Source organism: Schistocerca serialis, chromosome 2 (assembly GCF_023864345.2).
Source record: "Schistocerca serialis cubense isolate TAMUIC-IGC-003099 chromosome 2, iqSchSeri2.2, whole genome shotgun sequence".
Lineage (NCBI taxonomy): Eukaryota > Metazoa > Arthropoda > Insecta > Orthoptera > Acrididae > Schistocerca > Schistocerca serialis.
Genome location: NC_064639.1, coordinates 498,241,967 through 498,314,055, shown reverse-complemented (window position 1 = coordinate 498,314,055; position 72,089 = coordinate 498,241,967). Strand labels below are relative to the sequence as shown.

Here is a 72,089-nt window from a genome sequence, read left to right as displayed (position 1 = left end):
CTACGGAAACTGCGGCGCCCAAATTAAATGTTCAAATGTTCAAAAGTGTGTGAAATCTTATGCGACTTGACTGCTACGGTCATCAGTCCCTAAGCTTACACACTACTTAAATTATCCTAAGGACAAACACACACACACCCATGCCCGAGGGAGGACTCGAACCTCCGCCGGGACCAGCCGCACCGTCCATGACTGAAGCGCCTAAGACCGCTCGGCTAATCCAGCGCGGCGCGCCCAAATTAAACAAAGTGACATTTAAGCACGAGAATGACGAGGTACTGTACATGAAGTGTATATTTTTAGAATCAGGAAGAACCAGATGAATTTTATTACGTAAAACAGTAATTGTTTTGAGCTCACATGACATCCAGGACAGCTAAAAATTGCCCAGGACCCTCATGGGTGAAAGTTAGGTGGCAACATCACCAGACGCTAGGATACATAAAAACATGTGCTGTGTTTAAGGATTAAATTTGAAATTTCTATCGTTAATATTGTTGCAAACATTTGTTCTAGTTAGAAAGGAAGTGTGGAAGTTTGATGAGTTACACTACAGCGAGAGTCAGAAGTCTTTACAATGTACAGAAATGTAAGTATATTTAAATGAATATATTGTACAAGCGAACTAAGTAGTATGCTTAAATCCTAATTCAGTACATGACTGATAGAGGCGTTATTATGTTGTGGGGATACAGTATTAACGTTAATAAGGAGTTCGAAATTTGTAAACAAGAATCTCATTTATTTGGTCCTCACTAATCCGGATTTCCGGTTTATCCGGATTCATATTTTGTGTCCCTTGGTATTTTTCTCTTTTTTTCTTATAACACGAAGATATGTAGTCGGTGAGGTACAAATGCTGCTTATCACTAGGCCGGTAATTTAGTCTAGTACTGAGTGATAAGGAACTCACGTGTGTGTGAATGACATTGTTTCTCAAGTATTGTACCTTAATGTAACGGTGTATTGGTGCCCATCAAGTAAGTTGCACAGTAACCACACCAACAGCACCCCACCCATGGACCCCACCACAGCTCCTTGTACCTCTGGTGCGCTTCTCGACAGGTGTGACACCATCTGGTTAGTGGCGCGTGTGAATTGTATCTGCTCTCTCAGCCATCTGTTTGTTTTGCACTGACGAGCCTTCTCTCTTTGAATCATCTAAGCGTGCACATCCCACGCTTCCACCTACAGTTACTACAGTCAGTCTTAAGAAGGCATTTGTACAGTGCTGAACATTTAGACTTTTTGTATTTAGTAGAATATAAATCCGGATTTTCGGTTTTCCAAAATAAAAGTGAGAATTTATGATCCGTCCTCATAGCTGTACTTCCAGCAGTACCTCATCTCCTGCGTTCCCAATTTCGCAGAAGTTGTCCTACGAAAATTGCAGAAGTAGCACTCCTGGAAGAAAGGATGTTGTGACAATATTCCTTCGTCACAGCCTGGGGTTAGAGACCCGGTCCGGCACACAGTGTTTATCTGCCAGCAAGTTTCACATCGGCGCACACCCACTGCACAGTGAACACACCATCTATTTCGTAATCTACTGGCACCATAAAAATGTTATGAGGTATAATGTGGACCAAGTGGATCTCTCGTAAATGATATTATCTCATTAACTGTTATCCCCACAAAAAATGTTATTACAGTTTTCGGTAGAACTCTTAGGGTCCTATTAAGAAATGCCAGCAGATGTTTTGTACGAATTTATTACTTTTACATGACAAAAGTGAGTTCCACATTAATTATCTCATATAATGTCATCGTCACAAAAAATGTTATTATAGTTTTTGGTAGAACTCTGTGGGTGCAATTCAGAACTGTCAACAGAACTGTTCTACGAATTTTGCTTTCGTAGAGAAAGTGAGCATCAGATGAAAACAATTATCGTATAAACTATTATCGCCACAAAAATGTTCTTATCATGTTCAATACAACTCTTCGGGTGCTATCCAAAACTGCCAACAGAACAGTTATACAAATTTATTTTTCCCAAACTGACAAATAATTTTTTACCATATCAAAATTTTGCCGAGTTATTGTTTTCTTCCCGAAATTCTAGAGAACTATTCGTGTTTTGAGCAGGGAAATCTAGAACTATTGCATACGTATCAAGAACTATGAAAAAAATGTATATTTCTCGTAAAAGGGGTGCAAACTTCACGGGAAAGGCTCATAAGCATTCCTTATTAAATGCAGTTACCACGTAAACAATTACCTGCACAGAATATGTTACTAGTATTTTCGATAGAACTCTTACAATGCTATCCAGAGCTGTCATCGGAACATACGAATAGACATAATTTTTTTGTAGAGTAAGTGAGCCCCACAATTAATCAATTATCTTACAATTATAACCACAAAAATTGTTATTATGATTATCGACAGATGTCTTGGGGTGTTATCCAGAACTGTTCATCAAAACTGTTGTACGAATTTATTTTTTTCTGTGGAGACAGTGGGTCTAACATCAAAGCAGTTACCGTATAAACTATCATCGCCACAAGAAGATGTTATTAGGATTTGCGATAGAGCTCTTGGTGTTCTGTTCAGAACTGTTGTACGAATTAACTTTTTGCCAACATTGACGAAGAATGTTTTCGATACAAAACTTTTTTCGAGTATTGTTGTTTTCTTCGCTAAATTCAGCAGGACTATTAAAATTTTGTGCAAAGAACTTTAGAACTATGGCATTTCTATCAAGAACTGTAAAAAAATATATATTTCTGAGACAAAAGGGTGCCAACTTCACAGTAAGTGAAGAGGTTTCCTCCTTAAATTTCAATTATCTCGTAACCTATTAGCTGCACAAAAAACTGTTATTAGGATATTCGATAGAACTATTGGGGTTTTGTTCAGAACTGCCATCGGAACTGTTGTACGAATTTAGTTTTTGGGAAAATTAATAAAGAATGTTTGCTGTACGAAATTTGTTTCGAGTATTGTTGTTTTCTTCTTTAAATTCTGCAGAACTATTCAAATTATGTACAAAGAACTCTAGAACTATGCCATATCTATCAAGAACTCTGAAAAAAATATACATTTCTGAGAAAAAGGGTGCCAACTTCACAGTAAGTGAAATGATTTTCTCCTTAAATTGCAATTATCTCGCGAACTATTAGCTGCACAAAAAAATGTTATTTGGATTTTCGATAGAACTATCGGGGCTCTGCTCAGCACTGTCCTCAGAACAGTTGTCCGAATTTACTTTTCGCGAAAAATGGTTTCTACACCACAATTATTACGAGTACTGTTGTTTTCTTCGCTAAATTCTGCAGAACTACTGAAATTTTGTACAAAGAACTCTAGAACTATGACTTATCTATCAAGAACCCTGAAAAAAATATATATTTCTGAAAAAAGGGTGCCAGCTTCACAGTACAAGCTCTTATGGAGTTCTTACTTAAGTTGCAATTACCTCTTAAACTATTACCTGCACAAAAAAATGCTACTAGGATATTCGATAGAACTCTTCACGTGTTGTCCAGAACTGTCATCAGAACTGTTGTACGAATATATTTATATTTCTGTAGAGATAGTGTGTCCCACATTAAATCAATTTATTTCATAAACTATTATCGCCATAGAGAAATGTTGTTGGGATTTTCGATAGAGCTATTGGGGTTCTGTTCAGAACTGTCCTCAGAACTGTTCTACGAGTTTAATTTTTGCGAAAATTGACAAAGAATGTTTTCGATACGAAAATGTTTTAGAGTATTGTTGTTTTCTTTGCTAAATTCTGCAGAACTATTGAAATTTTGTACAAAGAACTCTAGAACTGTGGCATATCTATCAAGAAGTCTGAAAAAAATTACTATTTCTGAAAAAAAGGGTGCCAACTTCACAGTAAGTGAAAAGATTTTCTCATTAAAACGCAATTATCTCGTAAACTATAAGCTGCACAAAAAAATGTTACTTAGATTTTCGATAGAACTCTGAACTGTGCTCAGAACTCTTGTACTTATTTATATTTTGCGGAAATTGACAAAGAATTTTTTCGATACGATAATTTTTTCGAATATTGTTTTTTTTCGCTAAATTCTGCAGAACTATTGAAATTTTGTACAAAGAACTCTAGAACTACGGCACATCTATCAAGAACTGTGAAAAAATGTATATTTCTCGAAAACGGGATGCTAACTTCACACGACTGAGTTCTGGGCAGAGTGGCAAAAGTGCCCTGTTTGCGACATTGTTGTTGGCATCCACTGCGACGGCGCTGAGCCCTCGCCTGCTGCGAAGTGTGTGTAAGTTTCTTTGACAGCGGCGGCGGTGTTTGGTGGCCTCTATCAATGTTTCTTTTAAAATAATTACATCGTTACTGTTCCGGTGGCACTGCCTCATGTAACGGGCTCTGCTTAGTGAGTAATGCCCATTTCCCATCAGAGCTGCCATGCAGTAAAACGCCGCGGCAATGCCGCGTGGTTGCCAACGAAATGTCCTCAGTGGCGCAGCATGGCGAGCTCTGCGTTGCAATTTGCTCATGTCTAACCGCGAGGACTGCCACGTGCCTCAATGCAGGTCCGCGTCACCAATCACAGAACGCGCTGAGCGTGACATCAGGTGCAGAAACCAGAGGCCCATCAGAAAGACAGGCTGCGGCGCGTGCGTATCGAAGGTAGGACTGAACTCACTCGCTTGCTCAGCTCAGCTGCGTTTCTAAACCTGTCAACTCGCAGGTGGGGGTGTACATTCTAACAAGAATTGCATCTTCTACTGGAATCTGCTATCATGAAGTCTTGCTGATTACTAGACGCGCAACAAACTTTAAGATCAAGACTCGATATCAATGGTATAACGGCTTGTTTATAGAATTTAGTGTCTTCTGCTTAACAGTCCTCATTCCATGCAAGAACTGTACCTTATGCAACTGATAATCATTTTGGCATGATTTTAATTGTTTTGTACCTCATTACAGCCGTAACAAGTTAAAAGTAGATCTGTGGACTTCCAGTCACTCTAGGACTAATAACAGTATGACTCCGTAACAGCCAATTCCAGTGGAACATGCAATTCTCGTTTGTACGTACACACCTAGTTACGAAATGGCTCTGAGCACTATGGAACTTAACATCTGAGGTCATCAGTTCCCTAGAACTCAGAACTACTTAAACCTAACTAACCTAAGTACATCACACACATCCATGTCCGAGGCAGGATTCGAACCTGCGGCTGTAGCGGTCGTGCGGTTCCAGACTGAAGCGCCTAGAACCACTCGGCCACAGCGGCCGGCCCCAGTTACGAGTTAACAGATGTAGAAACGCATTTTGTCTGCTGAGTTGAGCGAGCGAGCAAGCGCAGGCGTACCTTCGTGACGTACGAGCCGCGGCCTGTGTTTCTCGAGAGCCTCTCGGAACCTCCAGTCATACAAACTTACACCGATGTGCTGGCACGGTCACGACGGCAACTATGAAATACTTATCATCCGATTTCAGGGATACTATTGGCTGAAGGGCAAAAAAAAAAAAAAAATGAAAAAAGTGTAGAAGAAAACAGAGTTTGGATACAGCCGGCTAATAATTGACGAGTTGCAGGTGCTACTCTGAGATGAAGAGGTAGGCACAGATGGACCACATCAAACCAATCAGAAGACTATAGACTCAGAAAAAGAAGAGGACTGAGTTCCTTCTCGTTATTTGTCGTGGTTATTTGCTGTATCTCTTTTGAAGTAAACCGCTACACGAAATTTTATTGAGTGTTCTGAGATAAAATCGCATTTCGTAAATCTTATGTGTAGTTCATTTTAGGTAATGCATTGTTGCGTATCAAATTTAGCGAATGTATCAAAATTGTTTTTAAAGCTGGGAGCAGGACGATAGCTGTGACCGTTCTCGAGATACTGAATGACGTGTCGGCGGACAAGACGCGCTGGGACAGGCGCAGGTCGCGGGCGATGCGACCGATGTTGCGCCCTGCTCGTCGCAAAACATGGACTTTTATCAGCCCTAAATTTCGTAAACGGTTCGAGGTATCGAAATGGGTTTGTTTGCGAATGATAACTCGTAAAGTATCACGCATTTTGTAGCATGATAAATACGCTAAACCTTTTTGTCTGTAGAGATGTGGAAGCAACTATAGTTTTCTACAACTGACCCATATACTTTTTTAAATGACATCTAATAACGTCTGAAGTATGAAGTGCAGTGACATGGAACTCATCAACATTTACAGTACTCTATACAGATCTACAGGGCTTAAACCGAAAACTAATTTGCTAGTATATCATAAGACGTAATTGTTAAGTATCTACAAGTACTAATTGTTTAGTTTTGTAAATAAGAAACGCATTTTTCTTGCTGTAATGTTTTTAATTTGTTCCAGAAGTGTTTCGCTTTCTTTTACTATAAGGTATCTTGAGTTTTGTTTTGATATGCATATTTGCAGATTATAAAACAGTTTTGTTTTGACATGCGATATTTATAGATTATAATCCAGTTCACAACTTATATTTTACGTTAATAAGTGATTACTTACAGTTATTAGAGTTTTAGGCTGACATCTGCGTTTCCTCTCATCTGGTCACATGCTGGATGTCCTATAACTTCACTTACGAAATATAAGCACATTTTCAAGTTACGAACTGTTTTCTTTGCACTTTCACGTTCTGTGCGCTAACTGCTGTGGAGTACTATTATTCTTCTGTCACTAGCTGCAGATATTTTACCGAAAACTGTGATTTAAAGTCGTAATTACTGTGAGTTCACTTTATGTGTCTTCCTATTTGGTTTGTTTATGTAGATGACGTCTGTTCATTTCTGTTCTCTTTATCTCTCTCTCTCTCTCTCTCTTTCTCTCTCTGTGCGTGTGTGTGTGTGTGTGTGTGTGCGTGCGTCTGTGTGTCTGTGTGTGAGAGAGAGCCATTAGTCAGTTCCAGAAAGATGGATGTAGTAACTGTCAGTGATTTAAAGTTTTGGTGTTCAGCTGATTTTAATTTTCGTTTAAATGTTACGTGGAGGGGTGCGAGGAAACTCACTCTTTACATGAATAGATAAAATCGTAGAATAACGCTCCAACAGATGATTATTATCATAATCATACCATACAACCCCACAACCCCTTTCTCCTCGTTCCTACAAAAACCCCTTCGCAAAACTATTTAATCACACCCACCCACCCACACACACACACACACACACACACACACACACACACACACACACACACGCTCGCGCGCGCGCGCATACACGCGCTCACACATTTTGTTTATCTGTAACGTTTAGACTACCTTATAAATACAGGTAATAACACCAGATTGCCAGTTACTCTTTCCAACGTCACTAAAATAGTCTTTACAGGCAGGATACAGTCTCTGATAAGTCATTTCTTTTAACGAAAGATTGTACATCCCTGATCGCATCTTTGTGCCAAACACCTTGGCATAAAGTGCCAAGTATAACATTCTGTGCATCGTCTTCAGTATCTATAACCTCTGGAGGACTATTGTCAGTGAGTCCAGTCTTTCAAGCACTTACGGAGGACCAGTCATAACAGTTAGCTTCACAATTACCACTTCAGCTGTATGATAGAATGTTCGATTCGATATTTGGTTGCCAAAATGCCGTATTTATTTTCTAATTAACCTGCTTCCCCGACAAGAACTGTAACTGAAAATAGTTTCAGATGACATTGATGCATCGTTTAATAGGCCTGAGAATGGTTGCATGATATTTGAAGTTAGCGGAAAATCCTCCCCTGAACAAAAAGTATGGTAGCATATGCAGAACTGCATTACAATATATTTACCATCGATGACTTCTGCACAGTTTGAGAACTGTTAGTACATCCTAAAGTGATGGATAATACGATTTACCCTCTCTGCAGTTTGTGTATTTTCCCTAAGACCTGTATTCCTTCATGAACCAACAACCAATGACTGCTCATGTACGAGTTTTGCAGAGGGGTTCTTGTAAGGGGTTGAGTGGTATCATTATGATTACCAAACTGAGCTGGCCGGGTGGTCGAGCGGTTCTAGGCGCTACAGTCTGGAACCGCGCGGCCGCTACGGTCGCAGGTTCGAATCCTGCTTCGGGCATGGATGTGTGAGATGTCCTTAGGTTAGGTAGGTTTAATTAGTTCTAAGTTCTAGGGGACTGATGACCACAGCAGTTAAGTCCCATAGTGCTCAGAGCCATTTGAACCATTTGAACTAATTACCAAACTGACGATTCCTTGATGTCTCGCAATATGTCCTGCCAACCAGCTCCTTCCTTTAGACAAGCTGGGCCATAGTTTCCTTTGTCTGCTCAGTTTGTTTCACTACCTCTTCATTATTTGTACTAGCATATCTCATCTTCAGCATTCTTCTCTAGCACCACATTTCGAAAGCATCCATCGTCTCTTGACAGAACTGTTTATCGTCGTTTTTCACTTACATACTTGGCTGCACTCCACTTCCCAACATTTAAATTTATACTCGATGTCAACAAGCCAACGGCCTTGCCGCAGTGGTGACACCGGTTCCCGTCAGCTCACAGAAGTTAAGCGCTGTTGGGCTTGGCTAGCACTTGGATGGCTCACCGTCCGGTCTGCTGAGCGCTTTTGGCAAACGCGGTGCGCTGAGCCCTTGTGAGGCCAATTGAGGAGCTACTTGACTGAGAAGTAGCGCTCCTGTCACGAGAACTGACAACGGCCGGGAGAGCGGTGTGCTGACCACATGCCCCTCCATATCCGCATCCAGTGACGCCTATAGGCCGAGGATGACAAGGCAGTCGGTCAATACTGTTAGGGTCTTCCGAGACCTGTTCGGATTGAGTTTAGAGTTAGATGTGAACAATTTTTTCTGTTTTAGAAACGCTTTTCTTGCTATTGCCAGTCTGCATTTTACATCCTCTCTACTTCTCCGTTCTCAACTACTTCCTCCCTTTCAAGTCCTTGAAGTCTTACAACTTCAGTCTACTTTCTGTTACATATTGTAGATAATCTTGTGCCCCTTTGTTTTAACCTTAATACCTTCAGAGCTTCAGAGAGTGTATTTCAGTCAAAATCGTCAAAATATTTTTGCAAATCTACAAATGCTATAGACACAGGTTTGCCTTTCTTCAGTAGTCTAAATACTAAGATAAGTGGTAGTACCAGTATTGTCACGTGTGTTCATTCATTTCACAGGAACCTAACATTGTGCGCATGTTAGTTCGTATAGCCCCTACCCTATTCATATTCCTTCCACCTTCCAGCCTTCTCTTCTTTGCTTAGCTCTGGCTTACCATATGAGCTCTTAACATTCATACAGTAGCTTCTCCTGGCTCCAAAGTCTTTTTTTTTTTCATTTGATGTTGGCATCTATCTTTTCCAACTGCAAAATGACAAAGCAAGAATGGGTTGGAGGAAAATTCAAGGTTTTTGAAACAGCTTTGTACATTCCTCCTAGACATTCCTGATTTGCGATTTTGGACTTGCTGTCATTGTCAGTTTTTAGATATCTGTATTTGCTATGGCCTACATGATTTGCTGCATTTTTATATTTTCCACTGTTGTCAATTAAATTCTATGCATTCCCATTCGCTACCTTTTGCTACCTCTTTAGTTGTAAACTGCAATGAATAACCAATAAATTATCGTCAGTCTGCATCTGCATCTAGAAACATCTTACAATTTAACACCTGGTTTTGAAAACTCTATTCCACATGTGCACTCTTCTTTTATTATTCTTAAGGAAAATGTCGGGGATGATTAAATTATGCTCTGTGCAAAATCCTATCATGTGGCTTCCCCTTTCATTCCTTTCCGAGGGCCCATATTCTTCATTTCCTCCTATCCTTGCTACCGAATTCCAGTCTGTCATCGCATTTCAAATTTTTGTCTCTTTTAACTGTCTGAATAATTTATTTTGTCTTATCGTACATTCTTTCAGTCTACTCATTACTTTTGTGTTGTTAGGCATGTTAACCACTGCGCTGGGTGTGTACTGAATTTATGTTTGTCATGGGTACGATGGTGTGAATTGTAGTTTAGAGATGGAGTTGAGTGTTTTGATACCACTTCATTGATTGTCTGCATACCTAAAAGTCACACTGTGGTTAAAATACACGATGTTAATATAGCAAATACTGAGTACTGTAGTACTAAATGCTGTTGTGAGAGTCACAGCAAGTTTTTGTTCTGGAGCGATAGGTTTTCTAAATGTTGATGACTATATAATGAGACAGGGAACAATTATGAACTGTAGTTCATCAAATCTGATATAAGAAAACGTTAATAATGAAATCATTGAAAGAACGTATCGTGAAGAAAATAAAAAATTGGAATGTCTTCACCCAACTTCGTCTGTCTTCACGCTATAGTTAATCAAACACGCCACGCTTTTAAGTGGGTCCCGCCCCGTACCTTAGCGGTGGTCCATCACTGGCAACCGCTAGCGGCTTCCGCTACCAGATGGGAAGGTCAGTTCCACGAGCCGCTGCGTCAATGCGGAAAACGCTTGCCTCTGGCATTGGCGCGTGCCGCACAGCCGCGCCATAATGGGAAGTCGCCTCTTCCATGGCAACCTCGGCAGTGCCGAGCAGTTTAGACGTGCAGAAGCCCTAATGGGGACCGGGCCTAAGTGGTCGTTCCTCCGATGGGTAATGTTACTATTTATTTGCTTATGGCATGACACACTACACTGGAAACAGCATACAAGAGAATATACATTGTTAAAATATAGGATACGAACATAATAAAATAATGTAAATTTAACATTGGCACATAACAATAAATGTATAACTACATTACAAAACAATAAGATTGCATAAAGTTCAGATTCCAGTATTTTAAGCAATCACAATTCCACACTTAGATCCTGCAGCCACTCCACAGCTTGTGGTGTTGCCCTCAGGCAGTCGTCATCAGTGCCGGCGAACGCCCTCAGTGGACACTCGCTGACGATGTTGTCGATGGTTTGTTCTTTGGCACCACAGTCGCACCCAGGGTCAGGTCTCAAGTTCCATCTGTACATCGAGGATCCGCATCGGCCATGATCTGTCTGTATTCTGTTCATTGTTACCCAGGTTTTCCTTGGGAGGCGAAAGCCCGCTGGGCAGTTGGGAGTCTCAAATAAAGTATGCCATCTTGGATTGGCTATGTTTCTCCGGTCCGTTCGCCAGATTTCAATGCCATTGTAGTTTTGGCTCAGAATTTGCTCTGCAGTCTCCACAGGAGGATTTCTGGATTTGAATCTTCTAAATACAGTAAGGTCCTGGTGGATTGGCAGGTCTGTATTACTGGATATCATGTTGCAGCGTCGCATATAAGGCGGTTCGATGTTACTGAGGACTGGTAGCCAGTAGAGTGAAGTAGTTTTAATAGCTCCAGCAATTATTCGCATCGTCTGCTTTAGCACCACATCTATTTTTGCCACGTGCGGGCTGTTTAGCCACACCGACGCGCAGTATTCAGCTGTAGATACCATTCATACTATTGAGGTAAGACGCTTTGGCATTCCGAAGTACTATAATAAAACGATGGCATATCTCTGTAAGCACCCGCTTGAAACTAGTCACACATGCATAATGTTTATGTGACTAGTTTCAAGCGGGAGCTTTCAGAGATGTCATGCCATCGTTTTATTATAGTACTTCAGAATGCCAAAGCGTCTTACCTCTGTTGTATGAATGAGTGGTGTCTGTTCTTTCAGATGAACTTGAAGGACATGGACGGGATAGGTGGCGCTAGGTGCGAGTGTGAGTTGACCGGGGAGCATGACGAGATAGTCCATGCATTTGTGATAATCACTGTATCTCGATAGCAGTGTTTAACACAACTGCCTAGTAAGCAGAAAACTCCGGATTTAGGTCCCAGTGTGGCACACATTTTCGCTTGTCGCCGCTGATTCCACATAAAGTCGTATCTTTTCTTTTCTCCCCTCACCCCCTCCAACTTCAATTTACGTAACATGTCTTACCTCAATAATTGTGCTAATATTTACCACTATTTTATGAGTAGGATAGCTCTGATGATAGTGTTCCTCGAACTATGGGGTTTAGACCTAGAGTTACTTAGCGGAGGAGAGGTTGAGAAAAGTTATTGTTAATAATATAGCTGAAATTAATTTGTTATTATTATTATTTATAACAAATACGTACACCGTGATGCCTAACAAACATGTTCCTGTACAGAGTATAAATGACAGTTGCATTTATACGAGGGTTGGAACTTAAACAGTGGCAAAAGAGTTACATGTTTGCACCTGTTACTGTCCGCCGGCCGGAGTGGCCCAGCGTTTTCTAGGCGCTACAGTCTGGAACCAGGCGACCGCTACGGTCGCAGGTTCGAATCCTGCCTCGGACATGGATGTGTGTGATGTCCTTAGGTTAGTTAGGTTTAAGTAGTTCTCAGTTCTAGGGGACTGATGACCTCAGAAATTAAGTCCCATAGTGCTCAGAGCCATTTGAACCATTTTTTGTTACTGTCCTTCAAAGTGCCGGCCGGAGTGGCCGTGAGGTTCTAGACGCTACAGTCTGGAACCGCGCGATCGCTACGGTCGCAGGTTCGAATCCTGCCTCGGGCATGTATGTGTGTGATGTCCTTAGGTTAGTTAGGTTTAAGTAGTTCTAAGTTCTAGGGGACTGATGACCTCAGAAGTTAAGTCCCATAGTGCTCAGAGCCATTTGAACCAATTTTTTTTTTTTTTGTCCTTCAAAGTAGTCACTAGCGTTGGGTAGAATCCGTCGCCACCGATGTGGAAGGCGTAGTATACCGTCAGCAGAGCCTGTTCTGTTGATGGTGCGAATGGAGCGGTCTAAAGTTATGGTGATTCTTGTGTACGACTGTGATGGTGTTATCCTAACGCGTTACCTTACTCCACGGCAGACCGTCAATGCACAGTATTACTGTTCGTTTTTGGAGCATCACTTGCGACCAGCTTTGCGAAAGAAGCGGCGACACTTTCTGCACAATCCACCCATCATTTTGCACGACAATGCACGGGTGCATTCAGCGCAAGCTGCTCTGTTCGGTCGACGGGACTGGGACGTACTGTACCATCCACCATACTCCCCGGACTTCGTGGCATTCGCTTCAGAACTGGTCCAGAGATTCGACAGGCAGTAGAGCGCTCCATTCGCACCATCAACACAACAGGCTCTGCTAACGGTATACTACGCCTTCCACATCGCTGGCAACGGGTTCTACGCATCGCTATTGACTACTTTGAAGGACAGTAAAGTGCAAACATGTAACTCTTTTATATCGGTTGTGAATAAAGAGTTGCCACTATTTAAGTTCCAACCCTCATATTAAGATGGAGGGAAGGGAAGGAAGTTTGATTCCTATTGGAATTTTATTCCTGTGGGGCGTGACCTCGTCCTTGACATTTATCTGTTCCAGAACACTCACAGTGGGGGAGGAACGGAGGGGGGTTTACCATATCCATCAAAGTCAGTTTCATCTCATTCTCTCACTGTTACACTACAAACCTTATGCAATGGCGTGGACCGAATGGAGTATTTTATCATCATAAATATCTGTGTAAGAAATTTGCAAATATGATTCTTGGAGATCTAGTTTGCCAAACTACACAGCACCAACTACTTTTGACATCAGTTTTTCCAGCTTGGGAATAGGATATGAAACCATGATAGTTTGAGTGTTAAACATCGCTCTGAGGTCACCGCAGATGGGTAGTGGGCTGTTCAGTGGCTGTACAACTACAGTCGGCGTTGTTCATGGTCTACTGGGCATAGCCTCCATAGCCTCATTCTGTTGAAGACAGTTAAGTTCCAGATTTCGCTTATTTTTTAACGCAAAGGGAATGTTGTGTACTTTCCAAAATTTCAGCAACGAATTGAGCTTCAGCGTGATGTGTCCCTGTTAATCTTAAATACTGCTTACTGTTTCGGAAAAAAATGCAACAACTGTTTCAACTTCAGTTTGGAACGTCAGTTTCAATTTGATTCGCCTCTTTATGAATGGTGAAACCCGAAGCACTGCAGAGGTCTAGTCCTAATAAATTAGTTGCTTTATCTGAATTTGCGACTATAGGTTGTTTCGTAAATTGTTGAGATGTAGCATCTGTTGAAAATTATTCTTTTAAAGGAATGTCCTGATTGGTGTAACTCAACAGCGAACTTTGAAAGTCTATCAACTTTGGTAGTCCTAATTTTTGGTTTGCCTGTAGGTTAATCATTGAAGCTGACGACCCTGTGTTAATTTTAAAGTTGATAAGCACTTTAACTTTAAGAGTTACAGAAAATGACTTGTTATTGACAGAGAGGATGGCATTCGTGAAACATTTCGTCCGAGAAAGTCCTTTTTTTCTTTTTTTTAACTGCATGTGGTCGTTATGAACACTACTGACCTTTTACCGTGAACCAGTCCAGTATGTTTGAGTGCTTCATTGGGGGCTCCGTGTTGCTTACCTCAGCCCCATGTCTGGTGTTTTTACAGTAATCATAATGTGCATTCCAGTAGGAACAGTTGTCTCTTTTGTGATTTACCCCACAGCGTGAAAAGATTGTAATTTAGCACTTCTAAACTTGTCGACTGACTGTTTCAGTCGAGTAGTGGATGGCTGTGTGTTTTCTGGGTGTGGCCGTGCTGATCGTTTGGGAGTGCCAGTCGTTGACATACAGTGAACAAACACGTCAGCGTCCTCGTACTGTAATGCTTCAGCAGATGCATGTGTTCATCTGCATGTTCTAACAGCCCTGCAAATGCGTAATCCTCTCTTTATAGCTCTGACTTGACTCCTTAAAACACTGAAATAATCTACATCTAGCAGCAGCAACACGGACTTGTGACTCAGAGTACTTTTATGCAGTAACGTGCAGGGTGACAATCATTGAATTATATTACAAAGACGTAAATTAGTTACAAATTGCGGCGTGCATACACTTTATTCAACAAGTAAACGTCATTACAGATATTCGGATTTAGGTTATGGCACGTATGGTAGGCCTGCCATCATTTACGATGATGTGGCGCAGACGAATAGCAAAATTCTGCTTGACCCACTGAAGTGTCGGGAAATCGATGCTGTCGATGATCTCCTGAACGGCTGTTTTCAGCTCAGCAATGGTTTTGGGGTTATTGCTGTACACCTTGTGTTTAATATAGCTCCGCAAAAGGAATCGTATGTGTTCAGATGCGGAGAATACGGCGGCCAATCGAGGCCCATGCCAGTGGCCTCTCGATACCCCACAGCCAGAATGCGGTTCTCGAAGTGCTCCTCCAGGACATATACACTCTTCTGTTTCGATGGAGTCGAGCTACGTCTTGTATGAACGACGTCTTGTCGAAATCAGGGTCACTTTGGATAATGGGGATGAAATCATCTTCCAAAACCTTCGCGTACCATTCGGAAGTCAGCGTGCCATCAAGGAATATCGCATCGATTATTCTGTAACTCTTCACACCACACGGTCACCCATTGAAGGTGAAGGGAATTCTCGATCGCGAAATGCGGATTCTCAGACCTCCAAATGAGTCAATTTTCCTTATTGACGAGCTCGTCCAAACGAAAGTGGGCTTCGTCGCTAAACCAAACCGTACTAATTTCCGTCATGCCCCGCGGCCAACCTTGCAGTTTGAACATCCTAAGGCAAACCGTTCAGAAGTTATGACGACTTTATTTCATATAGTTTAATAACTTTCACCCTGTATCTTTAATGATAGGGTAGGAGAGAGACCGATTCACAGGTAGCAGACCATTTCTGGAGGACCTGAAATACAGTGGGGCCCCAATAAGCAAGTAAAAATGATTTGCATTCCGCATCATCTGGTATACTGTATGGATAATGATGGAATGCTGCTCCAGACGTCGTACGTAATTTTTCCAACCCCAAGTTTCTGATCGTATCGTGAAAGTATGGCAGCGGCATCTTAGATTGTACGAGAGTGGTTTGAAAAGTTCTCGTAATCACCACGAGAGGTCAGCGCCCGCGCAACGAGTTGTTCACGTGGTATTCATTGGACTGTGCCATGTCAGTGCTCTTGGTAGAGAGCTGTGGCAGTGACGTCGTTCTGTTGTTATTCCCGCGTAGTGATTTGGAAGATGGAAAAAATCGAGAATCGAGAAATCATTAAGTAATTCGTAAAGAAAGGTATGAAAGCAAAGGAATTTCATGCCGATTTCTATAATACACTGGGGGGGACTCTACTTCTTCACATTCAACTGTTGCCAAGTGGACAAATAAATTTAAATTTGTTCGGGAGAGCTTAGTTGATGATCCGTGCAGTGGTCGGCCAAGATGTGTCACTACTCCAGAAAATCATTACAGAAGTGCACAAAATGTTAGTGGAGGATCGCCGATTGAAAGTGTGTGAAATTGCTCACGCTTCACAGATGTCATCTGAAAGAGTATATCACATTTTAACTGAAAAATTAGAAATGAAAAAATTATCTGCAAGATTGGTGGCGCGACTCTTGCAGCGGCCCCGCACGCATGTGCCGTCGCCATGGCAAAATTACACGAGCTAGGGTACGAATTTTTGCCACACCCGCCTTATTCACCTAATATGGCTCCGTCAGACAGCCATCTCTTCCCAAAACTGAAAATTTTGGACGAAGATTCACTTCAAACGAAGAACTGGTAGCCGGAGTTGACAACTACACTCCTGGAAATGGAAAAAAGAACACATTGACACCGGTGTGTCAGACCCACCATACTTGCTGCGGACACCGCGAGAGGGCTGTACAAGCAATGATCACACGCACGGCACAGCGGACACACCAGGAACCGCGGTGTTGGCCGTCGAATGGCGCTAGCTGCGCAGCATTTGTGCACCGCCGCCGTCAGTGTCAGCCAGTTTGCCGTGGCATACGGAGCTCCATCGCAGTCTTTAACACTGGTAGCATGCCGCGACAGCGTGGACGTGAACCGTATGTGCAGTTGACGGACTTTGAGCGAGGGCGTGTAGTGGGCATGCGGGAGGCCGGGTGGACGTATCGCCGAATTGCTCAACACGTGGGGCGTGAGGTCTCCACAGTACATCGATGTTGTCGCCAGTGGTCGGCGGAAGGTGCACGTGCCCGTCGACCTGGGACCGGACCGCAGCGACGCACGGATGCACGCCAAGACCGTAGGATCCTACGCAGTGCCGTAGGGGACCGCACCGCCACTTCCCAGCAAATTAGGGACACTGTTGCTCCTGGGGTATCGGCGAGGACCATTCGCAACCGTCTCCATGAAGCTGGGCTACGGTCCCGCACACCGTTAGGCCGTCTTCCGCTCACGCCCCAACATCATGCAGCCCGCCTCCAGTGGTGTCGCGACAGGCGTGAATGGAGGGACGAATGGAGACGTGTAGTCTTCAGCGATGAGAGTCGCTTCTGCCTTGGTGCCAATGATGGTCGTATGCGTGTTTGGCGCCGTGCAGGTGAGCGCCACAATCAGGACTGCATACGACCGAGGCACACAGGGCCAACACCCGGCATCATGGTGTGGGGAGCGATCTCCTACGCTGGCCGTACACCACTGGTGATCGTCGAGGGGACACTGAATAGTGCACGGTACATCCAAACCGTCATCGAACCCATCGTTCTACCATTCCTAGACCGGCAAGGGAACTTGCTGTTCCAACAGGACAATGCACGTCCGCATGTATCCCGTGCCACCCAACGTGCTCTAGGAGGTGTAAGTCAACTACCCTGGCCAGCAAGATCTCCGGATTTGTCCCCCATTGAGCATGTTTGGGACTGGATGAAGCGTCGTCTCACGCGGTCTGCACGTCCAGCACGAACGCTGGTCCAACTGAGGCGCCAGGTGGAAATGGCATGGCAAGCCGTTCCACAGGACTACATCCAGCATCTCTACGATCGTCTCCATGGGAGAATAGCAGCCTGCATTGCTGCGAAAGGTGGATATACACTGTACTAGTGCCGACATTGTGCATGCTCTGTTGCCTGTGTCTATGTGCCTGTGGTTCTGTCAGTGTGATCATGTGATGTATCTGACCCCAGGAATGTGTCAATAAAGTTTCCCCTTCCTGGGACAATGAATTCACGGTGTTCTTATTTCAATTTCCAGGAGTGTATTTTGCAGGCCTGGAGGAAACACATTTTCGAGATGGGATCAGGGCACTGGAACATCGTTGGAAAAATTACAAATTTGTGGTAAGGACTATGGCATCAAACTGCTGAGGTCATCGGTCCCTAGGCTTACGCACTAATTTATGTAACATAAACTGACTTACGCTATGGACAACACACACACACCCATGCCCAAGGGAGGACTCGAACCTCCGACGAGGAGAGCCGCGCTAACCGTGCAAAGCGCCTGGGACACCGCGACTACCTCGCGCGGCACATCGTTGGAGCAAGTGCATTAATTTACAAGGAGACTACATTGAAAAATAAAAAAAGGTTCAATGATGTAAGAACTTTTCTTCTTCTCCGTTCCGAGAACTTTTCAAACCACCCCCGTAGTAGTAGTTTTAGGCCTTCGTCCATGCTTTCTTCAAGTGTGACCAAGCGTGCCACCATGAGGTCCTTCATTGCTGAGGTTTTTGTAATGATTGGAGCATGGGCTGTAGGATAGTCACTTCCAATTGGCCCATCTGAAAAAACATGGTCAGAACAGTTTAAAATTCTCAACAATATTCCTGAAAAGAAAGCGATTTAACAATCCCAAACCCTAGTATGCAAACAATAACATATGCCATGAAGTGTTGCCATAAAAAAATCAAAAAAATACATGCATTCTAAAATAATAGAAAATGAAAATGTCTTCTTACTTCGGTAATCTCGTCTCCAGTAGGCGTTATTTTTGCTTGTCACCCTTACTGACGAGAATAAATATGCAGGGCTGCAATGCCTCGTTGCCAGTCTTGGGAAAAGACAAAAATATCATCAGTCTGAACTTTCCAATGCTGGGTACCGGTCGAAATTTTTCTGCAAATCTATAAAGTTTGCCTTGTTATCAGTGTTGGAATACTGGTCCTAAACCATTTACCTCACCACCAACGTTGGGACGTTTCAACTAATTGTTACTATCAGTTCGGCCCAAACACTCGCGGTAGCAGAAAGCGTATTTCGACCATAGTTCTCATTAAAGCTGCACTGTGCACGCTTGTAACTTGCTTGACAGGAAGACTCTGGAACAAGAATACAGCACACAGTAAGAATAATCAATAAAATGTATTAATAATGATGAAACATAATTGTACTTAGCCTCGGTAACAGTTTCATACGTGGCTCTTGAAGTCCTACACCTAATACGAAAGGCGGTCAGACATGACACAATAGTGTTGTTTTAGAAATGCCACTCATGCTGTGAACACCTCCTCTTGTAGGAGATGAATCGATTCTAGTACACCACGTACATGCTAGCTGGCAATTGCGAACACTGTGTATAGTGAAAGTACAGCGCCTGTTTGTTGTTAAGTGGAGAAAGCAATGGACAATATGGAAGACAACTATCTTGGACGAAGATGGACCGTATTGTTTTTGCGGCAGAACGGAGTCAAAAGCTCCTGTCCAAAAGACTGTTTACAACAGGCTCTCTGGATTCGGTAGCGGAAGGGAATCTGCACGCAAGAATGTGAGTACTGGTCGTCTCTCAAGATCTGCGGTCTCCGGGAAACATTGAGGTTGTATTTCAATTGATTACGATTGACGGACGTGTAACCTATGATGAACCGGAATGATAGACCGGTCTCGGCTGTGCAACCCAGCAATCCATAATTCACGACGATTTGGATGTGAAAAAGGTGTGTGCACCATGAGTTCCACGGTCCTTAACACAGGTCCAGAAGGAGAACAGAATTCAAGTCTGTCTTCGACTATCGGAAATGAAGAATGAAGATCCAGAATTTTTTGGAGAAATTGGTAACTGGTGACGGGTCATAGAGTCAGTACCATCTAAATGAGAAGAAAGTCCAATCCATGCAATGGAATAATCCTGGAGGTCCCCAGCCCAAGAAATTTCGCACTGCTCCGCCTGCAGGTAAGCAGATGATAGTCTTTTGGGACACTTGCGGCATAGTGCTAATGGACTGGCTTCCACAAGCAACAACTCTCGACAGCAGGGAGTACTGTGACACACTGACACAGCTTAGAGGCAGGATTCAACAAAGGCCACAAGGAAAATGGTCGAAAGGAGTGTTCCTCTAGCATGACAATGTATAGCCCCAAACCAGCAATGTCATGACTGCAAAGTTTCCATCACTGGGGTGCACAGTTGTGCCACACCCACCATATATACCGGATCTCGTTCCATCTGACTATGCTTTATTCGATAACACAAAGGACGCACTGTGAGGTAAGAGGTTTGGCAACAACGAAGAGCTGCAGGCAGCTGTCCACGAGTGAGTGTGTGGTACTCCCAAGCAGTACACAATAATGAAGTTGCCAGGAAGGTGGCAGCGGTGTACTGACGTCAGTGGGAACTATATTGACACATCCCAAGTACTTTGACTCATGTTCATTAATAAATAAGGAACAAAAAACTACTATTGTAAATCATTCCCGAATGCCCTTCGTACAATGAAATCCTCATAACTTCGCTGTCTCTTGGCAATCTGTGATATAGTCACTATGAGTGGAAGTATCATGTGGACATGCCTGCCCGGTTAGCCACGCAGTCTAACACACTGCATCCCGAGCAGGAAGGCATGCCGGTCCCCGGCACGAATCAGTCCGGTGGGTTAGTGTCGAGATCCGGTGTGCAGGTCAGCCTGTGGGTGGTTTTTAAGGCGGTTTTCCATCTGCCTCTGCGGATGCGGGCTGGTTCCCCTTACTCCACCTCAGTTACACTACGCCGGCTATTGGTGCGCAAACACTGTCTCCACGTACACTTACACCATCATTTTATCATTACTCTACCACACAAACTTTTGGAATTGAATTACACTCGCTGGTATGAGACGTTCCTGGGAGGGGAGGAGTCCACTGGGGGCCGAACCGCACAATAACCTTGGGTTCTGTGTGGGGTGGTGGTGGGGTGGGTGGACTGCTGTGGCCTGTTGTTGGGTTGTGAACCACTGAGGGCTACGGCGGGATGAAACTTCTCCATCGTTTCTAGGTCTCCGGTTTCAGTACACAATACATACAGTACAATCATGTAGGCATTCACAAGGGGACCCGCACACCCGTTAATCACAGATTTTGATGAGATATGTAATAGAAAGACCTGTTCTCACCTACTTGGCTAGCAGCTTTTCATGTGACGTTTCCCGTATTCCGAAAGAGTCGACGTTGAATTTTTGGATGCACCTCCGACACCTGCAACGGTAAACATATACTGAGGAAGCAAAAATAGTGCAGCAGCTAGGATTCGTGGCTACTACGCTGGCGATACAGTTTCAAATCGTGTGTATGAATTTCCTTTATTTTTTCATTGTGCAGAATATCATTAAATACTATGTGTCACTCTAGAACCAAACGAACGTACTCATCTCTAATTTTGATCTCAATTATGTAACTAATTCTGACCAGAACGGCTGCCAGTGCCAGTCGACGTAGGTCTACAATAGAACGATTGCGGAAGAAGGAGCGAAAACCACCTCGGTGCACAAATGCTTCTGAACGAGATTAGTCATTATTCACAGCACAGTATACCGTAACTGCGTCAGGAAAGATATTCCCTTACGTTTGTCTATGTATGCAAGAACTTCCCGGGAAATTTGGCTAGACTGTTAAAAAAGAGACGCATAAAAGAGACTTAGAAATTTTAAAAAGTGCTATTGTGCGCTGCACAGAATCAGGGAAGTTCACGAAAGCTCTGTACGAAGACTTTGGAAGATTTATCATTCTTTCATATGCGTGACAAGAAACTTTTTAGCATGCGGAGGGCAGACTAATCATACACTTTATGATCAAATATGTGTAGGTGAAAGAAAAGCAAGCGGCTCCATCGTAAAAACTACCCCACCCAAATATACCCCACTTAACAAATCCTGTGGTGCTTGCATTTACAGGCAGATTAAAATTTTCACGAAGAAGTTCAAAATGCCCCGTACTTGCTAAAGAACAAACAAACAAACACATACCGTCCAAACAGGCCCTGAAGGCCCAACGGTACCGACCGACCGCCGTGTCATCCTCAGCCCATAGGCGTCACCAGATGCAGATATGGAAAGACATGTGTTCAACACACAGCTCTCCCGGTCGTTGTCAGTTTTCGCGGCAGATGTTGCTAGTTCTGTCACTTAGCTTCTCAATTGGTTTCACTATGTCTGATTGCACCCCACTTGTCAACAGCACTCAGCAGATCCGGACGGTCACCTATCCAAGTACTAGCCAAGCCTGACAGTACTTAACTTCGGTGATCTGACGTTAACTAATGTTACCACTGCAGCAAGGCCGTTGGCTCTGACTTGCTAAAGAGTAACAGAGAAATTGTTTCAAGACAAGTTTCCATAAAAAAAAATACATTATTTAATTCTGCATAAAATTAGAGTACCTGCTTTCACAGAAATGATCAAATACATGCTTCGCATCGAAGTTGATCTCTCTTCTGAATTGAAGCAAACTGCTCCTGAAAAATCTTTGTGCCTGCAAAGCAGTAGCTTTCATTGAATTTGCGTGGTGCTGCGGTATTCTGTTTTAGCACAGTAACTGGTGATGGTCCTAAGACGATTCAGCAAACATTTCTGCAACAAAAGGACTACACATTTGAAGAACGTTAAAAAAAATGGTTCAAATGGCTCTGAGCACTATGGGACTCAACTGCTAAGATCATCAGTCCCCTAGAACTTAGAACTACTTAAACCTAACTAACCTAAGGACACCACATACATCCATGCCCGAGGCAGGATTCGAACCTGCGACCGTAGCGGCCGCGCGGTTCCAGACTGTAGCGCCTTTAACCGCTTGGCCACCACGGCCGGCAAAGAACGTTCGCTGTGATGATTGTATTATAAATGAAATTAGGTTGGTGAAAATGACAATTTTGGATAATTTTGCATAACACATACTAATTAATGATATTGTGTATGATGAAACTGAAGGAAAAAAAATAAAAAGTTGTGGGTAATATTCTATTCCGTGCCGCCAGCATTGCACCGATGAACGTCAGCCGCTACACTACGACCGCTTGTTCAGAAAATGGTTATTGCTACACATATAGCGATACGCATAAAACTTCAACCTCGATTTTCTCGGAAACTAGGTGCCACCGTATGAGACGTTGCTAGCCAGGAACTCAGGACAGGTGTCTCCACAACGTACGTAGCACTTTACAAAATCTGTGTTTAACAGGTCTGATGGTCCCTTTGTCGTGTTAACTTTTCGTATTGCTCCGTAAATAGCGACTGCTAAGTTGGAACTGTAGTCTTCGAACAAAACTCGCGGAGCTATGTTACTGCTGGAACTGCGAAAACTGTCTGACTGTAAGAAGTGAATAAGTGTCAGTGACGTGTCGTCTTTTGCATCTTCTGGCGGAAGGGTCTCCATCCGCGCCAACACAAGGAGGGAGGAAGCAAGGTAATCTACAATTCACAGCACTTTCTCTGGCAGCTGACAGCACTATCGGTAGATGAATATGAGGCAGTGTTGGACATGGAGCAGAGCCTTCTGGGACCTGCTGCGCGGAGTGATGCAATTGTGTTGCGGCGTCTTCTCGTGGTATTGCTGCATACCTGTTGAGCCATGTACACAGCAATGTTTACCTTTGCCCACACTCACTCACCTGTCGTACTTTTTTTTCAAGAAACGTTAAGTGTAAACTCTCTAATAAGGTATGCATTTACGAGATGCTTAGTTACTTGTTGTATTTGTGGTGCTCGTTGTGCTGGTAATCAAAGCGTTTGCAAGTGACAGTGTACGCGTCCTGGAAAAAGTAATGGAACTACGTTTCATAACATGCGCTAGTAAATAAAAAATTGTAAATAGCAGGTAACAGTTCTTGAGAAAAAGTGACGCAAGTAAATTTTAACGTGACATGATTGCCCATAACTTATGTAATGAAGATCCCATTTTCATACTGGTTGCATCATCTACGAATGCAATAAAGTGATCGCAGATGCAATTACGTGTCATTTCAAGGCAGCGTGCATAACCACATGATTAGAGGCAAACAGTGGATTACAGCTTGACTTCGTGACTGTTACTTAGTTTATGATATGACCTCATCGGTAGGAGAAATATGAGTTTTTCTAGGACAAATACCGTCCGGAATTCTCCTCTAGCACAGCAGCCGATGCAACCAATAGTTAGAAAGACGATTCTCTAATCTATTCTGTAACAAACGAAATACACATTTGAAGAACGTTTGCTGTAATGATTATTTTATTCATAGAATTAGCACGGTGAAAATTAACCGATGTCCTGCAGGTAAGTAGCTCGTTCTGTGCAAGAGTTGGGGTTCAAATTGACAGCCCTGCATTCCAGACATTTTGCTGTTGATGCAGTTATCTATGAAAAAATCCTGCCCGGTAAAAATGTAGTAGCACCTAGTTAAATCGCGAACTGACAGCTAACTGTTAATGTAAATAAATGCGAAATTATGCGTTTCTCGAAACTAAAAGCGCGGTGCCTTTGATTATAGGATTAATGAGTTACAAGTAGAAGAGGTCAGAATTGCGACCTCTCAAGTTTTATTGGCGTTGTTGACTAATGGTGTGCTTTCGAGCTTCCAGCCGAGTTGTTGATCCCATTTCTTCACAATATTTCTACGACTGACAGTTGTCTTCTTTAGCTGCTGTGCCTGCAGAGGTTGACGTGGTCGGCCCTCGAAAAATTTTACACAAAATGGAATCAGCACACAAAAGTACACCATTAAAGACTGAATTGACTGAAATGAAAAGAAGCAGAGATGCATCGAGTGCTTCTAACAAACTAAACAGCGTTCAAAAGAAGATTTAGATTCATATGAAACGGAGAGTTTACAGTCAGCGTTGTTCACTACTTTTGACTTATCGACCCTTTGGAATGACAAGGTGTCAGCTAACACTTCATTAGTTTCGTGTAAATTGGTGTCAAATTTTCATTAACTCATTATTCATTTTCACAATGAACTGCAAAGAACAATTACAAATACATTTTAATAAAAGTGCAACATAACTGCATTATTTATAAAACTGCTGCTCCAAACAACTTCTGAAAACTACAGGAAATTGGTATCTGATCATGTTATTCAAGCATCTCATACATTATTAATTGTCACTTAGTTCTAGCTTGTTTCCTTAGTCAATTTGTAACAACAAATTTCCTTTTTCTTGTTTTTTTTTCCTTCCAAAACCGAATAATTTACTTGGTTGATATTTTCCTCGTTTAAATCCTAATGTTTGTTGAGATGATAAGACTTGATTAACGAAAACTAATAATTACACAAATACTGAACTTTATTTATCATGGCTTACGAGAAAAATAATTCAACTACAAAATAACAAGTTCCATAGCTCACATAAACCTTGTCGTCCCAACGGATCAAACAAAGTGCTATCAGCTGGAACTTCGGCGTTCTTGTAACTCGCCTATTTCTCCACAGACTGCAGCACTAGTACGCTCTACTTGTAGCAGAAGTCAACCTTGTCACAGTAACAATTCGTTTTCTTAGATTTTGTCAGCTGGAACCTTATCGTTCCAACAGGTTGTTACGGCGCGCAAATACTGACTTTTAGTACAAAACAATTCAAAAGTACGTGTTATTCAACGAGCAATGGCGAGATGCGTTTTGGGAATTGCTGTAACAGACAGGAAAACAAACATATGGACTGAGAACAGGCAAGAGTGGTGAACATAATTACGACTGTAACGAAAATGAAGTGAAGCGAACGGGACACGTAATCAGGCTTGTGGATATCATCTGCACTGGATTCCATGAGACTAAAAGAGCAGCCTAATGAAAGTTGGGTAGATGACATAAGAAAACAAGTGGCAGCTACTTGAAAGCATAAATCTAAAAAACTTCAAAGTCTATGGGAAGCCTTTATAAAGCAGCGGATGGCAAATGGCTGATGATGGTGAACTGGATTCAGTGAAGTCGCATGAATATTTTGGAGTACCTAAGGAACAAATATGAAGTGCAACGACCACATACGCTCAGAAGGGGATCAGAAGACCTGTTAATCACTGATTTTGATTGAGTCTTAGATATGTAATGGAGAGACCTGGCGTCAGTACCTAACTAGCGGCTTTTCATGCGACAGCCCTCAGTTTCCGAGAAAATTGATGTTGAAAGTTTTGTGCGTACCTCCTATACTTGCAACGTTAATCATATATCATATACCGTGCACGCAAACGTCGTGAAGCATGTGAACTTTTTTTTTTCTTTGTGCAGAATATCATTAAATACTATGTGTCCTTCCAGATCCAGACGAAAATATCATTCCTAATTTTAATCTCTATTATGTAATTACTACCGATCACAACAGTTGCCCGTTCCAGTCGACGTAAGACCCACGACAGATGTCTCATGGAACAAGGAGTGAAAACAGTGCCTATGGATAAAAACATCTGAACAAGATTAGTCCTTTCTTCATAGCACAGTATACTGCAACTACATCAAGAAAGCTATTCCCTTACGTTTCCTATTCTTGCAAGAACTATCCAGAAGATTTGGTCAGATTGTTCAAAAAAGAGTTGACATGTTGACTAATAAATTAAAAAAGTGTTACTGTGACCGGCACGATATCAGGGAAGTTCACGGAAGTTCTGTACGAAGAGTTTTTAAAATTCTTCCACACGCGTGGCAAGAATTTTTTTTCCAATATTGATTTGTAGGAAGGGCAATATGATCAGATACTTTACGATCAGATATTTGCAGATAAAAGAAAAGCATGCACCTGTACCGTAAAAATTATCCTACCCAAATATACAGCACTTTACCAACCTTGTGATGTTCATTTTTACAGGAAGGTTAAAATTTTCAGGAATAAAAAATACAAAATGCTCCCGAGAAAAATCGCTACAAGTGAAGGGCCCACAAAAAAATACATCTTTAATTCTGCATCAAATTATTGTATCTGCTTTCACGCGAATGATCAAATATTCGTGGTTTACATCGAAGTGGATCGAAAAGAGAACAATCTTTTTGGATTCAAACGGACCGCTTCTGAAAAATGCTTGTACCTGTAAGGTGGTAGCTTTCATTAAATGTGCGTGGTGCTCTACGAATTTATGCTTCGGTTGCTTCTAGGACAAACACCATCCGGAATTCTCCTCCAGCACAGCAGCCGATGCAACCAATAGTTGGCAAGACGATTCTCTAATCTATTTTGTAACAAACGATATTTACATTTGAAGAACGTTTGCTGGAATGATTATTTTATTGATTGAATTATCACGTCGAAAAATATTTTTGAATAATTTTGCATGACGTATACTAATAAATGACATTTTGTATGAGAAAAATGAAGAAAAAATAAAAATATAAGTGCGTTAATCACATTCGTGCCGTCAGCGTTGTAGCGGTGAACGTTAGCCGCTGCACTACCCTCGCTTAGTCGGGAAATGGCTAAAGTTACACGTACAAAAGGTATGCATGGAAACTTCAATCTCGATTTTCTCGGAAACTAGATACCGTCGCACGAAAAGTTGCTGGTCGGGTCTTCAGGACAGGTGCCTCTACAACACGCATAACATTTATCAAAATCCGCGATTAACAGGTCTAATGGTCCCTTTGTCAGTTGCAGATAAAGCAATTATCATACTTCATTAGCAGGATACCGCAAAATTCTGATTTATTACATATCAGATTGCACACAAAACATGCGAACAGCCCATACCTGAACACTGACTAGTGTATGGGGCATATGTCCACAGTACTGTTTGACTAACGAGAGTGTAACAGAAACGTAGAAAACTCGTCACTGGCATCAGGGCCGGTTCGATAATATTCGTACATTTCCGCACTAGCGACGTTTCATTTGGCACCTCCGCCTCCTGCCAATCACTACTTCCCTAACATGTCAGTTATCGTTCCTTGGACTCTTAGTAAGAGCTGTAAGAATAAATCTAAATTTAGTGAGCGTGGAAATGGTTTTTTTTTCGCTGCTAATAATGAAACACCATGCTTACGAATTTTGCAGTCTTACGCCTCCCTCAGCTCGGCGCGCCAAGCAGCCGCTTGTCGAAGCCTTAAAACGGCCCTGGTTGGCAGACACTCAAAGAAATACGCTATGTATCTCACGAGAATCTGCTTAGCAAATCCAGAGTACAGCATAACGCTTGGGATATTTAAATTGCCACTTTCAATGCACCAAACGCTACTTGTCACAGGAATATGCCTTTTCCTAGCGGTCGCAACAATTTTTCAACTATCGGACTTCGTTTTCAATATTTAATCAGATTCTTATTATAACATCTGCTTGTACAAACCACAAGTTAATGATGAGAAAAAAGCGCGTTCCATGTATTGTTACGGTTGCACTGTCGTTGTAAAAGTCGTACATAAAGCTCTCTCCTCTGCCAACAAGCTGGACAGCGACCTCATCCACTTCAGTTTCAGTAGCCACAGCCTCCCCCGCTCTTCCTCACATTGAGACGTATCCGACTCGTCGCAAACCAAAACTTGCAACAGTCACACCACTACTCCACGTCAACCTCAGATTTGAACTCACTGCATTTGTCAACAACGCTGGAAGGCGACTTCGACGTCATGGGAGAAACAGAGTCCACATACAGGGTGCTATGGTTATAGGTACAGATATTGTGGCCATTTGTACCTTAACATGTACCCTCTTCGGAGTGTTACTTGTGTTTTCTCTGTGTCTAACAGTCTTCCACCGAACACGTTACATAATTACCTACACACTGTTTTCTGCATGGTCTTAGCTACACCGCGAACTGGACAATGCCTTTCAGTATATACAATCCGTTTTACGTCCACGCATCAATACCTGACCCGCTGCCCAGCGCAAAATAAACATTAATGGCTCACTTGTGCCAGGCGCACTTGGAGGTTCCAGCCAACCTAAAAACATACTACCCATAATGGCTATAATTATTAGTGCGTGTGTGAGTTCTTAAGGGACCACACCGCAGATGTCATCGGTCCCTACACTTGTTGTTGTTGATGTCTTCAGTCCAGAGACTGGTTTAATGCAGCTCTCCATGCTACTCTATCCTGTGTAAGCTTCTTCATCTCCCAATACCTACTGCAACCTACGTCCTTCTAAATCTGCTTACCGTATTCATCTCCTGGTCTCCCTCTATGATTTTTACCCTCTACGCTGCCCTCCAATACTAAATTGGTGATCCCTTGATGCCTCAGAATATGTCCTACCAACTGATCCCTTCTTCTAGTCAAGTTGTGCCACAAATTTCTCTTCTCCCCAATTCTATTCAATACCTCCTCATTAGTTGTGTGATCTACCCATCTAATCTTCAGCATTCTTCTGTAGCACCACATTTCGAAAGCTTCTATTCTCTTCTTGTCCAAACTATTTAACGTCCATGTTTCACTTCCATACATGGCTACACTCCATACAAATACTTTCAGAAACGACTTCCTGACACTTAAATCTATACTCGATATTAACAAATTTCTCATCTTCAGAAACATTTCCTTGCCATTGCCAGTCTACATTTTACGTCCTCTCCGATCATCATCAGTTATTTTGTTCCCCAAATAGCAAAACTCATTTACTACTTTAAGTGCCTCATTACCTAATCTAATTCCCTCAGCATCACCCGACTTACCATAATTCGACTACATTCCATTATCCTCGTTTTGCTTTTGTTGGTGTTCATCTTATATCCGCCTTTCAAGACACTGTCTATTCCGTTCAGTTGCTCTTCCATGTCCTTTGCTATCTCTGACAGAATTACAGTGTCATCGGCGAACCTCAAAGTTTTTATTTCTTCTACATGGATTTTAATACCTACTCCGAATTTTTCTTTTGTTTCCTTTATTGGTTGCTCAATATACAGATTGAATAACATCGGGGATAGGCTACAACCCTGCCTCACTCCCTTCCCAACCACTGCTTCCGTTTCACGCCAATCGACTCTTATAACTGCCAACTGGTTTCGGTACAAATTGTAAATAGCCTTTCGCTCCCTGTATTTCACCCCTGTCACCTTCAGAATTTGAAAGAGAGTATTGCAGTCAACATTGTCAAACGCTTTCTCTAAGTCTACAAATGCTAGAAACGTAGGTTTGCCTTTCCTTAATCTATCTTCTAAGATAAGTCGTAGGGTCAGTATTGCCTCACGTGTTCCAATATTTCTACGTAATCCAAACTGATCTTCCCCGAGGTCGGCTTCTACCAGTTTTTCCATTCATCTGTAAAGAATTCGTGTTAGTATTTTGCAGCTGTGACTTATTAAACTGATAGTTCGGTAATTTTCACATCTGTCAACACCTGCTTTCTTTGGTATTGGAATTATTATATTCTTCTTGAAGTCTGAGGGTATTTCGCCTGTCTCATACATCTTGCTCACCAGATTGTAGAGTTTTGCCAGGGCTGGCTCTCCCAAGGCTGTCAGTAGTTCTAATGGAATGTTGTCTACTCCTGGGGCCTTGTTTTTGACTTAAGTCTTTCAGTGCACTGTCAAACTCTTCGCTTAGTATCATATCTTTCATTTCATCTTCGTCTATATCCTCTTTCATTTCCATAATATTGTCCTCAAGTACATCGCCCTTGTATAGACCCTCTATATACTCCTTCCACCTTTCTGCTTTCCCTTACACACCACTTAAACTAACTTAAACTAACTTAAACTAACCTATGCTAAGAACAAGACACACACCCATGCCCGAGGGAGGACTCGAACCTCCGGCGGGAGGGAATTATTAGTCTGAAAATGAAGTAAGTACTGATGTAATGTTCTTCAGTGCGCTGTCCTCAGTCATCAACAATAATATCTGCGTTTATACGCCTGACACCGTGTGGGCATGTGTGAGATGAGAAATGAGAAGTTGCTTACTAACTTTAGAATTGAAATGTTGTTGAAATAACTTAACATGAAGTTAGCTGGGTGACGTCTTTGACAACCGCTGATATTTTTACAGGCCCACACCGTCATTTTCAAGGCACAAATACGGCAAAAAAACATTGTGTAAGGAAATTTAAATCCTCAGTATACAGATCATATCGGAAAGATGAAACACATACACAAACACACACACACACACACACACTCAAACACACACACACACACACACACACACACACACACACACACACTGTAAACGCTAGTGCCACCTCACATCCAAAGGCAACCGACTTTAGGAGTTGTCGACAGTGAAATTAATTGCCAACGGGTAAGGTAGCATTAACTCTGTCCCTCTTTTCTTTGACAGGGGAGAGACCAGGATTCTACACAGAATTCAAGTAAAAACTTCCACCTCTATCTTTAACATCAGTTGTTAACTTAATTCTGAATGCTTCCTTAATAACACTATCTCAACACGTCACAGTGCATGCCAGAATCTCAGTGTTGTTACATTCAATAGGATGACTGTGCCGAGGCAATGTTCTGCAGCAGCAAGTTTACTCGGCTGTTCAAATGGCTCTGAGCACTATGGGACTCAACTGCTGTGGTCATCAGTCCCCTAGAACTTAGAACTACTTAAACCTAACTAATCTAAGGACATTACATACACCCATGCCCGAGGCAGGATTCGAACCTGCGACCGTAGCAACAGCGCTACTCGGCTGTTGTAAGAGGTTGTGGTGCTTACGCTCAATACACCGGTCCTCCATGGTCCTGATGGTCTGACCAATATACGACATGCCACAACTGTCGGTAATACGATAAACACCCGCCTTACGTAAACCAGGATAATCCTGAAATAGTCCTAACCATAGATGGTGGTCTAAAAACGCATTTCACGTCGTATTTCCGCAAAATACGACCAGTCTTGTTGGAAATGCTCCCTGCGTGAAGCAGAAAGGCCGTAGACTTTGATGCCACCTCGTTATTATTATGACTCACGTCGATAGCGCAGGGCACATCTGATCTGCCTTTCACTATAAACATTCTAACGAAGGGTGACTTCGAAATGAGCTAAATCAGTGAAAAACTGAGATGTCGTGGGCTCTGTGAACCAAGGCACGAAGCGTCTCTTCATGCTGAGCTGGATGGTGACAACTCTTGAAAGGTTCCTGCTCGTCCGTCGTCTCGGATACTTCTGCAGTGTCTGGTGAAGCCCCGCCGCGGTCATAGTCCACGAACTCTTAGCGTCGTGCGGTGCGCGAGACCAATCACATATTGCTCCGTAGACTTCCTTCCAAACGTTTGTCGGCGGTTCTGGATAATTTCTAAGCCCTGCTACACCGACGCTATAGTCAACTAAGTGTTGGCGGCCTTGCTTAGACCCACAAGACAGGATTAAAACAGTCGCTTCCGGTACACCACTATTCAATGCAACGAAGCCATCTGACTAGCTTCAAAGGCTCCCAAGTCAGACCACTGAAGTGGGCAATAAACACTGCCATCAATCACCACAATGCCACCAGCCGTTCTCTTCCATCTCTTCTGTAAACAACATGTCAAAGGAGGTAAGGATATACATGAGAACTCCACACTTCAAATTTCAGTTGGAGCAAAACTCAATTTATTTTCCTTCTAATAACCCTCTCCAAGTCCGCTTCGTTCCTTGCACAACGCTTCCAGTTAGCCAGTTGTTCCACTATTGGTTAGACGGCCTCTTACTTAACAGTCCGTGAACGCTAGCGAACATCAACACCCACCTCGAAATTCAACAATAGATTAAGACGTTTCCCGGTACGTGGAAAGGAACACACTTTCGAACAATTTCTAAACGTCCGATACTCGACAAAAGGTTTCTGGTCCCCGACTACAAACTGTCGAAATATTCTTCGACACCCTCTCCGCTCCAGAGGGCTCAAACTCGCCCCCTGCATCTTAACAGCGGCACTGACAGACTCCTCAATTGCGCGAGCTATCCACAGCTCCATGACATTTATTTTCACTTACCTGCATTTCGGCCAGCCAGCCTCCAGAGCAGAAGTTAGTCCCTGTGATTGGCCATTACCTGTTAAAGCTCTGAGTACATCTGTAAGGTGTTGCTACCTGTCGACAGGCCAGCTATTTTGTGGAAAAAACACTCAACTTTGAACACTACTCAGTCGGGCCATGCCATCACCCTCTAACCGGACTAGTGGAAGCCAACCCGTTACCTTCAGGCTGGAGAAAAGCCGCAGTTTCAAGGAAACCGCAAACCGGCGCGATCAGCACTTGCTGCGGCCCGTAAATCATCCGATACCCTCTCAGCCTATAAATACAAGTCAGTGTGAGTGGGCTTCCGATAAATGGTGTATCCCAACATAGTTACATGATTAAGATGTATCGGGAGAGGTGACGCAATAGTTAAGACACTGTAGTCGCATTCTGGCCGTCCGTGATTCAATTCTCTCCCCTGCCAGCCTAAGTTTAGGTTTATTTTATTTTCCAGAATGTTTACGGGTATGTTCGGGGTGGTTCCTTTTGGGAAAAAATAGTCAATTCACGCCACTCCACGTCAATACGAGCTTCTGCTCATCCACATCCATATCTACATCCACATACGTAGTGTGTACACCACTGTGAAGTTCTTGTCAGAAGGTACATTGCATTGTACCGCATGATAGGATTTCTTCCGTTTCCAATCGCGTATGGAACGATGGAAGAATGACTGCTTAAATGTCTCTTTGTTTCCATCCCTGTGGGAGCGATATGCAGGGGGTTGTGACACGATCCTAGACCATCACTTTAACTTGGTTCTCGAAACTTTCTAAGCAGGCTTTTCGGTGTCAGCATTCAAGCGTCTACCAGGTAAGTTCTTTCAGTATCTCAGTGACGCTCTCCCAGGGGTCAAACAAACCTGTGACCATTCGTGCTGCTGTTCTTTGTATACGTTCAATATCCCCTGTTAGTCCTGTTTGATACGGGTCCCACACACTTGACCAATATTCTAGGATGGTTCATACGAGTGTTTTACATGTAGAATGGCTGCATTACCCTAGTAATCTACCAATGAACCGCTGTCCGCTACCTGCTTAACCTATAGCTGCGCCTATGTAATGGTTCCATTTCACATCCTCACAAATAATTACACCAAAGTATTTGTATGGGTTGATAGACACCAGCTGTGACTCACTGATATTGTAATCATGCGGTACAATGTTTTTTTTTTCGTTTTGTTTAGTGCACAAGTTTACATTTCTGAAGATTTAAAGTAACTTGCCAACTTTGCACCATTTTAAATTTTATCAATTGACTGGATATTTGTGCAGCTTTTTCAATTAGTACTTCATTACGGATGACTGAGTGATCTGCAAAAAGTCTGTGTTTACTATTGCTGTTCTTTGTCAGTTCATTAACACACAATATGAACAGCAAAAGGCCAAAACATTTCGCTGGAGCACCCCTGCAGTAACTTTACTGCTGTCGATGACTCCTCGTCCAAGGCAACATGTTGCGTCCTCCCTACTAAGAAATCCTGACTCCAATCACAAAACTTATTTCTTATCCCACGTACTGAGTCAAATACTTTTCGGAAGTCAAGACATACTCCACCTATCCGATTTCCTTGAGCCACATCTTTCGTGGTGTTACATGGGAAAAGAGTGAACTGGGATTCATACGACCGATATTTTCGGAAGGCGAAAGTAATTCTGTTCGAAATTCCGGCTATGTTTGAGGACCGTCCCGAATGACCTTATCGTCGATAATCATCAAACCCCACTATTGTTTTCCCCACTATAAACTATAGTATCCGGCTATGACTCTGTCGTGAAATGATGGTCCAACAGCCAAAGAGAATTTCAGTGCCTCACCATAACCTTCATCGCGAATTTTACGTGTCACGCAGGCTGGATTCTAGCCGTAACCTCGAGTTGCCTGCGTCAGACGCTGCTCGCATTGCGTGCGTTCTCTCATGTCTGACACACGAAGCTGTCTTGCCTTACCGAGCCAGATGAAGTCGTGTTTTCAAGACAAGGACCTCACTCATGGAAAGCGCGGAACTCTCTGGCCCACCAGCAGTGGTTTACAGTCATAACGACTTATCTACAAAATGCGTGTTTTGAGATGAAGGCAAGATAAATTTTGCAACAGCAGAAATACTATCACTGCTACCACCAAATTTAGGTTGCTGATAATCACAATACCTCGTGGTTCTTAGAGCGTGTTTATATTCACTCAACAACTTCCCACTTTAACATTAATAGGGTGATTAAGCAGATATGTCAACATGGGCAATTTTTTAGATACGTCGTTATGACTCTAAACCCACCTGATTTGGGTTCTGCGAGGCATTAAGTCGACTACTTTTATTTCTTTGTCTGAAGCAAACGTTTTGGCGGTTTGAACGCGAGTGTAACCTCTACTGAAAAAATAACTAAGTAGACTGCGTCTAGAGAGCTGTAGCATCAAAATAATTGGTTGTCAGTGTAAAGTGATTTACTAGTCTTCTTGAAACAGAACATCTTCGTGTGACACACAATGGGAGGTTGTGATTCAAGAGATTATCTTACATCTGCATAAGAAGTTATAATTATAGTGTTTTTGTAAACCTGTTACTTAAAAAAAGGAATCGATGCCGTTTTGTGATACCAAAGTAAGATCTTTATCAAACAGAGAATATAAACTCCTCGCATTGTTAATTACACGTCGACTGGCAGCTGATGGTTTGTATTCTCATGAATGTTTGTGTCCCCCTTCAGTGACTCTCCCTCTCCCTCCCTCCATCCCCCCCCCCCACTCTCTCTTTCTCCCCTGGTTGTAGTTTTGCGGTTTAATCAGTTTGTAAGTAGGCTGTTATGTTGGTAAAGCCACGTAGCGCTCTGCATGAAAATCACTGACTGTGCTGTGTGCAGTCTGTGGCTGCTTGGACTCATTGTTGGAAAATTCGCTTCTGGAGTGTTCCGAGCTGGGATGCCGCGGGAGACAGACGTACGTTCTGATGCGACGGGTGTGGCGGATCGCCGTCGGCGGCCCCATCCGGCCCCCCACATACAACGACGGACACACGCACACGTCTACGGTGACGATTGGGCAATTGAAGAGGACCAAGACAGCTGCCGGTGGCGACATTACTGCGCTGCCTTTGACCGCCATGAACTGCACCCCCACCACCACCACCACAACCACCACATCCACTGTCACCTGCCCCTCCCCTGCCATTCCCGGTTGCAGTTTTATTGATGCAGCCATCAATAAAACGGCACCTAGGGTTAGGGAAATCTGCGCATCAGGGCCCCCTTCATGTGGGACAAGCCCGCGTGCGCCGCGTTCTAGATCCCGCTCCCCCCTCCCCCCCCCCCACCAGCCGACCACTCGATATGCCGGACATACGGGATGCCGTATGTGCCCCCCAACCGATACCGGCACACGATGAGCGCACTGCGTCGTCTCTGATGTCAGACGCTGACATCCAGGAGGGACTACAGGAGCAATTGATTGCCCTCCAAGACGCTGCAGAGGAGGTAGGCCAACTGGTCGACCCAGTGCAGCGCCAGGCCATCTTCTACCCGAACATGGCTGCCGCGCCCGACGACAGCGATGACGGGAGCACGATGAAGTATGATGACGACCATCGGCGCCCGGTCGCTGAACGTCGGAAGCGGCAGTTGGTCTCCTCATCGGACTCTGAGGCCACTCAGCCCGCTGAACGCGGACTCACAAAGAAAAAGAAGGCCATTGTTGACGCAGAGGGCTTCCAGGTGCCGCGCAAAACGGCACCTCGTCGCCAGTTCACCACGTCATTGTCAGACGTGCCTGTCAGCAATACCTAAGCGGCTATTGATGGTGCCGCAGACACCCCGCCAACTCCCCCAACCCCCGCACCCTCAGCCACCCCTCCCGCCCCCCCACCCATCTACATACAACACAAGGGACCCTTCAAGGAGCTTCTAGAAATCCTAACTACCCACACCGAACACCCCTTCCGCTTAAAATGGCACGGCAAAGAAAATTTCCGCCTGAATCTCCAGTCCCCCACAGACCTTACTAAGACCCTCCACATCCTTAGTGAGCTCAACATAGGTTTCTCCACCCCCCCTAAAAGGACCCGCCGCCTACGGGTTGTTGTCAGAGGGCTCCCCATGGAGTACTCTGGCGATGACCTGAAGAAGACACTTTCATCACTCAGCATCACCACTACAGTCATATCCAGAATCATTTCCCCTAGAACCCGACTCCCCACCCCTCTCTTTTTTGTCTCCGCTCCTGACACGCCGGAGAACCGCAACCTCCTCTCCCTCTCGCTCATCGATCACGTTAGCGTGACGATGGAGAAACCGCACTCCAGGAGGATGACCCTGGTATGCTATCGATGCCAGGGTCTGGCGCACTTCGCGGGTGATTGCACCCGCGAGGTGCGATGCGTTAAGTGTGCTGGTGGTCACGCCTCCTCGGAGTGCTCTAAACCCCGAGACGCCCCCCCCACCTGTGCCCGATGCGGTGGAAGTCACACGGGCAGTTATATGGGCTGCCCAAAAATCAAGTCATTTAAGGCAAGCCAGAAGCGATTTGCAGGAACATCGGCGTCGGCCCGCCCGGGCACCAGTTACTCCGGTGCCCTGGTGGGTCCGGCGCCATGCCCCCCCCCTCTTTGCGTCTCGCACCCATCCCGCCCCTCTGGGCTCCTCTCCACCACCCCTCCTCTCCATCCCCATCCAACCCCCCACAACATCCTTCCCTCACCTCCCCAACCAGCAGGTGTCAAGCACTGCTTCCCCCTCCCCACAGCGGGTGTCACGCTCCGCTGTTCCTTCCCCACCCCACCGGCAGGCGTTAAGCACTGCTTCCCCCTCCTCCACACCGGTACAGTTGCAGCAACGCCCTCTCCCCACCCCATCCACTGATTCCACCCAACTAGGCGATATCATCACTAATATCGTCGAGGCACTGACCTCCGCAATCTCCACCACATTTACCTCCCTCCTCCAAACCATCCCACAACAGCTTGCCACCGCCCTCTCCCAATCCATGTCCCACATCACCATCCCCATCCCAACCAGTCATGGCTGTTAGACATCACGGTTTGACAGCCATGATCTGGAACGCCAATGGTCTCCACAAGCAACAGGGCGAGTTCCGACAATTCCTCCTAGATGAGGGGGTTGACATTTGCCTTGTTGCTGAGACGCACCTCAAACCCGGTGTTTTTGTTCGTGTGGCAAACTACTCCTGCTACAGAACTGACAGGCCCACCGCCTACGGTGGCACGGCGGTGTACGTACGTAATTCCCTCCACCACCATCCCATACCCCTTCCCCCACTTAACACTGTGGAAGCCACTGGCGTTGTTGTCCACACAGTGAGGGGTCCCATCACGTTCGTGGCTCTATATAGACCACCACGAGGCCTTCTTGAAGCACTGGACTATGAAGCATTACTGTCGCTCGGCAACGACGTCTTCGTTGGCGGCGACTTCAATGCCAAACACGCTGCCTGGAACAGTAGACTGACGAACACATCTGGTCGTCGACTCCTTCGGGTCGCTGAGCGGCATCTTGCCCGCACCATCGGCCCGCATGAACCCACCATTTACCCCTCTGGAGGACGTCCCACAGATGTCTTGGACATCGCAGTGGTGAAAGGTCTACCCCACCTCATCACTGCTGCCACCCGCATTGCCCTAGCCTCGGACCACCGGCCGGTCATCTGTTCCATCGACCTCGATGGAACTCTGACCGCGCCGAGCGAAGGCCTGAACATCCGCGGTATTGACTGGCAGTCCTACCAGAGACGGGTCGAAGCAGCCCTACCCACAATCCCTGCTGCCGATCAAACGGACGCAGATAACACCCTCATACACCTTACCACCATTGCCCTAGACGCCGGAACAGCAGCGACCCCTCGCCGTCCACACAGACCCCCAGACCATCTGCGTCCACTCCCCCCCCACATCGTCGCTCTCATCACAGAGAAAAACCGGATCATTCGAGAATGGCAGCTCACTCGAAACCCGGCAACCAAGCACCTCATCAATAGACTACAGCGCCAAATCAAGGCTGCGGTGCAAGACCACCGCAATCAGGCATGGCAGAACAAAATCTCTGCCATCGACCTGAGTGACCCGTCTGCTTGGCGGCTCACAAAAAGCCTTCTGAGACGAGGGCAACGGATCCCCCCACTCCAGGTTGGCAATGACTTTGTGTCCGAACCAGACGCTAAGGCCAACGCCTTGGCTGATGCTTTCACGCACAACTTCACACCGGTCAGTGACCCCGTTGACCCCAACCATATTCGCCTGGCAACGGCACGCCTCCCACAACTCCTTGCCGTCCAGGACCCTGAGGATGAAATCACTCCCATCAACGAAGAGGAGGTTGAACTGCAATTGCGGTACCTCAAATCCAAGAAAGCTGGTGGCCCCGATAAGCTGACGAATGCCCTACTCAAACAGCTTCCCCCAGCTACTATCCCCATCCTGACGTCCACATTCAACAACATCCTCACAACCAGGCAATATCCCTCTGCCTGGAAACATGCTGAAGTGGTCGCCATGCCCAAGGCTGGGAAGGATCTTCGTTCCCCTGCCAACTACCGCCCCATCAGCCTCTTGCCCGCCATCTCCAAGGTGTTCCAGAGGCTGTACCTTAAACGACTGCTCATCCACATTGCCCGAGAACGAGTCCTCCCTGACGATCAGTTTGTATTCAGTCAGGGACATGCAACTACCCACCAACTCCTGCGCCTTGTAGAAGAGGCACTGGACGCCATGGAACGTAGGGAGTACTTCGGGGCCATACTCCTCGACGTGTCCAGAGCGTTTGACTCGGTCTGGCACGAGGGGCTGCTCTACAAACTATTTTCCCTTGGCTTTCCAGTGTCTCATGTCCGGCTAATAGCCACATACCTGGAAGGTCGCACCTTCCATGTTAGGATCCCAGACGGGAAATCTACACGACGACGAATCAGGGCAGGAGTACCACAAGGCAGCGTACTTGGACCGCTGCTCTACTCCCTCTTTACAGCCGATCTGCCCTCTGCGCCGAGGGTACATTTAGCCCTCTACGCAGATGACACTGCACTCTTCTCTCGTTCTCGGAGTGCGGCAGTTCTTCAACAGCGGCTCCAGGGGGCTACAGATTCCCTAACCGATTGGGCTAGGACCTGGCGTCTGGCATTTAATCCCACCAAAACCCAAGCCCTCATCATCTGCAGACGCCACATACCCATTCGGCTCCCTCAGGTGACGGTCCTTGGTACCCCAGTCCCTTGGACTCGTACTGCGAAGTACTTGGCGGTTACCCTGGACCAACGCCTCACCTGGCGCCCCCACATCGATGACGTGCGTCGAAAGGCAATAGGGAGGCTATGCCTGCTCTACCCTCTCATCAACCCAACCTCCTCACTCCCCACACACATTGCTGTTAGACTGTACACCTCCCTTGTTCGCCCCATCCTTGAATACGCGGTGGTGGTGTGGGGCAATGCTGCCCCCACCCACCTCCGTCGACTTCAAACCGTCCAGAACAGGGCTCTCCGGCGTGCCCTCCGCCTCCCCTTCGACTTCCCAACCCAAGAGCTCCATAACCTGGCCGAAGTGCCGCTCCTTCGCACCCGCATCCTCTTCGCAGCCAACTCCTTTTACCAACAAACCCGTCACTCTCCTAATCCCCTAATCCTATCCCTGGGTACCCGTATTCACCGACTAGCCACCACTTGATGGCCTGACCTTTTATTTCGCCCCCCATGACTTCACACGCAATAGCCATCTCACCCCATGACAATCATTCACCCTCACACCATAGAACTCTCCCCCAACATGTCAAATCATTCACTCCCTAACACGCCATCCCCCCACACCCACACCATCACAAATGCTGGCCTAATCATGACAGGCCCTTCCTTTTTCCCTTCTCCATCTGTCACTCTCTGACTTCTTTCTCTTTACCCAACCCTCCAACCCGCCACATCAAGACCGACTACCACCACCATCAAGACGCCGCTACGAAGAAGAAGAAGAAGAAGAGGCCAGGATAATGGCCTTTCGCTTTCACTATCTCTCACTATTCCTCCTCCTCTCCTTTAATCTGTAACTTAGTAGTAATCCACGGCCAGTCAATTGGGCCATTCGTTTTCCCACTTCTTCCACTATCACTCTAACTATCCTTTCAACTTTTGAAAAAAAAAAAAAAAAAAAAGCACAAAAGCCAACACCAAAAAACCACCCACCATGTAACCCCTTATTACCACCACACCATTTCAGAAGGAGAAGCGCATAAGCGCTAGAACTTCGTTTACTGAAGAGGGTCCATCCCTCAGCCCTGTGCGAAGTGAAGTGAGTGTTGGGCAGTTGGATGTGAACAGCGCGCAGCGTTGGGCAATTGGAGGTGAGCATCCAGCAGTGGTGGATGTGGGGAGAGAGATGCCAGAGTTTTGAGCGGACGATCTGGACGTGTGTCCGTCAAAAAAAGGAAATTTGTTTATGACTTTTGAACGCTGTTAAAGTAAATTATTGTTTGTTCTCTATCAAAATCTTTCATTTTCTAACTATGCCTATCAGGAGTTAATGCCTTCAGTAGTTAGAATCATTTATTTAGCTGGCAGTATTGGCGCTCGCTGTATTTCAGTAGTTCGAGTAACGAATATTTTTGTAAGGTAAGTGATTCATGAAAGGTATAGGTTATTGTTAGCCAGGGTCATTCTTTTGGAGGGATTATTGCAAGTCAGATTGCGTTCCGCCAAAAATTTTGTGTCAGTTTAGTGATGATCAGAATAAGGAAAGAGAGAAATGTCTGAGTACCTTCAGTTTTGCTCAGCTGTTTGAAAATCAAATAACGTAAGAGGTTTTACTAACACAGTCGGGACGTTTCAAGTTCCTTTATGATGTAATGGAGCTTGTTGTGGTTTTCAGAAAAAATATCTTCATGTTAGTCTGTTCTGTGCAAGCCTCATCATCTCTGAATAACTACTGCAATCTATATCGATTTAACCAGCTCATTGTATTTGTCTTGGTCTCCCTCTACAAATTTACCCCTCGTCCCCCCACCTCCCCCCGCTTCCCCCAACACACAGACACGCGCTTCCTTCCATTATCAAACCGACTAGTCCTTGATGCTTCACAAGGACCCCTTGAAGGCGAGTACGCAAGTTCAGTCTTTAGTAAGGTTCATTTGAAGATGTTGTGTTAACAATTGTGACAGGATAAATATTAGCGGCTAATGTCTCACCAAGTGCAGCAGGAGGGCGGCAGAAAATGAGTGCCCGATAGGTGCACACATTAACCTTCTGTGGGATGTATGTATTATATTTCGCAAGAAGGACATCTCAGACATTCAAGAAATATTCAAAACAAACCATTAACTTTCACCATTAACGCCGAATAAAAAATGGCGCATCACATTGGTCACAAGCGTTCGCACCATCAAGATCGAAGGCGAATTCGGGATTTCCAAAACGTGCAGAACATTGAGCTAGGTATCCACTCATGAAGAACGCATGTAGGATCATGTTGGTGTAACGGGCTGATGAAAACTGGTGGAATATGATGCCATGCAACGGAATGCGATACAGTCTGTCGTGAACGTTATCGTTAAACTGGCTGTCCTTTAAAGCGTATCTGCACACATTGCCAAAATGTGTTTTACTGTCACGGAAATCAAATATTCAGAAGCTGAATTTGTCCAGTGGTTCCAAGTGGTATGAACTGCAATTTCATACACTTTTCCGGAGGGATAGCTTGCTCTAAAGGAGTGTGATTTTTATACACAGGCCAGGAATCAAGCATAAGCAATTTATTTTGACCAGCTACTGGGCAAAAGCACTGCTCATACCATAGTTGTAGTAGTCTTAAGCCCACTTTCTCAACCTTGTTTGCCGTGATGTAAATATTCCCTATTGACCCTGCAAGATCACCCTATTGACCTTGCAAGATCACGCACACGAGAAGGAATCACAGGAGGCAAAGCACTTCCCACCTCTCACAGCACAATAAATAACTTTCCAGCTAATTTTTCACATGGATTAACAGTTGACATAATTGTCCTTAAGGCACTGATGTTAGCTGATCTTGATACAAGTCCCTTGGTACTTTCATATGCATTTGCTCTTCAAATCCCTACTGGTCGGAGTTAAAATCAAATTCGTTACTGAATTTCAGCCTGATTCCGGAGTTTGCTGTGGCGAAATGTCGTTATCTTACGTCTTCCAGTTCTGTAGCACTGTTTAAGTTATGCAACCACCCACTCCTTCCCTTGAAATCACTGAAACCTATGTCGCTCGCAATGTGATGTGCGTTACGTAGTAGGTCACTATCATGCACATCCTATAAATTAATCGAGTATCCTTGGAACCTGCCAACACCAGATTTTGTAACAAGTGCGCCTTGAATTCCATTGAATATCCGTAGTTTTTCTTATGCCCTATACGGTCATACTGCTGCCGACTTACTCGAAATCTCTTCATAATTGTTTTTTGTATTCTGTGCATGATCTTCCATGTACGTAATTATGTTTAGTACCCGTCCTTGGATAAACGTTGTCCTTCATTACGTTTCACTGGACAAGAGTTTTGTGGCTACCTGTCCAACAAAAATGATGAACTACATGGCTCGACACCTATTTCAATAGAACTTTCACTTGTTAAGCACGAGCCATCACCATTGTACTCTTCATGTACATTGTCTCGCATTTGAGCGTATAAGACACCATATATGCCACTGACTCACTTGCAGAGAAGGCCAATATTTCATCTGCTACTCCTTTCTCACTCTGCGAAATTCCTTAGGTTCCTTTCTGACGAAATGTCAACTTCGGCAACTGTTGTTGTAGATATAATGCAATGTTTGCTTTGGTTATCGTTGCCACTGCTCTGCTTGGTATAAACTCACCTAGCACTGTAGCACTATTGTAAGTTACTCGCCGACTAAACAGTTCAACTACGCTCTGCAGGTTCATGCTGTGCTCATCATTGGATACTTCCAGTCCCACCCTGTTGCTATTAGCAGCCAATATTGTGGTTGCATGGTACGCAATATGTGGGGCGTCGAGTGTCGTAAACATTATTGGCCTTTTGCGATCTCGCACTCAAGAGGTTCCTTGTGAGACTTTGACTTTCCAACCGATCCCTTCTCTTAATCAATTTCTTTTTTCACCCAATTTTATTCAGTACCTCTTGACTACTTTTTCGATTTACCCGTCTAGTTTTCAGTATTCTTCTAACACAAACTAACCAAGAACTTCAACTTTTTTCGATCGAAGAAACGAGAGAAAAAATAATGAAGACGTACTGCTTGCCGAAACTTTCTTCGCTGAAAATGTCTTCCTTGATTCTGTGTTGGCTAGCTGTTCACCATTATTAGATGCAAGTGTTAAATAAGCAGCAATATTACCAACAACAAAGAAGACGTTCCAAACATTTTAGCGCCAATAATATGTCTGTTACAACTGATTGTTATATCAGCGTCACCATCTCAGGTGACAGTTTCTTTTAGGGACTCAATAACAATTATTACTGTCGCTTGCTTAGTATTTTAAGTGCACAGTTTACTGATTCAATACTTAAGACTATAACTACACTCCTGGAAATTGAAATAAGAACACCGTGAATTCATTGTCCCAGGAAGGGGAATCTTTATTGACACATTCCTGGGGTCAGATACATCACATGATCACACTGACAGAACCACAAGCACATAGACACAGGCAACAGAGCATGCACAATGTCAGCACTAGTACAGTGTATATCCACCTTTCGCAGCAATGCAGGCTGCTATTCTCCCATGGAGACGATCGTAGAGATGCTGGATGTAGTCCTGTGGAACGGCTTGCCATGCCATTTCCACCTGGCGCCTCAGTTGGACCAGCGTTCGTGCTGGACGTGCAGACCGCGTGAGACGACGCTTCATCCAGTCCCAAACATGCTCAATGGGGGACAGATCCGGAGATCTTGCTGGCCAGGGTAGTTGACTTACACCTTCTAGAGCACGTTGGGTGGCACGGGATACATGCGGACGTGCATTGTCCTGTTGGAACAGCAAGTTCCCTTGCCGGTCTAGGAATGGTAGAACGATGGGTTCGATGACGGTTTGGATGTACCGTGCACTATTCAGTGTCCCCTCGACGATCGCCAGTGGTGTACGGCCAGTGTAGGAGATCGCTTCCCACACCATGATGCCGGGTGTTGGCCCTGTGTGCCTCGGTCGTATGCAGTCCTGATTGTGGCGCTCACCTGCACGGCGCCAAACACGCATACGACCATCATTGGCACCAAGGCAGAAGCGACTCTCATCGCTGAAGACGACACGTCTCCATTCGTCCCTCCATTCACGCCTGTCGCGACACCACTGGAGGCGGGCTGCACGATGTCGGGGCGTGAGCGGAAGACGGCCTAACGGTGTGCGGGACCGTAGCCCAGCTTTATGGAGACAGTTGCGAATGGTCCTCGCCGATACCCCAGGAGCAACAGTGTCCCTAATTTGCTGGGAAGTGGCGGTGCGGTCCCCTACGGCACTGTGTAGGATCCTACGGTCTTGGCGTGCATCCGTGCGTCGCTGCGGTCCAGTCCCAGGTCGACGGGCATGTGCACCTTCCGCCGACCACTGGCGACAACATCGATGTACTGTGAAGACCTCACGCCCCACGTGTTGAGCAATTCGGCGGTACGTCCACCCGGCCTCCCGCATGCCCACTATACGCCCTCGCTCAAAGTCCGTCAACTGCACATACGGTTCACGTCCACGCTGTCGCGGCATGCTACCAGTGTTAAAGACTGCGATGGAGCTCCGTATGCCACGACAAACTGGCTGACACTGACGGCGGCGGTGTACAAATGCTGCGCAGCTAGCGCCATTCGACGGCCAACACCGCGGTTCCTGGTGTGTCCGCTGTGCCGTGCGTGTGATCATTGCTTGTACAGCCCTCTCGCAGTGTCCGGAGCAAGTATGGTGGGTCTTACACACCGGTGTCAATGTGTTCTTTTTTCCATTTCCAGGAGTGTAGCACATACCAACAAGCGCCATCTTGTGGTGTGTCCAAGTGTTTTCTTACCCACTTCGAAGATTTCTAAGGAATCACTTCTGATGGTCCCTAAACACCTTCTAGGTGTTTTCTGCGTGTATTTAGCACCAGCTACGTATTACATTACTTCAACCTACTAGTAATCTGCTTCCATACTGTTATCTTCATCATTCTCCTGAAAAACCAATATTTCTCAAATTGAACCTTATACTGCAATAGGATTCAGATTTGTTTTTTGTTTTTGAGACGAGTTAATGTACCAAGTACTTGAAACTTATCCGATAGAAGTTTGATAAAGACGTGACGGTACTACGAAAGCATATTCTTTGCTCTGTCTAATCTCTAGCAAGAATTTTGAATATTATGATGGTGTCAACTCCTGACCGATACACATAGTTAAGCATTCGTGTTTAATCTATCTGTCGATATTGCAGAATCATATTTCGTATGCGATATCGAAACGTCTGCGCACATTGCTTTCACTTAGGACACTCTTGGAACCTGAAGCCACGAAGACTGACAGTTTCCAAATCGATCTCAGACTCTTTCCTGAAACAGCGTTTTCGTAACGATGCTTCGAAGGAGAATAAGGCGGCTTCCCCATGCATAAACTGCTCATAGCGCAGAAAACAACACGTGTGAAAATAATCACTCATGTGAAAATGGACTGAATATACCAGATTATCCAAAATAATAAAAAAGTGACAAATCCATAAAATACAGAAACTCAAGGAATTTATTGTTATTAACTATAATTTTTTTAACACAACAATGAATATTCTCCCGGTCTCCTATCATCTGCCCATTACGTAAAATCATGATCTTGTTGGTTCAGATGGAACTAATGCTGACTAGCTGTTACGTAATCAGTAGGCAGACGAGGATCACTTTCCAGTTAACGAAGGTATCAATACACGCAACTATGTACGTAATTATTAGAACCAGCATTTTTATGTAATATCAACAGACATATGACAATGTACATATTTGTCTAATGGAAATGGGTAAGCTATGTATGAATGCTTGCAATATCCCGAAATTAAACAGTAGTTTCAACTGAAATCAACTTTCAATTACACCATAGCCTATTATAGTATCTTAATACTTTCTTAACCTTACCAGCAACAGGAAAAGAACATTAAGAAGATAGATTTTACATTACATATTTCTTATTTTGACGGTCTATAATGCACTAATAAAATAAAATTATTTTCGGTCACATTTGTTTGCTAAAATGTCCATCTTTACTTAAATTACGAAGACACCTTAACAGTCATTTTTATGTGCAGTGAACAACCAGGCACTTCCCAAAATTTTCTGCAGTCATCCATTGCCACCGATAAGAAAAAAATGCTTTTGTAGCAGGAAAACGATCTCTCCACATCGCAGGACGTTGATTGAGCAAATTTCAGAGGCTGAAATATTCCTGATGAGACGCCCTCTGGGGATTCTTTCTCCCCCGCTGAGGATTTTACTGGTAGCAGCGAGAGTCGAGTAGTCTGGATTTCTTACCAAAGCAGCGTTAAACTTATTCACTATGTAAGTAGGCTGTTTAAGTTTTTATGTTGGTAACGCCACGTAGCGCTCTGTACGAAAATCACTGACTGTGCTGTGTGCAATCTGTGGCTGGTTTACGTTGTTGGAATATTTGCTATTGTAGTTTTGGGCAGTTGGACGTGAACAGCGCGTAGCGTTTGCGAAGTTGGAGGTGAGCCGCCAGCAGTGGTGGACGTGGGGAGAGAGATGGCAGAATTTTGAGAGCGGACTATTTGGACGTGTGTCCGTCGGAAAAACGAAATCTGTAAGACTGGATTTCATGAACTTATATATATATATATATATATATATATATATATATATATATATATATATATATATATATATATATATATATATATATACTCCTGGAAATGGAAAAAAGAACACATTGACACCGGTGTGTCAGACCCACCATACTTGCTCCGGACACTGCGAGAGGGCTGTACAAGCAATGATCACACGCACGGCACAGCGGACACACCAGGAACCGCGGTGTTGGCCGTCGAATGGCGCTAGCTGCGCAGCATTTGTGCACCGCCGCCGTCAGTGTCAGCCAATTTGCCGTGGCAAACGGAGCTCTATCGCAGTCTTTAACACTGGTAGCATGCCGCGACAGCGTGGACGTGAACCGTATGTGCAGTTGACGGACTTTGAGCGAGGGCGCATAGTGGGCATGCGGGAGGCCGGGTGGACGTACCGCCGAATTGCTCAACACGTGGGGCGTGAGGTCTTCACAGTACATCGATGTTGTCGCCAGTGGTCGGCGGAAGGTGCACGTGCCCGTCGACCTGGGACCGGACCGCAGCGACGCACGGATGCACGCCAAGACCGTAGGATCCTACACAGTGCCGTAGGGGACCGCACCGCCACTTCCCAGCAAATTAGGGACACTGTTGCTCCTGGGGTATTGGCGAGGACCATTCGCAACCGTCTCCATGAAGCTGGGCTACGGTCCCGCACACCGTTAGGCCGTCTTCCACTCACGCCCCAACATCGTGCAGCCCGCCTCCAGTGGTGTCGCGACAGGCGTGAATGGAGGGACGAATGGAGACGTGTCGTCTTCAGCGATGAGAGTCGCTTCTGCCTTGGTGCCAATGATGGTCGTATGCGTGTTTGGCGCCGTGCAGGTGAGCGCCACAATCAGGACTGCATACGACCGAGGCACACAGGGCCAACACCCGGCATCATGGTGTGGGGAGCGATCTCCTACACTGGCCGTACACCACTGGTGATCGTCGAGGGGACACTGAATAGTGCACGGTACATCCAAACCGTCATCGAACCCATCGTTCTACCATTCCTAGACCGGCAAGGGAACTTGCTGTTCCAACAGGACAATGCACGTCCGCATGTATCCCGTGCCACCCAACGTGCTCTAGAAGGTGTATGTTAACTACCCTGGCCAGCAAGATCTCCGGATCTGTCCCCCATTGAGCATGTTTGGGACTGGATGGTTCAAATGGCTCTGAGCACTATGGGACTCAACTGCTGTGGTCATAAGTCCCCTAGAACTTAGAACTACTTAAACCTAACTAACCTAAGGACAGCACACAACACCCAGCCATCACGAGGCAGAGAAAATCCCTGACCCCGCCGGGAATCGAACCCGGGAACCCGGGCGTGGGAAGCGAGAACGCTACCGCACGACCACGAGATGCGGGCTTGGGACTGGATGAAGCGTCGTCTCACGCGGTCTGCACGTCCAGCACGAACGCTGGTCCAACTGAGGCGCCAGGTGGAAATGGCATGGCAAGCCGTTCCACAGGACTACATCCAGCATCTCTACGATCGTCTCCATGGGAGAATAGCAGCCTGCATTGCTGCGAAAGGTGGATATACACTGTACTAGTGCCGACATTGTGCATGCTCTGTTGCCTGTGTCTATGTGCCTGTGGTTCTGTCAGTGTGTTCATGTGATGTATCTGACCCCAGGAATGTGTCAATGAAGTTACCCTTCCTGGGACAATGATTTCACGGTGTTCTTATTTCAATTTCCAGGAGTGTATATATAATGACTTTTGAACGCTATTAAGGTATATACATTGTTTGTTCCTCCATCTTTCATTTGCTAACTATGCCTATCAGTAGTTAGTGCCTTCAGTAGTTAGAATCTTTTATTTAGCTGGCTGTATTGGCGCACGCTGTATTGCAGTAGTTCGAGAAACGAAGATTTTTGTGAGGTAAGTGGTTCAGGAAAGGTATAGGTCGGGGCCATTCTTTTGTACGGAATATTGAAAGTCAGATTGCGTTGCGCTAAAAAAAAAATATTGTGTGTCAGTTTAGTGTTGATCAGAACAAGTAAAGAGAGAAATGTCTGAGTACGTTCAGTTTTGCTCAGCTGTTTGAAAATCAAATAACGTAAGAGGTTTATCAGCACTGTCATTCATAATTTTTCTAAGGGGATGTTTCATCTACCCTCTGCCCAATATCGCCTATAAGTCAAACAGCTTCTCAACAATTTCTAACGATTTCTTCTAAGGCAAGCTGATAAACCTAATTCTGTAGTGCTGCTGGCAAGGAAGACGAAGTTTCTAAGGATGTACGCCAGGGCATTTCTATGTTAAATTCAGTGAAAGCATTTTGTGCCTCTCGGAAACGAATTAATCACAGTTTCAGGACTTGAAATTTTACATTATAAAAATCGACACTTCAATCCATGTAGCGCACGTCGTTAAGACAAGCTCAGTCGGGAACGCTAGGCTCTCCAGAAATACATCCCGCACCTTTCGTTCTATTCAATTAACTGATATTCGCATCGTGATGCAGACTGATCTTCGACCTAGGTTAATGAGTCAAATGATTCGTGTTTGTTTACTTCAGAACGATTTCCAAGACAATATTTCGGTATTTGAACATAGCGATTCGATTTTATTAAATTTTCCACTTTTGCTTCCCATTTTAATTTTTCCTCTTTTTTTCTAGTGGCAATTTATCCATGAGGCTATTTCCCCAGTCGTCCTAGTCAAGTTACGTCCCAACCACAAAATGTTCAAATATGTGTGAAATCTTTTGGGACTTAACTGCTAAGGTCATCAGTCCCTAAGCTTACACACTACTTAACCTAAATTATCGTAAGGACAAACATGCACACACCCAATGCCCGAGGGAGGACTCGAACCTCCGCCGGGACCAGTCCATGACTGCAGCGCCTTAGTCCGCTCGGCTAATCCCGCACGGTCCACAACCACACAGTCCAGTCACATTAACGTGATCACCCGTCAGAAGCCTGATCACGTGTTGGAGCGCGGGCTGCTACGTGCCGTACAGGGAGAGAGTCCATAACGTCATGGAAGGTACCGACAGGGACGTGGAGCTATGCCAAGTCCAGTGTCGCGGCCAGCTGCGCTAAGTTTCTCAGCTGAGGATCCATGATGCGAATAACCCGAATGAGGTGGTCTCACCGATCCTCGATCAGATTTGCACCTGGAGAGTTTGGTGACCAAGGGAGTATGGTAAACTCATCATGGTGTTCTTCGGACCACGTACATACACTGCGAGCTGGTGACTCATAGCATTGTCCTGCTGGTAGATGCCATCGCGCGGAGGAAGAACAAACTACGTGTAGTGGTGGACGTAGTCTTCAAGGACAGATGAACACTTGTGTTGATCCATTGTGACACGAAAACATTCTCCAGACTATAACGTTCCCTCCTCAGTCTGGGCCTTTCTGGCGTTTGTTGCAGGGTATTTGCTTTCAGACGTTTCCGCCTTACATGGCAAGGCCAGCTGTCCGATGGAGCATAAAACGAGGTTCCTCTGAAAAGGAAACATGCCGCCACTCAGTGGACATCCAGCTGCGTTACTGGCGTGCAAATTCCAGCCTTCGTCGCCGATGAACAACAGTCAGCAGCTGCTGCGGAGGCCCATACTCAGCAACATTCGCTGAACGATCACTGAGGAGACGCTGTTGGCAGCCCGTTGGTTCATCTGGCTCAACAGTTGCGCGCCCATTCACTTTTACACATCTCGCGATCGTTCGGTCACCCCTGTCGTCTATGTGCCGTGGTACAAAGGGCATTTGAAAAGTCCGTGCAAAATCCGAGAGATGGCACCACTGGCGCGTATCGAGGTCATATTTAGTTTGTAGCATCTTTGGAAAGAACGCACACCACGTTTCGCCCATATTGGTCTATTTCTTTGTGTTCGGCATTCGTGTGAATCAAGGAAGTCGAGTGATTGTCAAAAAATTGACGAAAATGAATTTCGTGTGGTGATTAAACATTACTTTATGAAAGACAAAACGCTTCAGGAGACTAAAGAAGCTTGATAAACTTTACAGTGACTCTGCACCTTCGATTAGAACAGTTTGTAAGTGCTCCAGAATGACATTTTCACTCTGCAGCGGAGTGTGCGCTGATATGAAACTTCCTGGCAGATTAAAACTGTGTGCCGGACCGAGACTCGAACTCAGGACCTTTGCCTTCCGCAGGCAAGTGCTCTATCAAATGAGCTACCCAAGCATGACTCACGCCCCATCCTCACAGGCAAAGGTCCCGAGTTCGAGTCTCGGTCCAGCACACAGTTTTAATCTGCCAGGAAGTTTCAGTTTATAACTGGTTTCAGAATTTTCGGAGTGTCCGTGGGCACAAGTGATGCTGAAAGTTCTGGACGCCCTGTGGAGGTTACGATTCCAGAAATCATTGATAAAATCCATGATATGGTCACGGATGACAGGAGAGTTAACGTGCGTGAGATTGCTAGTGCTGTGGGCATCTCGAATGAACGGGCACATAATATTTTGCATAAACATTTGGACATGAGAAAGTATCCGCAAGATGGGTTCCGCGATTGATCACGCTTGACCAAAAATGGAATCGTGCGAAGTGTTGCAAGGATTGTTTGCAGCTATTCAGGAAGAATCTGCAGGACTTTAAGCGTCGTTTCGTCACTGTGGATGAAACATGGATACATTAGTATACTCCTGAGACCAAGCAACAATCTAAACAATGGGTTACTAAGGGAGAATCTGCGCCAAAAAAGGCTTCCTTCAGCTGGAAAGGTTGTGGCGACTGTCTTTTGGGATTCGCAAGGGATAATCCTCGTCGACTACCTGGAAAAGGGTAAAAATATTACAGGTGAGTATTATTCATCATTATTGGACCGTTTGAAAACCGAGCTGCATGAAAAACGCCGACGATTGGACCGCAAAAAAGTCCTTTTCCATCACGACAATGCACCAGCACACACCTCAGCAGCTGTGGTCGCAAAATTAATGGAAATAGGATTCCATCTCGTTTCACATCCCCCCTATTCTCCAGACTTGGCTACCTCGAACTACAATTCGTTCCCCAATTTGAAGAAATGGCTGGCGGGACAAAGATTTTATTCAAACGAGGAAGTGATTGCAGCAACTAATAGCTGTTTTTCAGACTTGAACAATTCCTATTTATTCGGAAGGGATCAACAAATTAGAACAGCGTTGGACGAAGTGTATCATTCTAAAAGGAGACTATGTCGAAAAATAAAAAAGGTTGAACTCAAACACGTTTTTATTTTTGCACGGACTTTTCAAACGACACTCGTGTATCACAGTTATCTCACGCCGGGTTTGGATAGCGCCATGTTACTTCGGAAATGCTTCCACCCTTGGCCCGAAAGGCAATAATAACGCCCTTTTGGACGCCATATAAATACTTCCATTTCCGCATAACGACAACGACTGCACTGTTTTACCGTGTTTCACCGACACGCTTTATATACCCTCCACTGCTAGTGGTACCACCTTTTGTATATGAGTGGTTATTGCACGTTGACGTCGAACATATGCGATAGTCACCTTAACGTGACCGGACCGTGTATGACCCCGCTGGGGTCTAGTGAAGGAGGGGATACAACCTGTTGGCTTTGACCAATGACGTCATACATTACTCATAGATAACAATGTCTTCACTTTCAGCCATAGATAATAAAACAGTTTTGTGTTCCGGATAAGCGCTATCATTGTACATTAAAATAATTGAATGTGATTTTAAAAGAGATCGCTACATATTGCTCAAAATATTCTTCGTGTGCATATATTTAAATAATTGGTTGTTTGCAATTCATTCGGTACTTAATTTCATTCTTAGTGATATTGAGGTAATTTGGACTATTAGTTTCTTACTTAGGACAATTTTTAGTATCTCATTTTCGTTTGTAGGTATGGATTTATCTGTTCTGATGAACCTGGATGGTTTGAGAGACGCTATGGGCGTAGACATATTGGCCACGATTTGTTTTTTACAAATGTGTGGTGTCGTTGCCGAGTATGTTCGATGTCGTGAGTGCGGCGAACATATGCGCCTCACAAGTGTATCTCGTCGCCGTACTCACGGCTTATTCGTATGGCGCTGCAGCAAAGATCGGTTTTGGAAAAAGGAAGTACAAGAGGTGGGAACCTCCGGTGGGATTATTGGTTTGAGAGGCTGTAGTTTCAGGTCAAGGGTGAGACGATGTAGTGTTTAAAGTAGTACCCAATCGAAGGAAGGAAGTTTTGGTCAGCTTAATCGAATATCACGTTGGAGAGGGTTCCATTGTAATTTCAGGTGGTTTTTCTTCATATAGGGATTTAGGAGAAAGGGGTTATCAGCATCTCGTAGTTAATCACAATATTGAGTTCAGATCATTATCCACAGGGGCTTGCACAAATAGCATAGAGGGTTATTGGTCAGCTGTGAAATCTCTTGGGAAGGGAAAACGCCGGATCTCCACACTTTAAAGTCACTTAGACGAATATTCATGGAGGCGTAGTATCCCCCAAACGTGTTGCCCGTTTAAATGTTTACTTAAACGCGTTGGGAAAATATACCGTTAGCTAGTTTCACATTAGGATGGGGGGTGGGGGAGGAGGGGGGTGAATGTGTGTGTATGTACGTGTATGTGTGACTGTGTGTGTGTGTGTGTGTGTGTGTGTGTGTGTGTGTGTGAGTGAGGGTTTTCGTAATGTTTTGTTTGTTGTTTATGTGGGTATGTGATTTTTGTTGATGTCTTTCTAAGCGAGCTTCGGTTCTTTTAAGAAGTTCCCGTGTGGTAGGTTCAGTTTTTCATTTTTTTCTTTTACTGCATTTGACTATTTTGACGTATTTCATTGTTGTATTACACCATTGCGTATGTTTTCGTGTAGTCCAGTGCGTAATAGAAATTTCGCAGCTGTCGTTCTTCTTTCGTTTCCCAGCTAGTACCAGTACGATTTTTTCGAATCTGTACTAGCAATATTAAAGGCGAAGCGCCCGACACAACTAAAATTTCTATCTCGTCCTTCAGCTGACCTTTACACTGGCACTACCTACGTATTCGAAAAGAACGACATATGTAATATTGATGAGATTTACCTATATATGTCAACTGGAGAGCAGGATACAAATGTTGTGTATAGCTGTGTAGCTCATCTAAAGAATGGGATACTATTGTCACTGCTGCGACCAATACTACAACTTTCAGTCGATACTATTAGCATCGAAGGCGAAAAAAAAACTGTACCCCACAGTGAAGTACAGGACACAAATGGTATATGTGTCGTCTTATTGGCTCTTCGCGTAGTTCCCCTGAAGTACAGGCTGCAAATGTAACTACGTCCAGCAGTGTACATCTATATAGGTCAACGGAGGTATGGGAAGTACGGAATATGAATATTATGTACGTAGCTCCTTCTGCCTTCGGTAGTACTACTATCTACGTAAGAACAGACTATTAGTGGTAGCGGAGGCGAAAGGAACAACACATTCAGTTCAACTGAACAACAGGATATTAATGCTAACGAAAACGAAGAAATCGACGTACGCTAAACTTGTATCCCGTACTGTAGTTAACCAACACAGCTCGAATGAGGTTCGAGACACAATCCATATATTTGTGACGTGAGGTATTCCATGCTACCAATATTTCCATCCATTTTTTCCGCTTCATTTTCCACAGAAATAATACGATACAAACATGCGATATCCTTGACGTGAAAATACTACTTGCCTTGATGTATGTCAATGATATTTTTCGTCTGTCGTATTCCTTTGTTTCTGAACAGTCTTTTCAGCTCTTTCATCTGTGTAATAAATGCTCTCTGGCCATTTCTGACGTCATTGGTCAAACATGACGCAGTTCTTAACAATACAGGGCTCTCTGCAACACCCACGCCGTTGCCTAGCATCAGTCTGAGACAAGGCGACTGAGGACCAACATGAATGTATCCGTCTCCCCGTCGGCAAGACATTAGGAAATCAGTGGGAAGCATTAAGAACACGGAGAAATGATAGCAGTGAGGAGGTAAGTCATACCCTTTACATGCGATCTTTGGATCGATTATGCGCTGGCAGCAGAGAGTATAATTGTGATTACTGTGAAGCGACCGTGCTTGGAGGCAGTAACGTTCGAAGCTGATAGTCGCCAGTTGGAAGCAGTGCCGTACAAGCAGAGCTGATAGTCGGGTCATGCGTACGGTTATTGCGTAACGCCACACCGTTTGCTTGAAGTGTTCTTTAGTGGTGTCTGTGAATGTCAACGTTCGTGGGTTTAATGAAATAAATATTGTATAGTAAAATCGGAGAATTACTAATTTCAATAGTATGTCGCCCAGGATCACTTACAGTAACGCGTAAAGCTAACAGTAGGAAAGCGGCATTTCTAATCAAAGTCAATTAAATCCAGGCCACCCGTTGACAAAAAATGAGTGTATTCGGTGCTCAGACGCGGTGTGTAGCCTAGCAGTGGCATCCAAAGCACGGGAGTCGAATCGATTGCGCTCCCTGCGGAGGCAAAATACACTCCTGGAAATTGAAATAAGAACACCGTGAATTCATTGTCCCAGGAAGGGGAAACTTTATTGACACATTCCTGGGGTCAGATACATCACATGATCACACTGACAGAACCACAGGTACATAGACACAGGCAACAGAGCATGCACAATGTCGGCACTAGTACAGTGTATATCCACCTTTCGCAGCAATGCAGGCTGCTGTTCTCCCATGGAGACGATCGTAGAGATGCTGGATGTAGTCCTGTGGAACGGCTTGCCATGCCATTTCCACCTGGCGCCTCAGTTAGACCAGCGTTCGTGCTGGACGTGCAGACCGCGTGAGACGACGCTTCATCCAGTCCCAAACATGCTCAATGGGGGACAGATCCGGAGATCTTGCTGGCCAGGGTAGTTGACTTACACCTTCTAGAGCACGTTGGGTGGCACGGGATACATGCGGACGTGCATTGTCCTGTTGGAACAGCAAGTTCCTTTGCCGGTCTAGGAATGGTAGAACGATGGGTTCGATGACGGTTTGGATATACCGTGCACTATTCAGTGTCCCCTCGACGATCACCAGTGGTGTACGGCCAGTGTAGGAGATCGCTCCCCACACCATGATGCTGGGTGTTGGCCCTGTGTGTCTCGATCGTATGCAGTCCTGATTGTGACGCTCACCTGCACGGCGCCAAACACGCATACGACCATCATTGGCACCAAGGCAGAAGCGACTCTCATCGCTGAAGACGACACGTCTCCATTCGTCCCTCCATTCACGCCTGTCGCGACACCACTGGAGGCGGGCTGCACGATGTTGGGGCGTGAGCGGAAGATGGCCGAACGGTGTGCGGGACCGTAGCCCAGCTTCATGGAGACGGTTGCGAATGGTCCTCGCCGATACCCCAGGAGCAACAGTGTCCCTAATTTGCTGGGAAGTGGCGGTGCGGTCCCCTACGGCACTGCGTAGGATCCTACGGTCTTGGCGTGCATCCGTGCGTCGCTGCGGTCCGGTCCCAGGTCGACGGGCACGTGCACCTTCCGCCGACCACTGGCGACAACATCGATGTACTGTGGAGACCTCACGCCCCACGTGTTGAGCAATTCGGCGGTACGTCCACCCGGCCTCCCGCATGCCCACTATACGCCCTCGCTCAAAGTCCGTCAACTGCACATACGGTTCACATCCACGCTGTCGCGGCATGCTACCAGTGTTAAAGACTGCGATGGAGCTCCGTATGCCACGGCAAACTGGCTGACACTGACGGCGGCGGTGCACAAATGCTGCGCAGCTAGCGCCATTCGACGGCCATCACCGCGGTTCCTGGTGTGTCCGCTGTGCTGTGCGTGTGATCATTGCTTGTACAGCCCTCTCGCAGTGTCCGGAGCAAGTATGGTGGGTCTGACACACCGGTGTCAATGTGTTCTTTTTTCCATTTCCAGGAGTGTAGAAATTCTCGAAGGCACTGCAGGGTAACACGGTTTTGCAAACTAGACATCCAGTCTGCTTGTCAAGGTCTGTCTGAAGCAGTTTATGTGAGGAGAATAAATTTTAGAAATCTGGTAATTACAGAAAAATTGGAAGAAGTTATGCATGATCCTACATAGTTTCCGTGGCAAATGATATGTGTGTTCGATCATACGAGCGACATTGTTCGAAAATTCGGGTGTGTCACCGTAGTGTCTCGAAACAGTTTTTGATGCACATATCACAAACAATAATATATTTTTTACAAGAAGTTCCAAAAATTATAGACGAATTACAAACATTAAGCTGTTTTTTGTCAAAAATCTACTTCCCCTTTTAAATCGTAGGTATCTTAACAAACGAAATGAAATGTGTTTTGTAATTGTTTCCGCTTAAGATGGATAAGCTTTCTTCAGTGCAGTTCGTATCTTCAGTCCCAATACTGTGCATCTTGATTTACTCTGCTACTCGTCTCCCTAGAACTGAATCGGTAGAGGTCGCTGAAATTCGAGCTGCTAATATGTTAATTCTTCTCCATGCTGACATTGGCGATCGAATGATGTGCCCAACTTTGCCAATCAAACAAACGACATTAGTGGTCAAGCTGCCGTCACGCGGAACACGAACTCCGGGGTCAGGATGGTTAAGGGAAGGTTGGCGTCAGAAGTATTCTACATGTTGTGCATTTTGGCCTTTCTAATCTCTTAGTTAAAAAGTGTAGTTTAAAGAGTGAACTGGTTCCCTACCTAGAACTGGAGCGCACATTTCACGTTCAGCAGGATTTGCTTCGTCCTTTTGAAGAAGGAACGCTTGCCGTGGTTGATATTCCGAACTTACGTGTGAAGAGTCGTAGCGGCAACGAGGAGCAAACTGAGGCAGCTGTCGTCCAGAGTATTTTACATTCGAAAGAGCCAGTGACTATAAATATTGTTATTTGGTATCAAGAAGCCGTCGTGGATCAATGAATTAAAGGAGGGCAGCTGTACGTGCCCTGCAGGTGCATGTAAAAGCCATTGCTGCACGCCTGCAATGACAGCGTTTATCTGTTATTTATTTACCCTCAATAGGGATTCACGGCAAGTGTAAATGATATGTATTTAATGGTTTTGCAGAGAGTCAGATTCAGAAATAGAAATCCTTACATGTACTGACACTAAACAAGGGTGGGAGGAAATAAGGACTCCGCCATGAGTCCTCCTGTCACTGAACTTTGCCTCTTCCCAAGAACCGATCAGTGATGTTAGTGACAAAACGGTTCCAAGACTTAAGAGTCTTTCCCGCCGTAATCGTCCACAGTCAGAGGCGGAAATAGTTTTGAATTAGGTGAGAGACCCCAAGACTGTTCTACGAGTGTTACAGTTAAAGCAAGTGCTCCAAATATTAGTTTTTATAAAGATGTTGTAAATAACCCTCATCATTAAAACTCGCCAGCTAAGCCAGGAGCTCCTGGCTATGTGCACTCCCGCTGAGAGAATAGTATTGCACTGACATCGCGGTGTCTGCAAGAGAGGCCCCTCAAATATTCTTGAGCAGTGAAGCGTAAGATAATAATATTTACGATGGGGCTCGGTTTGGAAGGGTAAATGGTAGTGTTTCATATGAATTGTCATCTATTATATTAATAACGAACCAAGACTGGGAAGTGAGTTGGTGGCTGCCTATAACATAGATTTTAAATATAGCACCATGATTGCAGTCGAGTTACAGTGCTGATGCTGTGATATATAGCGATACTGTTGTAAATAAACTGTGGGAAACGTAAGCACCTGTAGTAGGCAGGAAAATAAATGTTTCAAGTATTTGCGAGTGTTTACCTTACATGGTTAAGGATTGAAAGTTAAAGCAAAAATGTAAACATTACGGACAAGTTCAGCTGTGTATGGTTTTACTGTACCTACCAATTGTAATTTCACGTTTAATGTACTGGTCCACTTGACACTAAAAATAATCTCAAACCTAATCCTGAAGTGACTGCTGGAAACAGACATATATTGAGTCAATTCTATCTCCGTTCTTACGACCAAGTCTATTTCTTCTATTATGCACAAGGTCGAAGGGCAGTCTGCGCAAGTGAATCGGTGGATTTGTATATTCCAGGCACTGAGAAACACTAATTATGTAGTTCGCGTTTGTTGCTGGGCTTCTGCCACACGTAACAGATGTGGTCCATTCATGTTTTCTCAAATGTAACTGCTTTGACGCGTTTGGGACGCTTTGCTACACACTTCAGTAAATGTCAACGACACGTCAGCCGTCAGTGACTCAGAATTTGTAGTTCCCGAAGTGGCCACTGGAGCGCTAGGAGCACCATCTGCAACGCGAATTGGCCTGAGATTATAGTCACCATTGTTTAACGCTACGTTTCATTTCGGTGGTAATTAATTTGTAGCAAAGAGTGTTATTTGTAAATGACCTCTTAGCCAGTGTGCACCCCATGATCTGACACAAGTATTAGTCGTTCACCCTCCGAGACTCTCGGAGCAGTGGCTGATGAATGCAGCTGTATCGATAAAAGTCAAGAGACTTTTATTTATTTATTTATTTATTTGGTATGCGTATGCGAGTGATTCGCATGGATGTGGAAGGTGTCAATACAATTGTACAAATACAATTAATGGTACCGAATAGTAATATAATACAATGATATAGATATTAATAAGTATCGCTTTTTCTCATTTACAAGCTGTCATTTAACTAGTATAGCAATTCACACTATAACGTTATAACTATAACATTAATATAATATTGTATCATCCATCTAATAACTAAGAGACTAAATACATCTATTATTAAGGGAGTGCATTATTTCTGGAAAAGAATTCATCTAAGGAGTACAGGGGATAGTGAAGCAGGTATTTTCTTAATGTACCTTTGAACAACGTTTCATTTTCATTTCTATATTTAATATAATTAGGCAACGCATTAAAAGTCTTTATAGCAGCATACTTTACTCCCTTCTGTACAGTAAAGCCGTTGTCACATAGGACATGTGTGCTAATGTTGACATGGAGGTCCATGAGTTTCATGACATCACTTCCTGCTCTTTCAGGTTGAGGAGGCATTTCGTCGCTTGAAACACAAAATAAGTTCTACTGTATTTTAGCTGTCGTCACACAGGACGATGCAGCTAACGCTGACGTGATGGCGGACAGAAAACCCAACCTCATGTCAGACGACGCCGTCGGCACAAGGGACAAACTGATTAATGTGATTTTGCGCTCTCAGCGCTGTCCAGCAGCAGTTGTCAGCTTTTTTTCGCTTGTAAACCACGAAGTTTGTTTACGAAAATGGATGTGTATAAAATTCCTACGTTAGATCTATTAAAACACATATTTCCCCACTTGTCCTTATGCTTGTCAGTAGCATAAATGAATAATAACTTGAGTATATCATAAGACAAAAATGAAATATACATGTCCTATCAGGACATCAGCTTATAAAACGTCACAAAAGTGAAGAAACTCATTCCCGACAGAAAGTACACGTACATTTACGAGTGTCATTTTTAAAGTAAGAACCGATAGCGCATCGTGACCGCGCATCCTGTCACATGACGTCCGTTCACGGTGGCCAGTGTCTCACTACACCGCCATTATATTTCACGTCCCTGCCGGGATTAGTTGTGTGGTTATACTCCTTCATTTGGTGCCATGTCAATTAGTAATCCCGACAATTGTGAAGTGCGCTCTGTTATTGGGTTCTTAAATGCAAAACAACTTCGTCCTGCTGAAACTCACCGGCAGCTTGTTGAAGTTTATGGTGCAGGTGTAATGAATGATGGAAATGTGTGTAAATGGTGTAGGCTCTTTAATAGAGGGAGGATAAATGTTCATGATGAAGAACGATCTGGATGGCCTTCTGTCATGAATGAAGACTTGACACAAAAAGTTGATGAGCCAATTCGCCAAAACAGGCGCTTCACTATTGACGAGCTGCATCAGAAATTTCCACAAGTTCAGTAGTTTTTCACGTTCTACTGACAAGCTTCATTAAAAAAAAAAAAAAAATGTGTCCGAGATGGGCGCCGAAAATGTTGACAGAAGAACACAAAACACAGCGAATGGCACATTCTTTGTCTGTTTCGGAGAGCTATCACAAGAATGGTGAGGAGTTCTTGAGTCACATTGTGAACGGTGTTAAAACAGTGAATTGCGCACTACACTCCAGAGAAGAAACGTCAGTCTGGTGAGTAGCATTATTCAGACTCTCAGACGAAACACGAAAATTCAAACAAGAACCTTCAACACGGAAAATCTTGGCCATGGTTTTGGGGGCCGGAAAGGCATTGTTCTGTTACACTTTTTGCCACGAGGAGTGACAATACAAGCTGAGAGGTTCTGTGAAACGTTATTAAATCTTAGGCGCGCTACTCAAAATCGCCGGCGGGGACTGGTCTCTCGCAGCGGCGTTCTGCTTCATGACAACGCTGTGGCAAGAACGAACACACAACTGGACAAGTTTCGATGGGAATTACTGGATCATCCACCATACTGCCCTGGCTTATCACCATCAAACTTTCATCTGTTTCCAAAATTGAAGGAATTTCTTGGTGAGAAGCGCTTGGAAAAAGGTATGTTGAAAGAAACTGTTATTAACGGGTTTATAGGTCAGGCAGCAGACTTCTTTGCTGCTGGGATCTAAAAATTAATGTCACGACTTGACAAATGTTTATATGTTTATGGTGACTATGTTGAAAAGTGAAAAAATTACATATTGTAGATTTGGCACAATTTACATTCATAAATGAAGTTTTCTTCATTACAAATCGGTTCTTACTTTAAAAATGACTCTCGTACATAACATCAAATATTACGGAAATTATTTCTGCTAACTTAATAAGAGAGTCCTACAACCTCTTTGAAAATTCAAAATGAAAAAAAAAAAAAAAATCTGGATACAGCAGGATGCACCCACTGGTTCGTAATGTGGTACCATTACCAACTAAGCTGAAATACTGCTGTGAACGATTTTGTATTTTATCTTACGGTCTTCTGAAGGCTGTAATACCCAATACGTTATTAAGCAACACTTAATTATAATAGAACCTACGCAGAACACGTTTTTGTTGAATCTTCAATATACCGTTGCCTTAAAATGGCGAACTTTCATAAAATACAACTTATAACACGCAAAAAAAACTCAGTACTGAAATCCTCTAATCACCATTATGATGTTTTTCTTCAGTCTATTACCACAAATTTCGAGAGATTTAATGTGCTGGAGCTTAGAAACAGAGTATGTTTCATAGGGTGTAAGTTGTAAAACCTACTAAATATGGGCTTCAACTTAACACGACAATACAAGTTCTGTTTGCGACCTAGAGAGCGTTCTTGCTTCTTATTAGTTCTACTGTATGTGACAACTTGCAGAAATATCGCAGAACTTAATTTGTTTTTCGCGTCACGGAGTGGCATCAAAAACTCATGGAGTGTAGGCCTAACATTAACGTTAGCTAACTCGTCCTGTGTGACATCGGCTTTCGGCAACGTACCACGTAAAGTAGAACCAATAAGAAGCAAGAATGCAATCTACACCACACGCAGACCTTGCGAGTGCCATATTGCATTTTTCGTCTGCAGTTGAAGACCATACATGGTGGCTTTTATGTCATAACTTGCATCCTATCAATATATGCTGTTTCTAAGCACCAGCACGTTGAATCTCTCGTGATTTGTTGTAATAAACTGAAGGGAAATATCATATTGGTGGTTAAAAGATTTCCGTATTTAGTTATTTCCTTATTATAAGTCATGTGTTATGAAAGTATTCCATTTTAAGGCAACTGCACACTAAAGATTAATCAAGTACGTGTTTTTTCTAGGTATTATTATAATTAAATTCAGTTAATAGCATATAAACGATTACAGACTTCAGAAGACGGTAACATAAATTCCAAGATCGTTCACATCAGAATTTCAACTTAGCATACATGGTATGGGCGGCATGTTATGAAACACTGGATAGTGGATTCATGTCCCACTGTATCCAGATTTCTCTTTCACCTTCGCGATTTCTAAAAGGTCATGGAACTAACTTATTAAATTAACAGAAATAATTTCGGTTATATTTTATGTTATGTAAAAATACAGGGTGACAATTATTGAACTATATGAAATAAAATCGTCATAACTTCTGAACGGTTTGCGTTAGGACGTTCAAACTGCACGGTTGACAACGGGGCATGATGGGAATTAGTATGATGTAAATATGGTTTGGTTTAGCGACGAAGCTCACTTTCAAATGGATCTGAGCACTATGGGACTTAAACATCTGGGTCATCAGTCCCCTAGAATTAGAACTACTTAAACCTAACTAACCTAAGGACATGACACACATCCACGAACGAGGCAGGATTCGAACCTGCGAGCGTAGCAGCCGGACTGAAGCCCCTAAAACCGCTCGAAGCCCACTTTGATTTGGGTGGGTTCATCAACAAGCAAAATTGGAACATTTGGGGGACTGAGAATCTACTTTTCACTATGGAGAAGTCTCTTCATCCTCGACGGGTGACTGTGTGCAGTGCAAAGTCCAGTCACGGAATAATCACTGTGATATTCCTTGACGGCACGGTGACTACCGAACTGTACGTGAAGGTTTTGGAAGATGATTTCATCCCCATGATCCAAAGTGATCATGATTTCGACAAGATGTCGTTCATACAAGACGGAGCTCGACCCCATCGAAGCAGGTGAGTGTTTGACGTCTTGGAGGTGCACTTTGGGTTCCACAGTCTGGCTCTGTGGTATCCAGAGGCCATTGGCATGGGCTTCGATTGGCGGCCATATTCTCCGGATCTGAACACATGCGACTCCTTTTTGTGGGGCTATATTAAGCAAAAGGAGAACAGCAATAAGCTCAAAACCAATGCCGTGCTGAAAACAGGCATTCAGGAGGTCATCGATGCACCGGCACTTCAGCGGATCATGCAGAATTTCGCTATTCGTTTGCGTCACATCATCGCCAATGATGGCAGGTATATCGAACACGTCATAACCTAAATCCGAATATCCGCAGTGGCGTTTACATGTTGAATAATGAGTGTGCACGCCGTAGTTTTTAACTAATTTACTTTTTTTATGTAGTTCAATAACTGTCACCCTGTAAGTACGCTTTTTGTCGGGAGTGAGTTTCTTTGATTTTGTGACCTTTCAGCTGGTGTCCTGTCTGGACATATATCTTTCCTTTTAGTCCTATTACATATGGACGTGTTTATTTACGTATACTATAGGCAGGCCAGCATGACCAGCATATGAGCAAGGGAGGAAATATGTATTTTAATAGAGCTAACATAGGAATTTTACACACTTGCGTTTTCGTAAGCAAACTGTGTAATTTACGTGCCAAATAAAGCCGAAAACTGCCACTGGAATGCGGTGAGTGCGCAAAATCGCGGCTTTAAAGATCACATTAACCATCTCTCCCCGTTTGCCGACGGCGCCGTGTCTCGTGACGCTGGATTTCTTGTCAATGTCCACGTCAACGTTAGCTGCCTTGTCCCGGGTGACGACGGCTTAGGACTTCAGACTAATATCCGCTTGTTTCCGGCCGCTAACAGTTCGGTGTTGTATGCAAAAAGTATCTTCACTCTACCATCTTTAAATCTGACTGATACGTCTGCTTTTGTTTACCTGTACAGAGACGTACTGAATACAGGGTTATTACAAATGATGGAAGCGATTTCACAGCTCTACAATAACTTTATTATTTGAGATATTTTCACAATTCTTTGCACACACATACAAAAACTCAAAAAGTTTTTAGGCATTCACAAATGTTCGATATGTGCCCCTTTAGTGATTCGGCAGACATCAAGCCGATAATCAAGTTCCTCCCACACTCGGCGCAGCATGTCCCCATCAATGAGTTCGAAAGCATCGTTGAAGCGAACTCGCTGTTCTGGCACTTTTCTTGGTAGAGGAGGTTTAAACACTGAATCTTTCACATAACCCCACAGAAAGAAATCACATGGGGTTAAGTCGGGAGAGCGTGGAGACCATGACATGAATTGTTGATCATGATCTCCACCACGACCGATCCATCGGTTTTCCAATCTCCTGTTTAAGAAATGCCGAACATCATGATGGAAGTGCGGTGGGGCACCATCCTGTTGAAAGATGAAGTCGGCGCTGTCGGTCTCCAGTTGTAGCATGAGCCAATTTTCCGCAGGCTACGCGTGAAACTTGCCCGCACGCGTTCAACCGTTTGTTCGCTCACTGCAGGCCGACCCGTTGATTTCCCCTTACAGAGGCATCCAGAAGCATTAAACTGCGCATACCATCGCCAAATGGAGTTAGCAGTTGGTGGATCTTTGTTGAACTTCGTCCTGAAGTGTCGTTGCACTGTTATGACTGACTGATGTGAGTGCATTTCAAGCACGACATACGCTTTCTGGGCTCCTGTCGCCATTTTGTCTCACTGCGCTCTCGAGCGCTCTGACGGCAGAAACCTGAAGTGCGGCTTCAGCCGAACAAAACTTTATGAGTTTTTCTACGTATCTGTAGTGTGTCGTGACCATATGTCAATGAATGGAGCTACAGTGAATTTATGAAATCGTTTCAATCATTTGTAATAGCCCTGTACAGCATTGTCTGATAGCTAAAGCTGACGAAATGATTCGCTCATCTTTACATTGGAAGGCGTCCCAAAACCATTTGATTATTTACATACAGAGAAAGATTTCACTTAGCTGACCGATGATATTTTTTATTTTAATTTTTCCTTGTGTCTTTTTCGTTTATGTTTCGGGCACCAGGGGCGCCTCATCGTTGGGGGCCCCTTGGCAAGACCCCAATTGCCCCAGCCTAGTTACGCCACTGAAATAAGCTGTCATTTTGAAAGATTCACTGCACTTAATCGAATAGGAAGAGATTCGATGGTGGCCCTGCAGATGAATGAACAACGCCAAAACTTTCCGTGGAAAGACCACGTGTTCGATTCCAGCTTGTATGTTGATCATCGTTATTATTATTTCTTTCTGTAAGAACTCAATTCGTCTAGTTCGACTATTGAGTATCTATGATGCTTTCCTCTACCGATATAGGGCTGTTACCGTACATTAAGCACATTGTTGGTATGCGGTAATCTGCAGCTAATTTCCCACAGCAGAGATGACAATGAGGGGCTGTGAATTAAGCAAGGGCACTTCCGTTGACAGGCGTGACAAAATGACAACGTAGAAGTTCATTGGTAGCAGGTTCTATTGTCAGCCCATCGATTTGAGACGGCTCTGAGATCTGCAGGAAGTAGTAATGATAAGGATATATTAACCAATGTTTTTCTTCACAGTTAAAAACGGTTACGTTTACTGAAAACTGAAATTCACTTCATGTAGTAGTAGCAATAGGTACACAGAAATTTTCGTACAATTTAATTATTGAATTTCGATCTGGCCTTTTTACAGGTGGATTAAGTAAAAAGAAAAAAAGTCAAATGAAGTATAACATTTATCCGGTGAAACCTGAACTAAATATTAAGAGTAGCCTAGAGAAGCACTGTACAAGATGCTGCCGCAGTTACTGTTTCACTGCTCCAGTGATGATTACAGCAGACAGTTTACCAAGTAAAAGGTAAGAGCAGTGCTAACTTACGTGGGAACCACCTTTCTTGATTCGAAAAATTTAATATTTACAGTCAGCAATGAAAGATGATCTCTCCCTGATATCATTCCAATGCTGCCCGCTGTCATTTTCTGTGTCCCTCCTAATCTCCGTAACATTTTCATCCATAACTCAAGCTCAAGCAAGGGCGAATCCAAAGTGGGGGGGGGGGGGGGGGGGGGGGGTTAGCGGAGGGGTGTCAGCTTCATAATTTCTCAAATAAATTTCGGAAAATAAAGTAACATGAAAGCTAAGATGCTTGCAAATGGTAAGGAACTGTAATAATTTACAAGCTATGTTTAACACAGGATATTTTTCAGTTTCTTTCCCACGTGTATGGATTATGGGTTTGCGTCCTAATCGTCTGTGGAGAACAGTCCATCCATGTTAAGACGCATGTCCGTAGGCTGGCTGTACCTGCCGTCAGTAAGAAATCTGACATGTTCGAGAGTCCACAGCTAGACAGACCATGGGATAGAAAAGAATCTGAAATCATTCAACAGAGGGAAGGTCACTGGAACTACTGGGATACAAATACGATTCTACATAGAGTACGTGAGACAATTTGCTCCTCTTGTAGCAGCAGCGTACCAATGGTCAGTGTAGGAACGAAGCAATCCTATCGATGGGTAAAAAGAGCACAGATCATTTCCATTTCCTAGAAGGGTCATTGAAGAGATGCACAAAACTACACACATCAAAAAAAGTTTTGCATCACCCCGATTCCCAGAACTCCTGAAGAAAGACGTTGGCTGTGAATATTGTATCACAGACAATCCAGTCAGACATGACACTAAACCCGCCCAAAGATGTAAACGACCATGCATGAGTATTGGAACAACAGGGGTACTGCACAAAGTATCGTTATTCAAGATGATGGCGATGACGTCATCCAATATGGCGGCCGTGACGTCATTCAAGATGATGGATTTTGGTGGGAAGTTTGAATTTTGGAGGGAAAGTACTACGCTCCCCTCACCAAAAAAAGTGGCACGAAGTTCAAATTACAACATGATAATGTGTCACACCACAGCTATCTCTACTAAGCTAATAAAATGGCGGGAAAAAAGGACTTGTCTTTATTATGTAACCAATTTCAAGCATGTGTGTTCGCCACCTGGTCTGGAATCCAACTGACTTAGTTTGTATCGTCGCAACCAGAGAGCGCCACTGTGACGTCATCCTAGATGGTGGATTTTGGCAGGAAGATACGACACTTGGGCTACCCCCACTAACCTATGCCCCCTCCCCCCAGAAAATAGCGGGAAGTTCAAATTCCAGTACGATAATGGCAGGAAAATGGACTTGTCTTTATTATTTAACCAATTTCAAGCAGATGTGTTCGCCCCTGGGTCTGGACTACAACTGGCTTAGTTCATATTGGTGCCAGCAGAGAGCATTCTCCTAATGTCAGGAGATCATGCAAGTACCGTCATTCAAGATGGCTGCACCTAATGTATCCACCACGAGCTCCAGAGCTCAAGTGGCTTAGTTCATATCGTGGCCCCTACAGGACACTACCGTGACGTTGCATGATGACAAAAGATCATCTGCTCTGTCTCTCGCGCGCGCTTTATAACCCTACACACGCAGCGCCATCGGCCCGCAGGCATCCGACCGCTTACATCAGGCTCATCCAAGAATTGCACCCGGTGGGCGCAAGGCAGTGTAGTTCAGCGCCCCGTCCGTGACCGTGTGTCGCTAGTGACGGTATAGGAGCGGGAGAGAGAGAGAGAGAGAGATAACTGAGGAGCGAGTGAGACCGCGCAGCACTGCTCTGCGCTAGACTGTCCCGCAGTCTGATCCAAGGTAAACAAAATATTCTATTTTAGAAATAGTTTTATGTAAGGGATATAGAGTCTTATTCTTACTGTTAGCAGTTACAAGTAAATATTTTTTGTTATACTTGATGCTACAGCTTTTGGTATCCCTTTTCAGAGTTTAGAAATCGGATCCTTAGTTTGCTGTTTTGTACATAATAATTTTAACTGACCAAGTTTGAAAACTTATTAAAAATAGAATTAAGGTTATAAAGCTCTTTAATTCTTACAGTCAACATTGTCAAAGAAGAAAATTAACATTTTACACGTTTTTCTTTTTCGAGGAAACGATTTTGTCTAGGTTTGGTACAATATTCCGTGAGACTGCTAACCTCAAAGAATTAGTCAAATTTTTATCGCCAAGTAATGAACGGTTCATAGTTTAAGCAAGCTATAAAATAGAGAAAAAGCGCTCACAGATATACGTAGAACCAAATATTGAGAGAATTTGGCCGCGTGCTTGTACAAAAGAGGATATTTCTCTCGCGGAAGACGTCTGTAAAAGTCATCCAAAGTTTTACACATAAGAAAGCGATTCTTCAGGCGGATATCGCACTGCAGGTCAATCAGCTCTAGTTGAAGCACTTGTGAGACGTCCTCTGCCCGAAGGGAAAACGGGCGAACAAATACACATAAGGCCGGTTGAAGCTCACTTATCTCCAAAAATCTGTTTTCAAACTGTTCTTGTAATTTGCAAATGATATAAACATAATCTGAAAAATCCACATATTCTTTAACACTGTCTAGTGCAGGAAAGTGTCCACAATTCTTCTCGCAGCCGGGCACGTGGCCGAGCGGTTCTAGGCGCTTCAGTCCGGAACCGCAAGACCACTACGGTTGCAGGTTCGAATCCTGCCGCAGGCATGGATGTGTGTGATGTCGTTAGGTTAGTTAGGTTTAAGTAGTTCTAAGTTCTAGGGGACTGATGACCTCAGATGTTAAGTCCCATAGTGCTCAGAGCCATTTTTGAATTCTTCTCGCGCAACTGTTTTCTCCACAAAACAAGTTTTTTTTTTTTTTAATGCTTGAATCATCTGCACTAAATCAGCAACAGAGTGATTTTCGGCTTGGAGTGAAATGTTCAAAGTATTTAAATGACCAGTAAGGTCACTCAAAAAAGCCAAATTTGCCACCCACTTCGGATCACAAAGTAATTCTTCTGGACGTCCTTTCATTTCAAATAGGTATTTATTTCACCCCTCAAGGAGAAAAACCGATGAAGCACCTTTCCTCTGCTCAGTCATCTTACTTCGGTGTGGCAGGGGATGTCCGGGTATTTCGCTTCGATATCAGCCAGAAATTCTATAAACTGGCGATGTGTGAGTCCATGCGAGCGAAAATAATTAACCGTTCAAACAACTGTGTCCATAACATTTTTTATGTTGACAATATTCGCACAAAGTGCCTCCTGGTATATCAGACAATGGACTGCCGCGAATAAGGAACAGCCGACTTCAGCCATTTTTGACCTGACGTAACCCAGGAATCCAGTGCGTATCCCTCGTAGCGCAGGGGCTCCATCCGTTGTTACACTGGTCAGGCGTTCCTATTTTAAACCCACTGACTCTAACACGTTTTCTACGGCTAGAAAAATATCCAAACCCGTGGTTGTGTCTTTTAATGGAATAAGGTCGATAGGAGCGGCGGGCGGTCGGGGGGTCCGCACGGCCAGCTAAGCGGCACGGCTCGGCCACTGCGACAACACACGAATTGGCACAGGGTGCTGGCCGCGGGTGATCGCGGGCGCTAGTGCCCCAGGGGCAGTTTGAATGAGCCTGGCTTACATCACACACCCTCGGCCGCCACCTCCATACACGCGCTAATGTGCTAACTAAAGAAACATCCACATCGTGCATCTAACCTATCAATTACCTACGTACTTAATTCCATTTCAATTATAATCATATTCAATAATTCAATTTACAAATTCAGTATTCAATGATCATATGATCATAAATAAGGAAACAGGCAAGAAAAAGAAAACCAATGAGAATATTCTCTTGTTGCATGACAATAAAATGATTATTGAGCCAAGCGAATCAGCAAATATATTCAACAGCTACTTCACTGGAATAGCTGACAATTTAATAAAAGCTAATTTTCTTGGAAATCAGCAGCCAGTAGAAAACCATATCAACAGCTGTAAATTATCAATGTCTGTGGCTCATGTAAGCAGAGAGGAAACAATTAAGGCTGTTACAGACCTAAAACCAACATACTCAGCAGGAGTTGATGGCATACCCAGCAAATTCTTACAGCTGTCCCTCCAGTATATTGTTGACCCCCTAACTCATATATGAGTATTATTCAAAGCTGACAACAAAGATAAAGTGATAAGCTATCACCCCATTACATTAACATCCTGTTTTTCAAAAGTGCTGGAAAAAATAATGTACAATAAGTTAATATGTTTCATAAACAAAAATTAGCCAGTTCTCGACATGGTTTCTAAAGTAAGAAATCAACTGAGACAGCAATCCGTGAATGCATAACCACTATTTTAAAAGCCATTGATGAAAAACAGCAAACATCAGGTATATTTTTAGACTTCGACATGGTAAACCACAGAACTCTTGTAAACAAGCTGGAATACAAAGGCATTAGGGGATTAGCAAATGAATGCATTCGTTCATTTCTCAGTGATCGCAAGCAAAAAGTATGCACTAGAACCTGTAGATGAAAAAACTCAAATAGTCTCAGAATACCTATCAGAAGAACGCCCAATCACCTATGGGGTACCTCAAGGGCTAGTAATGGGTTCTCTTCTTTTCCTCGTATATATCAATGATATGGATGTGCATGTTGACTCACAAAATAATTCTCATTTGCTGATGACACAACAATATTAGTAAAAGCAGCAAAACACAATCATATCGAACATAAAGTAAACTCTGTTACAAATCAACTAAGAAAATTATCTGCAATGAATCAGCGTATAATAAACAATAAAAAAACTGTAGCATTAAATTTCCATAACTCTCAAAACAATATCGTGCATTATCCAAATATTACCATCAACCAACAACCCATGACCAATAAAGGAGTTACCTAATTTCTTGGCATTTGGATTCAAAGCTACCTAAAATGGAACAAAAATTTGAACATGTTAATGCCGAGCTGAATACAGGCTGCCATCTTTTAAGGACTCTAAAAAGATCTATAAATGAATAGGTTTGAATGATTGCCTATTATGCGTATTTTAATGCACATCTAAAACATGGACTCATATTCTGGGG

General features: G+C 44.2%; 1 pseudogene; it reads left to right on the top strand.

Annotated features, from left to right (window-relative positions):
• Nucleotides 1-37,775: 37,775 nt before the first annotated feature.
• Nucleotides 37,776-58,675, top strand: LOC126456140 (uncharacterized; annotated as a pseudogene).
• Nucleotides 58,676-72,089: the final 13,414 nt, after the last annotated feature.